Consider the following 72,089-nt stretch of genomic DNA (forward strand, 5'->3'; position numbering starts at 1 on the left):
CAGCTGAAACATGGAACCAAGTTCCTCTTCATTGGAGATCTTAAGAGGGGGCAGGTAGCTATTTCAGTAGCAGATTGGACTCCTTGACCCTTCCAGCCAGGCTCTAAAGCTATACAGAAGATCTGTATAGAGAACATGAATTTCCTAGTTATTTTATTTCACTGGGCTTGGATTGATCTTTGCTAAGACAAGTTCAAAGCAAAATAATGATTTGGTTTGTTTTAATACTTAATAATGATAAAATATTATTATGATTAATCCAAGTTTTCTTACATCAACATCTTTCTCATGAAAAAAATATATTTAAAGCTGATCTAGAAGCATTCCTTTACCAAACAAATCATAATCAAATATTCTTATTTGTGCAAAACAGTACCAACTGTCAATCTGGAAAAAAAATTCTTTATCTTAAAAATAACTACAAATCTGCACAGGAAATACCAAAAATTTTATTATGGATGTACCCCACTGTTTTCTTTTGAGGAAAATCAGAGACCACAGTTTGGGGGATTACAGACAAGCCCATATACAGTAGTTGCACATCACAATTCATTTTTTTGGATCACAATAAGCATTTTTATTATGACTTAGTACAGAAATGTTCTGCAAGTAGAAAAAATGAGAGTTATCTCATGCTGTACATGATCAGGTGAATGTGTGTTTTGCATATAGTATTAAAAATAAGGAACCAAATCAGTTCTATCATCCTGCTAGATTGCAAACTCTGGAATGTTGAGCACACAAAAGATTTTTTTAAACTTCAAATATAATTTAAGTGCTTTTCATGTGCAAACTGTTACTGACTAAAGCTTTTCAACAGTTATGTAATTACAGATATAAACACTGCCTGCAAAGATAGTAGAATATGCTATAGAATCCCATTATACATTTGCTAAATTTTCAGGAAAAAATTGCTTTCTTTCACTCTAGTAGTCTCTCCTGATGAGGTTATTCTGACTGAAGGCATTTTACTTGTAGGAAATAGACCACTCTTTGACTGAGGCATCATGTGATGTTGTTACCAAGGTATGTTCATCCAGCCATGCTAAACCGCTAATGTGATGTAACCTGTGTGCATCTAGCAAAGGGAAGATGAAAGAGAAATGTGAGTAATTACAATCTCGTCCAATTGTTTAGATTCATTCTGGAAAAAAAAGCTTAGCACTAATATGACTTTCAGTCTAGCTAGCCATGTAATTGCTTCCTTTGCTCACCTTGCACATCACTGCTATAAAATGTTGGATCTGGTACCCATCCTGAGGCTCTTACAGTTCTTCTCTTTTAATATTAAACAGATTGTAGGTTTTCTTTAAAAACGAAGCTTCATGAAAGGAGCAGGAATTTAATTTGCTGGAAAGCAGCTTCCAAATAAAAGAAGGGGGAAAAATTTCTTACAGGAACTGCTACCCCTATTTTCCCCACAATAAGACCTAACCGAAAAATAAGCCCTAGCATGATTTTTCAGGTTACTTGTAATATAAGCCCTACCCCCAAAATAAGCCCCAGTTAAGATCATCAGCCAGATGAATGTATTTAATACTACATTTCCCCCAAAATAAGGCCTAACCGGAAAATAAGAGCTAATATATCTTTTGGAGCAAAAATTAATATAAGACCCAGTCTTATTTTGGGGAAACACAGTATTTAATAGCAGGACCAACGACTCATTAAAAATGTCCTTCCTTGGACATTTCAAAGCAGAAACTATAAGGCATCTTTTATGGATTTCTATGCTGAGAAACAGCTCTAGAAATTGAATAAATGCGTAAACTGAACAAAATGAATGAATGAATAAATGAATTGACCCTTCACTCTCTCAAATTCTACAATTCTTATGGGAGAAGAAACAGGGAAGATAAAAATGCATGGATTGGGCACTCTTCTTCAATTAAGTCTTGTAAAAACAATTGATTTTTGAATTTCCAACTATCTCTGTGGAAAAATTCATTTTCAAACCTAAAATTTCTCCTGAAAACTTTAATTTTGTCTATCAAATAGAATGTAGCCCAGATAAGTAATATAGACTGCAACATCTTCTTTTTCAATCTATTTCAGCATTGCTTCTTTCAAAGGAAAAAAAGCCTGAATCACCTGGTATTTTGACTCGAGTTTCTGAGTCATTTAGGGTCCAAATGTTCACCAACATGTCCATACCACCAGTAGCAAAGTGCTCATTATCAGGGGACCAGGCAACACAAACTATTTTTGCATGATGGCCATAGAATACATTATGTTCCTATTCAGAAAAAAAATCATATAATATTTTTAATTCCAAAATTAAATTAATTATTTTTATTAGTATGGTTTGTCACAGTCAGACTGGACTTGGCATTTTTGTCTACCTATCAAGTCCTTTCCATGGATCTGAGATAAACAGATGTGGATATTTGATGGTGTTAAAGGTTTTTAATAATAATAATCAGAATAGAGTTGGAGGTCTTCTAGTTCAGCTCCCTGCTCAAGTAGGAGTCTCTATATCATTTCAGACAAGTGACTGTCCAGTCTCTTCTTAAAAACCTTGAGTGATGAAGCACTCACAACGTTTGAAGGCAAGCTGTTCCACTGGTTAATTGTCCTCACTGTAAAGAAGTTTCTCCTTAATTCCAGGTTGCTTCTCTCTTTAGTCAGTTTCTAACCATTGTTTCTTGTCCTGCCCTTTGGTGCATTGGAGAATAGTTTCTTTGTGACAGACCCTCAAATACTCATACTGCTATCATGTCACCCATTTTTCTTTTCTTTAAATTAGCCAAACCCAAGTCCTACAGCTGTTCTTCATATGTTTTAGTCTCCAGGCCTTTGATCATTTTAGTTGCTCTTCTCTGAACTTTTTTTCAAAGTCTTAGATTAGTTTCCATCCATTATTTCTTGTCTTGCCTTCTGATGCTTTGGAAAATAAATTGACCCCCTCATCCTTGTGGCAGCCTCTCAAATACTGGAATACTGCCATCAGATCTGCCCTAGTCCTTCTAGAGCAGGAGTGTCAAACTCAATTTCATTGAGGGTTGCATCAGCATTGTGGTTGCCCTTGGAGGGCAGGTGGGTGTGGCCAGGGTAGGCATGGCCTACTGGTTGGGCATGGCTGGAGTGCGTGTGGCCTACTGGGAGGGCATGGCCAGCTCTACATTGTTCCCGTCAAGGGTGCCTAGCCTGCCCAAAGTAGACAGGGCCATGAGCTGGCCACTTCCAGGCAATGGTGCATTTCTTCATTCCTCACAAAGGGTCATAACTCCCCAGCGTGCACCCAGGGGGCAATACCGACACGGCAGTGGCCAGTCCCTGTTTCCAGATGGCCTTGTGGAGCTAAGACTGAATGTATTTCAGCATAGATGACAAAATTGTACATTGGCTCCTGGCTGGCCTGGGCCAGGGCCAAGGCAGCGGGGACCGTTCCCTCACTGTTTCCAGGATGGCTTCGCAGGCCACATGAAACCACTTCGCGGGCCAGATCCGTTCCCTGGGCCTTGTGTTTGACATGTCTGTTCTAGAGCAGAAGTGTCAAACTGCTGGCCCATGGGCCGGATGCGTCACATCAAAAACATGCCCACCCCATTGCCAGCAATAGGGAAAATAGTCACAATACATCAAGACATGTCATGTCATGAGTTTGACACCCATATTCTATAGTATCCTTGCAGGATGTAAAGTAAAGCTGCCTTTTCCAATTTACTGGTGATGATTATTTAATTATTATTCTAATAATTATTCAACAATTTATTACTTTCATGTTCTAATTATACCAAAGCTATAAGGGAAATCAATACAGATGAGTAAACAATTCAAGATTAGATTTAAATGGTTATGCATTTTTTTTTAAAAAATGGGGGAATAGGTTCCAACAATAAGGTTTGATTTGATCATTTCAACCTATCAATACTTTCATTAGGCAACATAGTTCTTCCAAAGTGCATCTTAATTACCAAAACTATAGGCCAGCAGCCTTTATACTACTAACTAACCTGCTTATGAGGATTGACCATAAACCTACCAGATGCCATTGCAAGGTGATTAGAAATGGGATTTATGTGGCAGAACTATTATTATGCTTTCTATTTAAGACATAAAACTAAAAACCCAATTGCAGATGATTAACATAGTTCTTACCCCATAGCCATCAGCAACGCTGAACACTGTGACAACTTTGTTTGCATCTGTCACAGCCAGGAAAGCTCCATCAGGAGAATATGCCAGGTCAGTTACTGGTCCTTTGGCTTCCAGGACAATCTCTTCACTTTTTAAAGAAGCTCCATGAATTGCATACAAATGTACTTTCCCATCCTAGAGATACAAACATAACAAGTGTAAGCTTAAGTATGCACCAAACAAACTGTGGATGCTTTCAAAACTGAAGGATACTTTAAAAGAGGCAGAAATATGACACTTTGGCCAGAAAATAATGCAACACAGCTTATGATGATCAATAATAACTGCATGATAAAAGGAGTGTATTCAAGGGACCCCCAAATCCAAAATTAAGGAATAAGGTTTTAAGAAAATTCTGTTACAAAAAAATATTTTAATACATTTTTGTATCCATGTCAAAAGCTTGAGAATTAAATGATTTCATGAGAAAAATTCTTACTGTTCCTCCAACTGCTGCTGTCCCACCTCCAGGGTGAACTGACACTGCTTCCGGTTCAAAACCAGGGTTATCAATTGCAAAACACTTTTTCTTATCCTTCATCAAAATAATCTATAATTGAAGAAAAATATGCATGAACTTTTGCTTATAGTCTTTTCGCTCTAACATTTTCTCCCTGCAAGTGCAGGGTCCACATTATTTCCAATCAACTGAGTGCTAATCCATTAATTGCAACAGGAATTGACTGAGCAGTTGTCAAACCTGATCTTATGGTCAGAGAGAGGGACTGACCCATGCTCACCAAAAAAACTTTCATGCCTGTGTCCTGTGACTAGAATTCACTGTTTCCTGGTTTCTAGCCTGGTGCCTTAACCCAGAGTTCCCCAACCTTTCTGGCTTTGCGTGCCGGCCGGGGGGAGGGCGGGGAGAGGGATGGTTCCATGTGAGTAGCATGCAAGTGCACATGTAGCTCCATTTGCACGAGCAACAGGCACGCACACACACCACTTGCACAACTGGAGCGCACACATGCCGCTCATGCAAATGGAGCACACTTGCCCTTGCTTGCCTGCTGCTCATATAAGTGGGCATGTGCTCATCCACTACTTCTGCGGCCCAGTTCTGAAGGGCTCAAGGCCCAATAGTGGGCTATGGACACCTGCCTTAACCTCTAGACCCAACTGGCTCTTGATCTTTTGTCTAGAGTGCTGTTCTGAACCAGCCCTCTTCTAACAAACCCCTTATCAGAAAGAAGAGACTGGAGAGCGTCCAAGGCTAAAAGGCTTCTGCCAAGATTTAATTACGCAGTTAACAAAAACACTAGAGCTTGTCTTCTCAAGCGGAAAAGTTGCTTTCAGCAACCAGCCCCTCCCCAAACACTCCTTTTATAGAGAGCTCAGGGCGTGGTCTCCCTGTGCCTCCTCCCGAGGAGTCCCATAGCCTTTCTTTGTTTGTTCCTGCTCGACTGCCTCCTGCGTCGGGCGTCCTTGAACAGGGCCAGCTGTGGGTCATCATCCTCCGCACTCTCGGGCTCACGCAGCTGAGAAGAGGTCCCCGGCTGAGGACTCTGCAAAGCCTCCAAACCATCATCAGCCGGTTCGTCTCCCTCCTCCCCCTCATCTGAGTCCTCCGATACGTCGGAGCCGGCTGTCGGACCCACAGGCTGGCCCTGAGTCACAACAAGTGCAATGTTCCAATCAGGGATTTCTGCAACAGGATTTTTCCCCTATGTGAGTTCAAAACAAGTGCCACAACCCTTTTTCTTCACATACTCATTGCATGTTCATACCTCTTTCCCTACTCTGATTAATTTGTGGGGAGGAACCCCCTAAATCATTATTGCTGCATTCTAACAACATCCCTTGATCTGGTTACTGAATTAATTTTTTTATAGTTTACACAATACAATGAAATGTCAACTGACCAGAGCAGTTGGATTTATAAAACATACTAAAGGTACAAAATCACTTCCCCAAAGCAACAGGATTAAAATAACTGAATAAAAGAATGCAATATGATTCGTTTTTCTGAATTTACTCACTTCTCCAATGCATATGACCACTGCATATCCTCCAGGTCCAACTGCCACACATTTTGGTTGAACATCCATTTTTATAACATTTTCACTGCTAAAAAAAAAAGCGAGATTTCCCAACTGAAGAAACATGAGCAGCAACATACTATGAAGTATTCAAGCTGCTTACAAAAGCAGCCAGAACAACTATGGCACAGGTCTACAGACATTATAATAGCTTTTGAATATATTTTACAGATTCACTGTCCACTCCAAGCATTACTGACTCTAAGCAGTACTTGTTCTGAAAGTACTGTTTGGATTAAAACAAATTAAATACAATCCACCAATCAGAACTATTAAACTGCACTTGAAGACTATAAAAAGAGTTGTGATCTATTTCTCTGTAATTAGAATTATTTCCATTAGTAGTGGACAAACATCTATTTCCCAGGGTTGTTTTATTTTATAGATTTTCTAAATGTCAAAAAAAAGAACCATTCAAATGTCTGGGGTGTGCTTTTCCAAAAGGGGGAGGGGCAACAATAGAAAAGGCCATGTTTCTGTGGTCTCTTGAGCAAGTAGATGGACCTGCTCACCCAGGCAGATACCACTGGGAGAAGGGGGTCTCACAGACATGCAGATGCTGAGCTGTACATGGGTTTAAAAGTGACAACTAACACCTGGAAGTCAAATGGTTAATCAGTTTTTTTCTCCAGAAGTGCTACATAACACAATGAAGAACCCACATGATTATTTGTAGTTTCTGAATACTTTTCAAGAACAGTCCCATGTAGAATACACTACAATAGCTCAATCAAGATGCATGAATCACTATGAGTAAAGCCTTCTATTCCAAACAAGGATGCAAGTGGTAAATGAGATGGAGATGTGGCTATAGCTTTCCGGGATCTAATGTGGATCCCAGAGCTGTGGATCCAGCAGAACATCTGCATTAAAAGCCAGTTTGACATGAGAAAACTATGGGAAAAAATGCCAAAATTTTCCAAAGCCAGAACTATACCTAAAAGAAATAATTTTGGTTTATAGTCTACAACCGCCCTGAGTCCTTCAGGAAAGGGCGGTATATAAATCCAATAAAATAAAATAAAATAAATAAATAAATATGGAATCTTTCTGGAATCCAATAGCATATAAATCAAGAGCCAGTCTGCCTTGCTGAACCTGAACATCAACTTGTTCCCCCCTATCCAGACTCGATCCACCTCAAACCACCCTGCAGGTCAGGGCTAAGATATATTATTTGGTATCCTACATTTACGGATGTTCTCCTTTATAGTGATTTCATACAAGTGTTGAACAAGAATTGAAAGATCAAGCCCTGCAACCAGAGCACCCCACAAATGTAATCTAGAACCTGATCTGTGTAACAAAGGCAACTGGAACCACCTTTTTAGGAAAGAGGAGAAACATTGCAGATCTAGAAATATACCATGACTAATGATATCAAAAACCTCTGAAAGATCAAGCATCACCAATACTGTTGCACTCCCCAATCCCACTCTCTCAGTCAATGTCATCTTTACACTGTTTCTTGACATGAAACCTGATCCAGATAATCAATTTTCTCCATGGTTCTCTTCTGCTGCAGCCCCATCACTTTCTCAACCTTTTCCCAAAAAGGAAATATTTATGTCTGGTTAATAACTGCCCACATATCCTGTGATAGCTTTTAAGGTGTCCACAAATCACTGCCTCCTTTAAGGAGGATAGTAGCATCCCCTTATTCAAGGATGCATTTACCAGCATCCTAAACTGGGCCCCATCACCTCCCTGGAGGCTTTTATCAACCAGGAAGGGCAGGGATTGAGATTACATTTGGCAGAACCAAGGCTATAGAGAACCCTGACTACTTTCCTCAGGGTTCACACAGTCAAACTAGACAAGATATAACCAAGTTATGTTATTCTTCACCATTTCTGGAACATGAAAACTGGCTTCAGAATCAATTTACTTTATCTTAACAACAATGTAGAGTTTCTCTCCATTGTTTTACCCTTAGAATTTTTTTCTTCAATATTAATTATTTCACTTCAACTTCTAAAATGTGTTTACAGTTGAATACATACAATTGCTCATGTGTGTCGCACATGACATTAATATGGTAACAAGGATGCTACTGAAACATTAATCACAGTATGGCAAACAATGCAATTGTTGCTTGTGAAAACTGCTTATCAGACACAGATTTTCATATAACACACTAAATAGCCAAAAAATTGAAATAGATATTTTAATGGTAGGATGACAGAAAAAAATTGTGATGAAAGCTTAAAACACAAATACCTGTATTCCTTTTTGTTAAGACTGGTATAACGCACAGTATCATCCATACTACAGCTGACCAACTGCTCAAAGTCATCCACAGCCATTCGGGAAACTAGATTTGTGTGTCCTTTCCCACCAAATCCATCATTTTCTCCTGTTTCAGAATCCCAATAATGTGCAAAAAAATATTAAGGAAATTCTCTTCAGGATGCGGAGAAAAGAAAATCCAAAACCTAATCCTTGTAACAAGCTATGTCAAAAGTTCTGCTGCATAGAAAACTGTATTTTTAAAACTTTTCAATAAAAAAAAAATGTTCTGCTGCATACATTTAGTCAACAATAAATGCCCAAACTACATGATGATGATTATTTTCCCAAGGTTTTAAGAAATCAACACTGGTATCAGCACTGTAAACCCTAATGGAACTTGCCATGTCTGATGCTTTTGTAAAGGACTATAAGCCTTTCATAAGTTCAAATTACTTATAAAGAAATGAATAGAAAATACTTTGGATCTTATGAAAAGTGCTGGAGGGTTGATGAAAATATATTTGGACAAAGGGAGAGAAAGACACTTGAAGTTTGAGAAGCTACAAATGCTGCATGGAGGAGGTTCTATGCTAACTATTTTATTCAACTCAAATAGAATAACTTCAAATTATACTGAATATCTCAAAAAAGAGAGCTGGACAACTTGAAGGCTTTCATTCAGCAATTCAAATAAGCATGAACAGCTCTAGTATATCCTGTATGAAAAAATAGCTATTTAGCCACCTCAGGTTAGCACAAAAATTGTTAATCATTTAAAGGATATTAATATGTCCATCATGGCTTCCAGAGTATATATAGGATTTCCCTCCATTTTTATGCACTGTAAGACACTGTATTGATTTGCTGTGACCCTGCAAGAAAGCAGATATAATTACTACAAAAGCCATATTTATCTTTTTTAAAAAACAAAGACATTTACTTAAACTTCTTCACATCAAAAACCAGAGGTTTAGATCCAGTGGAACAGGAATAGCTCCCAGATTCCCAACAAAACTACTTGGCCTTTTCTTAGAAAAGGATTTTCTAAGCTTCAGCTACTTTAGTGGTAGCCAAAGGGAAGTTTATGAACCATTGGAAAAACTGTCTGCCCAAACTTCCTTTCACTTGAATATAGACTACTGAAAAAATAAGATAACTATATGCCAAAGACTTTCTTTCTGCCATTGTTACCTTCTCTAAAACATTAAAAAGTTCACAGGATTCCCTCAACAGCTTACACTTCTTACGAAAAATCCTTTTTCAGAAAGACTACAGGAGGGATATTTTGCTCTTTTGGATGAAGCTAGAGAAAAGGCAAGGTGGCCTGTTCTGCAGAGACAAGGCAGGAAAAAAAGGACAAGTAGCTTTACTCAGAGTGCCTTAAACTACTCCCTCTCACTAAGGAAGAATCAGACCTGCTGAAGCACAAATACCTTCAAAGTCTCTCAACTATGTAAGGGCAGCAGTGCATCCTCTCAGCTGCCTGTTCTCTACCTGGGCTTTCAGACATTCTGTTTTGGCACTTTCCTTGGATGTCACTTCTCCCTTTGAGGAAGAGACCAATCCAGAAAGAGAGGGTGCTGAACAGTTGGGGCAGAGTTGGCAAGGAAGGGAACGGATGCTAAAAGTGATGTGGGGAAAATGAATGGAGTAAGGAAAGTTGGTATTAAGTAAGTGTTCTGGGCTGGAAGACTAAAAAAGCCAAAGACTGAATGATGAACATGAGTTCTAGATGACTGAGAATTGTGTGATAAGAGAAGTAAAAATCCTAGGCAAGGAATACCCTGGACTATGTGGATGAAGAGCTGGAGACAGCTTTTTCTACCCTCTATGGGAATTCTTTTTACTTTCTAGTCAAACCCACTTCCCTGTGGTTTTCTGTGGCCTCAATTCCAAGTATTAGCCACATCAAACCCATTTTAAAACCTGATCTTTAGGAAATACAGCTCAAAAGCTTTGCTGCATAGAACTGATCACATTCTCTGGATCCTAAGAGTCTGTATGTAGACATGTGATGTTCTATATATTAATTACCCCAATACAATAATTTTTTTTAAAAAAAGTATTTGCATTTCCCATAATGGTATCAACAATATTCACCTAAAATGCAGAGTTGATTTACTTTTATTAAAACCACTGTGTTTAAACTAACTCAATAGCCAACAGAATAATATAATCACTGTGATTCAAACCAGTCTTTGATTGAATTATTTTTCATAGCCATGATTATTATTGCTAAACAGAGGTTGAAAACTAGAATTCACTGCCTTAATTATTCCACAAACCTTTATAATGCAAAGAGGCTTATTTGGATTGTTCTCATCCAGATAGTTGATATAGCCAGAAAGGGATAGTGTCAATAAATGACCTTTTTGCCACAAACAGCCCAATTGCTGGTCCAGAACATCTGATCCCATTTTAAATGTAGTTACCACACTCTGGGCACCAACATCCCAGATCTTAGCTGTTTTATCCCCAGAAGCAGAAAGAAGGCGATGGCCATCTGGACTCCAACTAATCTGTTAACAGAAAAAAACACCTTATCAATAGGATAAGAAGAAACTATTTAGGAAATAAATATGACTCCTTTCTTGACAGTGAAGTTCATATCAAACAGAAATCAAATTAAACTCTGGAATAACATCTCAATATGCACCAGATGCTTGCTGCTACAAAGTCACCTGGTATATTTGCCCAATTGATGGAATCCATTGCAGAAATTAAACCCACAACCTATTTAGATCAAAAGACCAAGAATATTTTTGGAATATATCAAACATGTACAGAAGAACTGGAGTATCTGATGTTTATATCAATGGCTGCAAGTCCTTAAAATCATTAAAATTGTATCAATGGATGAGGTAAAAGCTGATTCATCAAAAATTTGAAAGATTTCCTCTGTTGGAGACATAAAAAAATCTAAGAGTTCACTGACTTATATGATATGGTTTGGTGATTTTTCTGACACTGTTCTGAAATAGTATTTATATAAGTAGATTTATGGGGATATTTTAAATGTTAAAGATGCTAATATGATATTGAGTTATATTCATTTTTGGAATGTGTCTGAGATTGCATTGTGCATGAGGGTAGCTAAAAGAATAATACTAGGAAATTTAAAAAGTGGTATTATTCCAGATATTTTGGTTCTTATCATATCTGTCCTGAAAAAGATAATATTTTCTATTAATTAGATAATGAAGCAATGCTATTTTTGCATAGATATTGTGATAATTTGCAATACTTTTCTCTAATAAAAATTATGTACATAAATAAAACTAAATATCTGATTATAATGTAGCATTTTTGCAAAGCAATAAGTATATTGAAGTTTTCTTTTTCCCCTATTTTTCTTCCTTAATTTTCTCATTCATATTGCTACATTATTGAATATTAATATATGTCAGTGTATTATATTGCTTTTATTATATTATATTGAACTGTTGACACAGTTATTAGAGTAGCAGCCAAGTGCTTGGTAAGTACAATACCCTAGGACAGGGGTAGGCAACCTCGGCTCTTTTATGACTCATGGACTTCAACTCCCAGAATTCCTGACTCAGGAATTCTGGGAGTTGAAGTCCATGAGTCATAAAAGAGCCGAGGTTGCCTACCCCTGCCCTAGGATATGGTTATGAAGAAGATGTGTGATATCAGGTAGATATTAGGAATTGTTATTCCTAAGGAAGACAGAGCTCAGGAGTAATAGATTTTGAAAAAAAATCTTTGTGATAGTAAAGATCAGAGGGAGATATCATAGGCAACAGAGGTAAACTACCTGTTAGGAAGCAGGCCTGTTTTTCTAAGACCGTTCCCTACTTTGGGTCCTAACAAGCCAGGTTACTTAATGCCAGGCTTACTTTACAGTAAAGCTTTTTCATGATTTAATCATGAAAGAGGGAGCTGATGTGGATATGGATTTGAGGCCTGAACAAATGAAGTGAAATATGACGATTTGAGTTCTCGATTTGGCATCAGTCATGAATCCAGGTATGAAAAGTACTGTAGCCGTTGTTATGTCAGAGGCTCTGGCAGGAGGACCGCAGGCAGAGATCCACAAATAACTAAGTATGAGGCTCTACTACCAAGTGTGAGGTCATGAGATTGAGACAAGTGGTGCTACTGCACAGCAGCATCCCTCTCTGGATTTGCTGGAACTTATTACTGGGGTGAGCAGAATACCCCCAATTTTATATTTGGGAGATTTAACACCCCATCACTTGAGTTAAGTTCAGAAGTGACTTGGGGCTCCTTCCCCAAGATGGCTGCTGAATGGTAGGAACTTTTCTTTCTCCTGCTGAAGATCTGCTGATTTCGCCGCCAAAGCTGGTTCTTTGGCAGTGTTGCTTCCTGGATTTGAATGGGAGCACTTAGGAATGACCCAAGATGATTTGTGGGTGACTTTGGAACCCCTGGAAGAATTTTGAAGATTGCAATTCCCTGTGGGAGGAGTGGGAAAGTCACTGCCTTGGTGGAGCAGTGGGCTAATGCCTCCTTAAGTAACACCAGCTGCCTGCAATTAGTGCAGGTTCGCATCCCACCAGGCTCAAGGTTGACTCAGCCTTCCATCCTTCCGAGGTAGGTAAAATGAGGACCCAGATTGTTGGGGGCAATTAAGCTGACTTTGTAATAATGCCGCTTGGGGGGTGTATGAAAGCCCTAATAAGCAGGCATATACATAGAATGAAGGCTACTGCTAAGCTTGTAAGCCGCCCTGAGTCTTCGGAGAAGGGCGGGATATAAATGGAATTTAAAAAAAAATATCTTTCCTCTCAGAATGCTTGGATTTAACTTCACTTTTAAAGCACCTGTTTCACTTTGCTCTTTATTTTTAAAAGTTGGCTGGCTGGTTGAATGCTGATTTATTTTAACCCTCTGCTGGACTTCATCTGTTCCCCCCCCCTTTTCTCTTTGATTTATGCTGTTGTTTTGAATAACTTCTGCTTTTCCATAAGGAAAGGCGTGTTCCTGGGTGGTGAAAGCCCCTAAACACATGGAGTTACTTCTGAATAATCCCTTTACTATTATTTACAAACAGAATTGTGCCAGACTGAAGCAATTATCTGCAATAATGATATATTCTGTGAACTGCGAGGGAAGGTCCAACCTCCCTCTCTTCCTGCCTATCAAACATTCCAAGCACCATTGTTTCTTTGCCTTCTGAGAAAGAGCACCTGTCACCATTCTGTGACACCTGACTACATTCCACCAAACTGTCTTAGAGCAGATCTGTTATGATCTAAGAGTGGAAAGCATTAACATCTGTTCTTTTTAAGTCAGATCACTCTTTTGATTGCTTTAGAGCAAAGTTCCCAATACTTGCAAGCAAAATAGACCTATGTGATAAGTCCACCCTAGATCTCTCTTAAGGATCTTCCAGAGGATGCTTAGTGGTTTCACAAGGCCCTTGTGCACAGTTCTATTGAATAACCAGTTGGAATCTTGAGACAGTGGCAATTTTCAATAAAATTGCTCTTTAGCAACCTCAGTTTGACAATCCAGAGGAGTTTCATTTACCAAGAAGCTACAAGATATGAAGCAACAGAGGAGATGCCTAGAAAAACACTGGCAGAACTCAAGGAGCAAATATGGCTAGAGATAGTAAGAGAAGTCTACATGGGGCTGATAAGAGAATAGCAATATCCACAGATTGTTGGCTAGCAACATATTAATTATGAAGAGAAGGGCTGATACCATCTGCTTTGCTATATATGTCCCCTTGCATGAAACAAACACTTGACCTAGAATTACTGCAAAATAATTGTCCAATCTCCAACCTTTCCTTTTTAAACAAATGTTAGGAAGGTGATCTGAGGCTTGCAGTATCCTGGAGGAGATGGATAATCTTGACCTTTCCAGTCCAGATTTCAGACCTAGGGATAGTACTAAGACATTGATCACCCTTGTGAACAACCTATGGTGAGACTTAGACAATGAATATCTATCTGAAAGGTCTATCCTGGTTTTGCAGGACTTCCAAATAGCACTCAATATCTTACTGAAGTGCCTTTGGGAGTTGAGAAGGGAAATCACTCCTTTGCAATTGTCCCCTTCTTCCTGAAAGAGATTCAGACTATGGGTTTGAAAGCCATCTAATATCAGAAATATTCCTTCTGACTCTGGGAGGGTTTGCACTGTCCCATGCAGAACTGGTTCATAACATGGGGTCTTTGGGGACCAATATCTACTACTTGAAGAACAGGAGACAACTGTGGCTATATAGTTTGCATATGTTCAGTTATAACTTTTCCTATTAGGGAGACCCTTCTCTCATTTGGAATATTCCAATTCTGACAACACGGAGCTGCTTTTGAAGACTAACTAAAAAGTTCAACTGGTCTATAATGGAATATTCCCCTAGTGATTAGCACTTCTAGATTCTCCCATTTAACATCTCTATTATAAGTTACATCGGTTACTCATTACCTTAGGGGTGAAATTCAAGGTGGTAGTGAAGCCAACCTATTTGGCTTAAGATATTTATGTCTAGACTATAACTGTAGAGCAGACATGTCAAACTCACGATGTCACGTGATGTCACGCAATGTATTGGAACGGTTTTGCCATTGCTGGCAATGGGGTGGGCATGGCTTCTGCATGACACATCCGGCCCGTGGGCCGGCAGTTTGACACCCCTGCTGTAGAGTCACTTTTCATTAGATAGGCAGTCATATAAATTTGAATATAAACAAACAAACGATCATTTTGAGGTTCCTTAGAACTGTGTAATAAAGGAAATCCTACAGAAAGTCTAATCTGCTTCAACAATGCAGAATAATTTTAACCTATGAAATACTACTCAAGTGAATAAATTTCAATATTTCTTCAGGTTTCCAGACTTGTCTGTTTCACTATCAAATAACAGGACTGATAGCCTTTTTTCTTGCTCACTGTTTTTAGCATTAATAATACATAATACTAGAAAACCTGTGACCTGTTGGGTGATTGTTTCAGGGATACTTCCTTACCTAACTTTTGTGTACTCCCACACACTCTCCCTGAATGTTGCTGAGCCTCCCTCGCACCTCTGCTTACCTCTACCTATCCTCCCTAACCTAGGCCATATCCCCGTGGAACCTCTCTGACCCTCTCCTGGATATACACTCCACACACGCACATCCCCATGATAAATGGAATCTCCACGCACCCCCTGAAAGGTGTTAAGGAGCACACCAGAAGTAACTCTGAATGACCAAAATGAGGCTTCTGAAGGATCACATGAACCCACATTTCTTCTCTGAATAGGATGACAACATGGAGAATGGCATGGGTCTCTAAGCAGCAGGCTGAAGGTGAATAGCATGCATAAGACCCTAGGGAGTGATGGGTGGCAAGAGCAATTGTGCCATTCTCCACACCTCTTGAGAATGGCATGAGGTGACATTTTTCAGTTGCAATTGCGGCACTATGGCTGAAATGGAAGCCTGGGGGCAGTGATAACAGTTGGAGGCAATAAAGGCCCCAATCCTGGTCCTGCCATCAGTGAGGGCCACATTGCAGGGCTGGAGCTGTGGCAATTTCAGCTTTGCTTCACACTGCAGCACTCTTCCAATGTGGCATGGTTTGCACTGGGCTTCTCCCATCCCCCTTACCTGCAACTCCATCGACTTAATGACCTACAAGATAGTTTAACCGCTGCAACCAAGAATGCCAGGATTGCAATCATTGAGCAAAGCAGTCATATGACATCTCACTTATTGACCACTTCACTCAACGACTTACTAAGTCTGAATATGAAAAGCCTGGCCTGGCCTGGATTTTCTTCAGCTTTTCACTAAAATCCAGATACTTCCAATACAGTGGTCTCACAGGACAAACATCCTTGATACAGTTTAGACTTGATGCTTCAAATAATGTAATCCTGGGAGAGTTCTGAGCTTGGTGGATCCAAGAACTTATTTCTCTGTGCCTGACATGGGATATGTTGAATTCTTGTACAGTTGCCTAACCATACCATTATGATGCTGTTGTGGCTACAACATAGTACTAGTTCTGCAGCTTAATAAGTCATTCAAACCGATATAAATCCAGAGCACAATTGGAATATACTTACCGCATAAATACCTCCATCATGTGCTTTGTTTCCACCAAGAGCATCAATTTTTTCTCCAGTTTTGCCATCATAAATAATAATCTGTTCAGAATTTTAAAAAGAGACTATCTTGGAAAAGTTAATTTATGGATTGCATTATAGTAAACACTAATATTTCAAGAAAAAAACACCTTTAGCATAAATCAATGAGTAAAAAATCTGTTTCTTTGTAACACAAGAGCTAAGAAGCATGCAGGCCTTGCTAACAATAGAACGAATCCCTTTTCCACAGCTACATGCATTTCTTTTTCATGTAGTTACTGCCATGTTTATTCTTGGAAAGAAGCAGTTGGCATCAGAGTTGGGTCGGCACTGGAACCTTAGGTATCAGACTTTTAAAAAGTATGATTTCAACCACTGCATTATCAATAGCAGTGACTAGCTACCATTTGAGTATCTCACAGGACCATAGACCACCTTCCAAAGCATATATGGAAAGTAAGTCTGCCTGAGGAAGACCTCCTCCAAATGCTTGTACCACTACTAGAGATAAACTATGGTTGAGAACTGAGAGTCAGTTCCAAGATGGTGCACTCAAGGATGGCAAGAGACTTTTGTCTATAGGTAGTCCTTGACTTATCACAGTTAAGCCCAACATTTCTGTTGCTGAGACATTTGTTAAGTGAATTTTGCCCCATTTTATGATCTTTCTTGCCACAGTTGTCAAGTGAATCACTGCACTTGATAAGTAGTAACACAGTTGATAAGTGAATCCCTATTGACTTTGCTTGTCAGAAGATTGCAAAAGATAATCATGTGACCTTGGGACACAGCAACAGTTATAAATATAAACCAGCTGCCCAGCATCTGAAGTTCGATCACATGATCATGGGGAAGCTGCAAAGGTCATAACTGAAAAACAGTCATCAGTCACATTTAGCAGTACTGTTGTAACTTTGAACGGTCATTAAATGAACTGTTGCAAGTCGAGGACTACCTGTATTTCTTCTCTCTCAATCTCTCCTTAGTGCTGTTCTTTTTAACATCGGTACAAGGTCTCCATCTTTCTTGGTATTATTTTTTTCCCTTCTGCCCATTGTTCTCACTTTCTTTACTACTAGAATATTTATGCCCATCCACATCCTAGCAGTATGATTCTCAATGTAACTACTTGAGAAAGAATAACTGCTTTTCTGTAAATTCAAGCAAATATATTCATTGAAATGGTTCTATTCTCGTGTGAAATGCTTTTCATATGAAATGCTTTTAAAACTCTGATTCTTTTGTTGATGCTGAATATATTTCTTTAAAAGGAAACTACTGTATATAAGAGGCATCAGATACAACCACATTAAATGTTCCATTTTAATGCATGAGAATTAGAACCCAGACTAAAGTGAGTCATGTGCTCTTGAAAATAGGTCCAATAACTTATTAGGGATTAAACTGACACCTGTTTCATTCAAAGCATGCCTTGCATTTTATTATTATTATTTTTACCTGGCCATCTGCACTGGCTGTAGCAAGTCTATTTCCATCAGGAGAGAACCTCACACAGTTAACAAAGCGGCTGTGGTCCTAAAGGAGAAAGAAATACACAGTAAGAACATTATACTAGTTGAGATGGGTGGCAAACAGTCTAATAAATAAATAAATGTATAGCAGAGTATCCTGCTTCTGAAGTTCATAAACAGTATCCTCCAGATGCACAAAATATCTGATATTTCAGTCTTATCCATCAAACTGCTGAGAATGATTACTGGCAGTTCACGGGAGGCAGGCTAAGAGATCATATTCAGAGGATAGGAATATACAAATTATGTTGTCTGGAGAAATTAGGATTTAAGAAAAATTCATAATATGTTTATCTTTGTATCAGGCACATTATTGGTGGAGATACAAGAAGTCAGTGTTAAATCTTATTAAGCACTTCACAGGCTGACACAGAAGGCTAGTTTGTGGCCAACCATTTCCCAGACAAAGCATGGTACCCATTTTCCACAGCAATAAAGTCAGAAGCCCCCTTCAAAGATGGCAAAGTCTGAAGCTTGCATGTTAATCTACGTTATTTCCTAAGCATGGGAAATAATGAAATAGGAATACTTTTAAGGTGTTGAAAAGGTCTAAAGTTCAAAAATATGCAGATGTTGCTTATCCTATCTAAAACTACTGCATCTGTACAGGCTTCTCTGAGACTTTAACATATTTACTACAAATGCTTTTCATCCTCTGTTTGTATAAAGGAGCTTTCAGACCCCATTCCAGAAGCAATACCTCACTGACATACTGTAGATGCAGGCCCTCTACAACAGTCCTCCATAAGTAAAGTTGCCTATTTCTCAAGGATGTGGAAAGTGCTTTCAGCTAACACAAGAAGGTGAGAGAAGATTCTGACCACAAAGCTGGACTCTGCGTAGGAAAGAAAACAAACTCACGCTAATGGTGAACTGGAATTTGAATGGTGGTCCTTCAAAGAAAGCAGCACAGTTGTCATCACTGCCAGTTGCTAAGCGATACGGCCTTGTCTGTTTAATGTCCACTGTATTTATTACTTTGTTGTGACCCGCAAGCTCACCTACTGAAGAACCAGTATCCCACAAGAAGACTGCTCCAAATCTATTTATGCAAAACAAAGACTTAATGAAATAGGAATACTTTTAAGGTGTTGAAAAGGTCTAAAGTTCAAAAATATGCAGATGTTGCTTATCTTATCTCTCTCTTATTTTCTTCCTTCCTACTTAATAGTTTTATCATATTATTTAGTGTAATTTAAGAATAAAATAAAAAGGTTCTCAAAGATGAACAAAATCAGGCTGCAATAGCAACTGATTTTCTGCAACAACTGCTAAAGATATAATTAATTCTATCACTTTACACAAAAAAGAATTTTATCTACAACCAAATAATTTTAAATAAAACTTCTTTGCATGATGAATACCAGCAAAGCAAAGCAAAGCATGAGTTTCTTATTGACATAAATTATTGCTTTATTTACAAATACCTAATTCCTGAAAAGATATATTCTGTGTATTTATATAAGGATGCTGGAATGAAAAATAGACATAATATTTTATAGTCAAACACTCCATATAAGGAAAAAAAGAGGCTGACAACATTGAAAACTAAAGAAGAAAATATAGTGCCAATATTTCTGGACATAAAGCAGCAAGACCTCATTATAGCAAAACTGAAATCAACTCTTTTTTCCTAGAATTTCTCCACTTTTTGACATCTAAGAGCTTTATAGTAACATAAAAAAATGGTTGATGCTGAACTACAGCGAAGAGCTAAATGTACATACAACAACAAAGGAATATTAGATTTTACATATTAGATAACCGTTGTCATTTTTTACTGTGGGCACAATGGCACACATTAAAAATGAAATTTAGTAGCTTGCTCTCGAAGTGTACACATAAATAACACACACTTAAACATACTATATACAACATAAATACAGACCTACACCCTTATATATAAGTAACATATAACTATTAATAACTGTCCATTCTGAATATATAACAGAAAGAGGAAGCTTTAGGGTTCACATAGATATGACTACCCACAAAATTCTGTTATAAATGGAGATTTCTTAGAATTTAGAATTCTTTAAAATTCCACTTCACCTTTGGATGTGGAAATTTAAAAACAAAAGCTAGAATTTAGTGACCTAAGAAATAATTCTTGCACCAACCACTTTCCCATGTTGTCCCACCTCATTTTAAACAGCGATACATTTTAATATTTTGAATTCCAACAGGATGAGTCCCATGAATTAATTGATAGGGTAGATTTAACACAACAAGCCTTTGCCATTATTGTCATTAAAAAGGGAGTGTTTTGCTTATGGAGTCCAAGAGGATGCATTCTCAAGAAAGATTCAGCTCTTAAAGAAGTACATTTCATCTGGAAATTAAAAACCCAAAGTTGTTAAGAATAAAGAATATAAGGGATTGAATAGAACTTGGGGCTTACTAACTTTTCCCTTCCTTCTCCAACAGCAGCAATTCTCTTGCTATCTTCAGTCCATGCAATATCTTTTATCTTTCCTGCAAATGGCTGATATTCATATTTTAATAGATGTTCCTTCTGTGTGGTGTCCCAAATTCTAAGCTTTCCAGAGATATCTGTCAAAGCACAAACACACACACACAAATTTGTCAAGCAAGATTAAAATACTGCATATTTATCAGATCCTAACTTTCAAAATTTAAGATATACCAGCTCTAAAGTATTCATATGCCTGCTATTGAACAAACATATTATTTCTGCTTTTATTTGGTATCTATTAAGTCTTTCTGCTCAAAAGGAGTATTCAAGATGGCTTTACAAATTATAGCATATACTGAATATGGACAATAAAATAATAAAATCATGAATAATAAAACCATTGTCCATTAAAGTCTGGCCAAAGAGATACTATTCTTCTCAAGATGTAAAAAACGGGGATCAAATCTATGTTGCAAGAGTGCATTCACAGATACAGGAGAAAGCTCTCTTCTGCTTCTGGATTTTTAATGACCAGAATAATTGTTAACAGGAGTTAGAAGCCTCAAATAGTAAGGACCTAAGTAGTAAGGACTTAAACAAAGGTTAAATTTATATCAATTAACTAACATTAAAAATTAGTACCTTGTATTGTATCTAGAGGACAAGTGACAATACAGTTTTTAATACAGTGGTGATATGCTCATATATTGCACTGAGGACTGGTTTTGTACCAAGGGCAAGTTCTGAATATTTTTTAAAGGCCAAGACCATATAGAATGCATTGCAGTATTCAAATAATGTATGAACAAACATGGAATATCTCTGGACCCAGAATGTGCCAAATAGTAACACCTGCTCAATCTGGAACCTGCAGACACTGGGACAGGAGCTCAGTAGCATCACATGGCTGGACTAAGTTGTACAATAGGGTATAAACAGCATGCTGAAAGTATCAGACCATGGACTAAGAGATGACTCATAAGTGTGAAAAATAGTCATGTCACTTTTTTCAGTGCTGTTGTAACTTTGAACAGTCACTAAGCGAACTGTTGTACTCTATCACTTTTTTCCTTTTGGGGGGGGGCTCATCAAGTTTTTCATACCTTGCTACGCAACTGGTGGTACTCAGATATTCCCATATCCTAAAAATGGTACAATGGGTGAAAAAGTTGAAAAGTTCTGAGCTAGAGAACCACTGCAACTTGGTGACCTTCCCCTCCAAACCTTGCAGGCTACTGCAATCAACAGTACTGAAAGTTACTGAGAGATCAGGGAGCCTGAGGACAGATGTACTAGCCCTATCCTGCCAGATGGCCTGGACCTTCATATAGATGTTACATAAAATCCTCTTAAAAAAGAAGTATTAAATAAAGCCCACTTCATTTTATGGAGATCTATGCTAAATTTCAAGAAAGCAACATATTATGCTGTACCCTTTAATCTTTTCCCTGCGTTGCTTGATTTATATAATTTAAGCTCCTCAAAGGAGGCTACGGGATTTTTTGTGAAACTAATCTCTTTTTGTCACTTCGCTGTAATTTCAACATTTACAAAGAGGCAGTTACTCCCTGAACCCCAGCTTTATTTACATTCTTCCACTGCCTGGACTGAATCAATATATTTGTTCATGTGCTTTTATCTTTAGTGCTTAGATGGATAAATTCTTATTTAAGCATATACTTTGTGGATGAAATTAAAATATTTATATATTGTTTCCTATTTAGAAAGTTAAAGCAATTCTCATTCAGTTACAAATTGGAGGAAGCTGACAACTTTTCTAATGGCAGAAAGAAAGGCTGGAACATCTGCTTAATTTACCAAATTCATTTTAATGTAAAATGTATGTAACTGTGGCTATATTAGACATTATAAGAAACAAATAAAACTGCACTGCTGATTTAATAAATAAGCAAAAGAAGGATGTCAATTCTTGCATTTTATTTATTTTCTTTATGGTAAAAGAGAAAAAATCACTGCAATTTTTACAAGGCAACTTCATTCTGGGGCTAAAAATACCCTAGGTACACTTTGCACCAAGCAGAAAGCTATTATGTAATGTTTACATCACAATAGCATCTGCAAGTACAGTGTGCTTACATATTTGTGAATCCTTTGGAATTTTCAATATTTCTGCATACATATGACCTAAAACATGATTTGTTCTCTACACACTTATTCATTGAGGAAAATGATTCAAAGCCACATATATTTTGTCTTCGGCAAAAGTATGTGAACTTCTGCAATGTTCAGTTCAGCAGGAGAGAAAATTAGAATCAGCGGTTTCAATCAATGGAATGATAATAGGTGGGAGGATGTTTACTTAAAAAAATTCTGCGTGTTCATTATGAAAGTCCCAGAATTCCTGAGTCAGCTATGCTGAGGAGAAATGGAAAGTTTCCATGCTTAGCCATGCTGGCTCATGATTTCTGGGAGTTGAAGTCCACGAGTCATAAAAGAGCCAAGGTTGCCTACCCTTGGTCTAGCCTTCCTGCCTCTGGACCCTGGATGACTTGCCATCATTGATAAACTATGAATTCTGAATTGTACCAGAAAGTTCTACAGGAAGGTGTCATGGTATCTGTTATGAACTAGGCTTAAGAGAAAGTGGATCATGCAGCAAAACAGCAACCTAAAGTGTACAAATTATAGGACCAAAAATTAAGAAAGCAGAAGAAATTTAATGTTTTGGAAAAGCAAGCCAAAATTCTAGCCTTAATTCCATTGAAATGTTGTGGAAGAACTGAAGCAAGCAATTCATGTGAGGAAACTCCCCAACATCCCTGAAATAAAGCTGTTCTGTAAGGAGGATATGAGTTAAAACTTATCCAGCTGGTGTGCAGGATTGATCAAGAGTTATTGGAAATATTTAGCTGAAGTTATTGCTGGCTGGGGTAGGGGTCACAAAGTTACTGAAAGCAAAGATTCATATTCTTTGCCATACACAAATATGTATATTGGATCATTTTCCTCAATAAATAAATGAATTTGTGAGGACAATGGATGGCATTTTAGGTCATATTTATAGAGAAATACTGAAAATTCAAAAATTTAAGTACTACTGTTCTTCTCTTTGTCTCCTCTCCAAGATTAGCTGATAGCACACAGAAAAGGGGCATGGGGGTGGAAGGGGAAATGAGGTTTAGAGTAGAAGCACATCTAAATCCACCAATGAAAGAATCATGAATGAAGGCAAATATATGTGTCCTAGGATAATGTTCAGGATCCAATTTGAAACAGTCATTGGGACCAGAGGTTTAGTCTTCCAAGCTTTCAGACTCGTGCTAGACCCATCCTCAGGAAACCTCTCTCTACCCAAATGGTGTTTTGGACTAATCTATGCACAACATTTATGTCATGCCTGGCTGTGTGGCTTTCTTTTAAAATGGTCCATTGGGGTGTTGATGGCCGGCTATTAAGTTTTTAGCTATTGTTTTCTTGTGTTGCCATGCCCTTGGCTCCTATTCTATGCATTTCTTCCTTTCTCTTCTTTGCATGTTACACAGGCATCTTGTAATAAATGCTTGTGGGTACCCATTCTGCCTGAATTGTTCACAGAGGTACATTCTGGTCCCAGTGACTGACCCAGATTGGATCCTGCAATGAAAGAATCATTCAAAAGATTCACATGCAGTCTCTTAGCCCAAGAATACAATATTGATACAGTATTATACCAATAACAGCAAATTAAAAGAGCCCTGATAGCACAGGGGTTAGATTGCAATATTGCAGACTTGCTCTCTCCACAGCCTGAAGTTTGATTCTGACCAGCCTCAAGCTTGATTCAGCCTTCCATCCTTTCAAGATCTGTAAAATGAGGAGCCAGATTATTGAGACAATATGCTGGCATTGTAAACCGTTCAGAGAGTGCTGTAAAGCACTATGGAGCAGTATATAAGTCTAGGACCTAGGTGGCATTGCTGTTGATAAGTGTACAACACTGAAAATCATATAAAACCACAAGGAAGCAGAGAAACATACTTCTTGGTGGGCATAAGTGAACATGACCCTGCATGGGATTACAAAGAAATGCATATTTACACTTTTACACTCTACCTCCAGATGCGATGTAGAAACCACTGGGTGCATACTTGGCCACCACAACTTGATGGGCGTGTTCAGTATAGATGTCAGCAATTGCTGGATTCTGTAAGAGAAATAGAACTTCAAAATGTAACTTTTCAAAAAACAGAAATTCCCCATTCATTGTCAATTATCCATTTTTGCTAGCTGATCCGATAAAAGATTCTTTGCCACTATGGGATAGTATTAATATCTGGCTTGTGATAGCTTCAGACATGTCTCTGCTAATTAGATGCCTGTCCAGGGAGGGCATTTGGGAAAGGGGGGCAGACAGAAGGTTCTTGCCCCAACAAAGTACAGGACAGGGGCAAGTGGCTTTCTCAGGAGCAGCTCCCAATCTAGAAAATAGCTTGTTCCTGAGGAAGGCTGAGCTTCTAGTTTCCTACTTGCTTTCTACAAAGTGGTCAAGTTATTTTTATTTTTAATTGTATAAGGTTTTTGAGGGCTATGTCCTATTTTTATGTAGAGGGAGGGAGAAATGGTTCTTATTCTTTTAAGCCACTTACTCTTTGGAACTGAGTAGCTAAAAATAATACTGTATTATTATTGCTGTTGTTGTTATTATTGTTATTAATTCCCAGAACAATGATAATGAATCTTGCCCATCATCTAAGCAGCAATGTTGACAGATTCTATTTACCAGGAAGATAGGTAGGCATGAAATGTTGCAAGTATATCAGATGGCTGAAAATCAAAAAGGGCATTGGAAGAAGAAGATGCCCTGAAGCTAGTACATCAGGTAGGGCTACTGAATACTGGAGAGACCAAACTGGCTTTCAAAAAAGATCAAATGAAGAACAGAAAGGAGGCATGGTCAGTACATTAAAGAAAATGCCAGGGACAACAGAGACAGAGGGGCTAAGACACAAGACCAACCCTTAAAAACAAATGCATACAAGGACAGAATTGAGAAGATAGCAACAAATAGCAAGTGCCATCTCTACAAAAAAGCTGAAGAAACAGTGGGTCATCTAATTAACTAATCACTGGAATGCAATCCCCTGGTAAGTGGGCCAACTGACCCCATAACCATGCCCATAGAACTGTCGATCCCAGGCACAGGCAAGAAAATGGCCCTCGTGGCGCTGTTAGACTCAGGATGAACTTAGAGCCTAATAAGCCCAACCTAGTTGAAAATTAGGGGTTCCCCTAAGGAAACTCAAATATCCAATCACTTTGTCAGTTCGATGGGTCCATGGCAGGGGGCATTCCAGAAAGCTTTGTCACCAAGCCCTTGGGACTGACCATGGGAAGCCACTCAGAGACTTTAGCTTTCATTGTGGCTCCCGGTATGGAATGGCCTCTTGTCCTTGAGCTAACCTGGTTAAAGAAATGGAATCCCCTGACTGGAGAAGGGTGACTAAAATTTCCAAAGAGGAGAACCCCTACCCAAAGTATGCATGGTTATAAAGTAGAGGGCTGGAAGCGGGAATTGGCATCTGCCTTGAGAGAGCAAGGACTACAGGGCATTCCAAAAGAATATCATGACCTGGCTGAGGGGTTTCAGTGAGAAGAGGTCGGACAAGCTCCCGCCTCACCGACCTATGGACTGTGCAATTTTTTTTTTTTTTTTAATTCCATTTATATCCCGCCCTTCTCCGAAGACTCAGGGCGGCTTACAAGCTTAGCAGTAGCCTTCATTCTATGTATATGCCTGCTTATTAGGGCTTTCACACACACCCCAAGCGGCATTATTACAAAGTCAGCTTATTGCCCCCAACAATCTGGGTCCTCATTTTACCTACCTCGGAAGGATGGAAGGCTGAGTCAACCTTGAAATCATCCCAGGGGTCAAGCTACCAAAACCGAAACTATATTCCATGACTCCCAGGGAGTTAGATCAGCTACGCAAGTTCATCAATAAGAATTTGACCCAGGGGTTCAACTGGCTAGACCCCAGGTGGAAGCCTGTTCTATTTCAGGAGAAAAAGGATGGATCTCTTCTCGTATGTGCTGATTATAGAAGACCTGTGTGTTGTGACTCAGGGCCAGCCTGTGGGCCCGACAGCCGGGTCCGATGTATCGGAGGACTCAGATGTGGGGGAGGAGGGAAACGAACCGGCTGATGATGATTTGGAGACTTTGCAGAGTCCTCAGCCGGGAACCTCTTCTCAGCTGTGTGAGCCCGAGAGTGCGGAGGATGATGACCCACAGCTGGCCCTGTTCAAGGACGCCCGACGCAGGAGGCAGACGAGCAGGGACAAACAAAGGAAGGCTATGGGACTCCTCGGGAGGAGGCACAGGGAGACCACGCCCTGAGCTCTCTATAAAAGAAGTGTCTGGGGAGGGGCTAGTTGCTGAAAGCAACTTTTTCTTTGAGAAGTCAAGCTCTTGTATTTTTGTAACAGTGTAATTAAAACTTGGCAGAAGCCTTTTGATCTTGGACGCTTTCCAGACTCTTCCTTTGATTAGGGGTGCGAGAAGAGGGCTGGTTTAGAACAGTTTGCTTTCAGCCACCCACCCCTTAATACTACGATGGAGCAGCTTCTTGCCGAGAATGTCCAGCTCAACCAGCAACTCACCTTGCTGGCCACTCAGGTGGCACAACTGCAGGCTCAGGTACATGCTGCCCCCCCCACCCAGGAGGAAATGTCAGATAGCTATGCCGGATAAATTCGCTGGTAATTCAGAACTGTTTCCTGCCTTCCTGGGACAATGCCAGCTTTATATCAGCGTGAAAGCAGCTGATTTCCCCACTGACCGAGATAAGGTGGGATTCGTGTTGAGCCTTCTGTCGGGAGATGCAGCTCGTTGGGGCACGCCTCTGTTGGCACAGCCTAGCCCTTTGTTGGATAACTTTGGGGGGTTTTGTGACCATATGCGCCTCATGTACGAGGACCCGATTAAGGCACAGACGGCCACCCGACGCCTGAAAGCTTTGAGGCAGGGTCAGCGCCCTCTACAGGCCTATATCAGCGATTTCCGGCTGCTTAGCCAGGATTCCGCCTGGAATGAGGCTGCGCTCGTGGATGCCTTTCAGGATGGCTTGTCAGAGGAGATGTTGGATGAGCTGGCCCGCGTGGACATTCCCTCAGACCTGAATGGGCTGATCCATCTTTGTCTGCGGATCGATGCCCGGCTGCAGCAGCGTAAGAGTCGCCGTGCCACCCCACAGACCCCTGCCGCCCCTGTTGTGCGTGAGCCCCCGGTCCAGAGGGAGGAGCCAATGGAGCTGGGTGCCGCCAGGTCCCGTCTATCGGTGACGGAAATGGACAGACGACGATCGGAGGGGTTGTGTTTTTACTGTGGGGACCCTGGACATTTGGCTGCTTCTTGCCCGAAGAAGCGTCAGCGGGCGTCAGTGACCAAGCCTGCCCTGAGAAAGTCCCCTGCTTTGTTATCGGGAAACGGCCCGAGCCCGATCTAGACGGTGTGAAAGATCGGGCGACCCACAACATCCACTCCGAGCGACGCCGTTCCAACGGTGCCTGTGAACCTCCACGGCATTTGATTTTGGAGGCACGTCTGATCCTCCCTGGCAAGTCAGAGGGGATTCCAGTCCATGTCTTAATTGACTCTGGGGCTACCACTAACTTTATGGATTCGGCCTTTGTGGCCAAATGGGCTGTTCCCCAGTGTCCAGTGGATCCGCCCATGCTTGTGGAGACCATCGATGGTCGAGTGCTCCTGTCCGGGCCTATCACGGCCGCCACGCAACCCGTGTGTATGGCCATCAGTACCCATGTGGAGGCCATTCAGTTCTACGTCACTTCGGATCTGCACTTCCCCGTGGTCTTGGGACTGGCGTGGCTCCGGGCGCATGATCCACAGATCTATTGGTCTCAGAACTTGGTCACCTTCCCAAGTTTGCAGTGCGTGGACCACACCCGCCATATCTGTGCCGGCCAGGTGGAGGGTTCCTCAGGGGTTTCCTTGCCTCCCGAACTGTCCGACTTTGCTGACGTGTTCAGCGAGTCAGAGGCGGACCAATTACCCCCGCACAGGCCCTACGACTGCTCCATTGACCTAGTCCCTGATGCGCCTCTCCCAGTGGGGCGTTTGTACTCCATGTCGGAGCCCGAGTTGGCTGCATTGCGGGACTTCCTGACGAAGAACTTGGCTCGTGGTTTCATCCGGCCCTCGTCCTCGCCAGTGTCTGCGCCCGTGCTCTTCGTCAAAAAGAAGTCGGGCGAGTTACGGCTTTGCTGTGACTACCGGAAACTCAACGCTATCACGGTGCGTAACCGCTACCCGCTGCCCCTCATCCCCGAGCTCTTGGACCGACTCCGGGAGGCTAAGATCTTCACGAAACTGGACCTGCGTGGAGCTTACAACCTCGTCAGGGTTCGGCCGGGTGATGAGTGGAAGACGGCGTTTGGTACTCGCTATGGACATTTCGAGTACACGGTGATGCCGTTTGGCCTGACCAACGCCCCCGCTGTGTTTCAGCATTTTATGAATGACGTCTTTCGGGATCTGTTGGACCAGTTTGTTGTGATTTACCTGGACGACATCCTGATTTACTCCCCGTCGCGTGAAGTGCATCATCAGCATCTCCGTCAGGTCCTGCAGCGCCTCCGGAATCATCGGCTGTTTGCCAAGTTGGAGAAGTGCCAGTTCTACCAGGTGACCATTGATTTCCTGGGTCACCGCATTTCTCCTGAGGGCATCGCCATGGAACCGAGTAAAGTTGAGTCATTGCAGAGTTGGCAACCCCCGCGTCGCGTGAAGGATATTCAGCGACTTCTTGGATTTGCCAACTACTATCGGACATTCATCCCTGGCTTTGCTGCCTTGACAGCCCCCCTCACCCGGCTCCTGCAGAAGAAGACTCGGTTCCAGTGGAACGCCCCCGAACAACAGGCGTTCCAAGCTCTGAAGGACGCCTTCATGAAGGAGCCCATCTTGAAGCATCCTGACCCGCAACGGCCATTTGTCGTGGAGGCGGACGCCTCCGACATTGCCATTGGGGCCGTGTTACTTCAGGCAGCGACGCCCAACGGTACCCTTTTCCCTTGCGCGTATCACTCACGGAAATTGAATCCCTCGGAGCGCAACTATACCATCTGGGAGAAGGAGCTGCTGGCCATCAAGGCGGCGTTCGAGGCTTGGAGGCATCATCTGGAGGGGGCGCGGCATCAAATCGAGGTCCGGACGGACCACAAGAATCTGGAAAGCCTGCAGACCGCTCGGAATTTGAACCAACGCCAGATCCGGTGGTCCCTCTTCTTTGCGAGGTTTGACTTCCGGGTGCGGTACATACCAAGCGGGCACAACCAGAGAGCGGATGCTCTGTCCAGGAAGCCCGAGTACACCCGAGTGGAAGACAAGCTTCCGCCCAGGACCGTGATCCCCGTCGAGTCTTTTGCTGCGGTGCGGGAGCCGGTGGATATACGGGCTCGGATCCGGGAGGCGCAGCAGCAGGAGGCGTGGGTGGCTCAGCGGAAGGAAGAGGTGGGGCCAGATTCGCCTTGGTCGGTCACGGATGGACTCCTGTATTATCGTGACCGGCTCTATGTTCCAGGAGGGCCACTCAGGGGACTCGTCCTCAGCCAATGTCATGATAACCCGGCTGCGGGGCATTTTGGCCTGTTCAAGACTCTGAACCTGGTCTCCCGTACATTCTGGTGGCCCCGAGTCCGACACGATGTCCAGTCTTATGTCACCTCCTGCGTCCCATGCAGGCAGGCCAAGTCAGCGACAGGGGCCCCGCCTGGTTTACTGCAGCCTTTGCCAACGCCCAAGAGACCCTGGGGGGCTGTGTCCATGGACTTTCTGACGGATCTACCCCCATCCTCCGGCTTCACGACAGTGTTTGTGGTGGTGGACATGTTGACCAAGATGGCGCACTTCATCCCCTGTCGCGGCTTACCGTCAGCTCGCGCCACTAGTCGCATGTTCATCCAACAGGTGTTCCGGCTGCACGGCCTTCCCGATAGAGTCGTCTCCGATAGGGGGGCCCAGTTTACAGCCCGCTTCTGGCAGGAGTTGATGCGGGCGTTGGACATTAAGGTTTGCCTCTCGTCCGCGCATCATCCTCAGACCGACGGGGGTACCGAGAAGGTCATCGGCATTTTGGAGCAGTATCTGCGCTGCTACGTTAACCTGCAGCAGGACAATTGGGTGGACTATTTGGCCATAGCCGAGTTTGCCTTTAACAACTCGCAGCACACCTCCACGCAGATGACACCGTTCTTGGCCAATGTGGGTTATCACCCTCGGTTTTTCCCCCTTTCTCCCGTGGACTCACCGGAGCCGGCAGCGAACGAATTCATGGCGGAGTTACAGGCGATCCATCGGTTGGTGCGACGGCAGCTGGAGAAGGCCAAGGCCGACTACAAGAGGTTCGCCGATCGGTCGAGAAGGGATACGCCTCCATTATCGGTGGGGGATCGGGTCTGGCTGTCCACCAGGAACCTACCATCCACTCGGCCGGCGAGGAAGCTGGACCACCGTTACCTTGGACCGTTCCCAGTCGAGGCCGTCATCAACCCGGTCGCCTATCGTTTAACTCTGCCACGTTCCCTGCGCGTGCACCCCGTCTTCCATCGGTCCTTGTTGGTCCCCGAACAACCGGCTTGTCCACTTCGCCAAGCGGAACCTCCCCCATCAGGACCTCGTGATGGCGACAGCACCCCCGAGTACGAGGTCGCCAGCATCAGGGATTCCCGCTGGCTGAAAGGTCGCTTCCAGTACCTGATCGAGTGGAAAGGGTACGGGCCGGAGGACTTCACATGGGAAGACGCGACCGCCGTTCATGCCCCTGCGTTGGTGACTGCTTTTCACGAACAGTTCCCATCCCGACCGCATCCGGATCGGCAGACCCGGGGGAAGGGCCCTGCGGTGCGGGATAGTGTTGTGACTCAGGGCCAGCCTGTGGGCCCGACAGCCGGGTCCGATGTATCGGAGGACTCAGATGTGGGGGAGGAGGGAAACGAACCGGCTGATGATGATTTGGAGACTTTGCAGAGTCCTCAGCCGGGAACCTCTTCTCAGCTGTGTGAGCCCGAGAGTGCGGAGGATGATGACCCACAGCTGGCCCTGTTCAAGGACGCCCGACGCAGGAGGCAGACGAGCAGGGACAAACAAAGGAAGGCTATGGGACTCCTCGGGAGGAGGCACAGGGAGACCACGCCCTGAGCTCTCTATAAAAGAAGTGTCTGGGGAGGGGCTAGTTGCTGAAAGCAACTTTTTCTTTGAGAAGTCAAGCTCTTGTATTTTTGTAACAGTGTAATTAAAACTTGGCAGAAGCCTTTTGATCTTGGACGCTTTCCAGACTCTTCCTTTGATTAGGGGTGCGAGAAGAGGGCTGGTTTAGAACACTGTGAGAGGCTATTGTATCAGAATCAAGGAAGGGGATGAATGTAAAATTGCCCCCTGGAGCATTTCCAGTTCAGGGTGCTCCCCTTTGGACTACTGGGGGCACCAGCAGTGTTCAAACAACTGATTAATGAAGTCCTCCATGAACACCTGTATAAGAGGGTTTTGGTGTACTTGGACAATATCTTGATCTACAACGAGATGAAGGCAGAGCATATGAAACTGGTTGGAGTGGTCTTAAAGAAACTCTGCTCTGTCAAACCATATGCCGAACTCTCAAAGTGTGAATTTCATAAGGATAGAATTGACTTTTTGGGTTACCGCATTTCGCAGAAGATAGATCCAGAGAAGGTGCGGGCTGGCCTGGATTGGACCCCTCCCTGCACCAGGAAACAGTTACAAAGTTTTCTGGGATTTCCCAACTTTTATAGACAATTTATCCCCTCATTTGCACAGATTGAGCTCCCCATTACAAATCTATTGAAAACTAAGGGAGAAAGTAAACTGAAGTCTAGCCAGCCGTTAAAATGGACTGCAGAATGTCAAGCCGCATTCAAAAAATTTAAGAGACTCTTTTCCATGGAGCCGGTGCTCAGGCACCCGGACCCGGAAAAAACATTTGTGATTCAAGAGGATGCTAGTGATGTAGCCGTAGGTGCGGTACTACTTCAGAAGAACCAGGAGGGTCAGTTGAAGCCCTGCGCTTACACCTCCAAGAAATTAACTGAGACTGAACAGCGGTGGGCTGCTTGGGAGAAGGACGCTTATGCAGTGCAATGGCCCTTCCTAGCTTGGAGGCATTTTTTAGAGGGGAGTAAAATTCCTTTTCAGGTCTGGACTGATTGTAAGAACCTTGAAGTGCTAAAACCCCCTAGGAAGCTGTCTCCGAAACAGGCATGCTGGACCCAGCACTTCCACCGATTTAACTTCTCCATCCACTATTTGCCGCAATATAAGAGTGTGAAGTCGGGAACAGTTAAGTCTCTATTTTCTGCACACCAGTTGGCAGCCCTGGTCACAACGAGCATCCAGACTAAGAGCTCTATGCCGATTGATAACAAAGTGGTTGAGGAGTTCAAAAAGGTGCTAGAGAATGATGAGTGGTTTCGGGACCATAAAAACCTCTGGGTCAGGGGGAGCTATACGTTCCTGTGAACCAGAGACTAAAGATTATGCAGGTGTGCCATGATGTAAAGTTAGTGGGTCATTTTGGGTTTGTGAAAAGCCTCCACTTTTAAGTAAGACAATTTTGGTGGCCTTCCTTAAAAAAAGGACATTGAAAGCTATGTAACTAGTTGCCATACCTTCGCAGCAGCTAAATGAAGGCAAGGGAAAATGCCAGGGGCTCCTACAGCCAGTGGTGAGCCCTTCAGCACCCTGGAGAGAGATTTCTATGGACTTTATTGTGGAGTTCCCCGAAAGCACAAGAAACACTGTCATTTGGGTCATTACTGATTTGTTCTCGAAACAGGCCCATTTTATCCCATGTCAGAAGATCCCAACTACAAAAACTTCGGCTAAATTGTGCAGCATATCTATCAACTACATAGGACCTCACAATGTATAATATTGGATAGGGGTGTCCAATTCACTTCTAAGTTCTGGAAAGCCTTTCTGGATCTTCTGGGTTCTGATTAAGGACTGCCATCTAGTCATCATCCTCAAACAAATGGGGGAAACAGAACAAATGAAATATGTTCTAGAATAATACCTTAGATGATTTAATAATTATCAACAAGATAACTGGACCAACTTGTTACCATTTGCTAAAGTGGCCTATAACAATGCAGTGCACTCCGGACTTCCGGTGGCGGCGCGGCGCCGAAGACAGCCTTCCCGGGCTGCCTGCGGCTCAGCTGTGTGTTTTTTTCGCCCGAAACAGCGCCGATCAGCTGTTCGGGCGAATTTGAAGCCCCCTCCTCGGGAGAAGAGGAGGGGGTGAGGCCCCAGGTAGGGGTCGAGTTCTCCGGGGCCGCCTGAGCTTGGAGCTTGGGCGGCTGAAGGATTGAACTCCCCCGAAGCCTGGGTTGCTCCCAGCTGGCCAGCGTCTCTGCTCCGAACTTCTTGGAGCAGAGCCAGGCGTCTGCGAACCATCCCTGCCTGAAGAAAGGACTATGATTTAAAGGAGCAGGCAGAGCGGTACAAGAGGAAAAGGTGAAGAGGATTATTTTACTATACTCTCGAGCTTGTTGGACTTTTTAAACTTTAAGTGAAAGTGCGTCATAATTGAGGAGTAAAAGATGGCGGCTAAACCTCCCCCTAAAACTCTTCGGAGTGGTGGATCCTCGCCGGTGCAACAATCATCACTACAGGCATTGCACCCTCCTGAAGTGCTGACATCGAAGGATTTGCGAGATGCTTTGGAGAAACATGCCCAGGTACTTTTGGAATCAACTAATCAATCAATTGCTGACAAATTTGCACAGATGGAGGAGAAATTGGAGAAACTGGAGGAGAGAATGGAAGAGAGGATGGAACAGAAGTTCAGCGTGATGAAGGTAGACATTTTGTCTTCAGTGCATAAAGTGGCGGAATGTGTGGAAGATTTAGATGAAAAAATGGATGATCTGGCTCAAAGGAATGCAATATTAGAAGTAAAAGCACGGGAGAATGAGAATGTAAGAGACAAAATGGAAAGGGAGTTAAGCCTTGCCCAATATTACCAGATGCAGTTTGCTGTCAGAATCAGAGGTTTAAAAGAGAATATTAAAGAAGATTTAAAGCAGCTGATCTCTGAGGCTCTCGAAGTGGTATTGAACCAGCCAGCATCTGAAATAAGAGCAGCTATGGATAAAGTGTTCCGGGTGAATTCATGGATTGCCAGACAGAGAAAGTTGCCTAGAGATGTGGTGGTTTATTTTGCAAAAAGAGAAATTAGAGATCAAGTTATACAAGCTGCCTATGATGCTAAAGTTGTGATTGCTGAACAAGAAGTTTTGGTTTTAAAAGAAATCCCTCCAAGGATTTTAAGGGGAAGGAAGGACTATACATTTCTCGTGCATGAGCTCAAGCAAAGAGATATAAGGTTCAGATGGGAGATTCCAGATGGGCTGATGGTGATGCATGAAGGTAAAAGGTATCGGCTGATTACTGTGAAGCAAGTGCGTGATTTCTACAATAATGTCTTAAAAGCAACCCCATTAACACTTCTGGAAGCTGCAAAGGGACCTGGAGAAGGAGAACATCAAGAGGATGAAACAGAGGAAAATGGTGCTGGAGGAGATCAAGCTACAACTTCTTTGGATGATCCTAGAGAGCAAAGAGTAACGCGTGCTGCTTTAAAACGAGCAAAGAAAATAAAAGAACAAGATCAGCAAAAGTCCTCAGAATCTTCACAACGTACTTATAGCCAAGCTGTGGGAGGAGCACGGCCTAAAGAAGTTAGTCCTATCAAAGCTGTGGTCCAAGAGCTTGTGGAGGATATGCATGGCAACTAAATTTTTAACCTGGAATGTTAATGGATTAAATTCACCACAGAAGAGGAAGAAAGTTTTTCAATATTTAAAACAATTTAAGATAGATGTTATATGTCTGCAAGAAACGCATATTAGAGTTTTGGATCAAAAGTACTTATTGAACTCGAGGCTGGGTATGCAATTTGTTGCTTCTGCAGAGAACAAGAAAAATGGAGTGGTTGTTTATGTTAAAAGTGCCTTAACAGCAGACTTAATTGAAGCAGATAAGCATGGAAGATATGTTATGATTGAGCTGTTGTTAGAAGGTAAAAAGACGCTTTTAGTTGGATTATATGCACCTAACCAACAACAAGCTGACTTTTTTAGCTTACTTCACACAAAGCTTACCCAGTTGGATTATAAATCTTTTATTTTTATGGGGGACTGGAATGGTGTTTTGGATGTACAGTTGGATAAGGCTGGAGCTTTTAAGCGCATTCCAAGTCATGCTAGACTGCCTAAATCTTTTTTTGAAATGAAGGATGACCTGGAATTGCGAGATATTTGGCGTGAGAGACACTTGCAGGAGAAGGATTATACTTTTTATTCTGACAGACACCAATCTTTTTCAAGGATTGATTTTATTTTGTTGACTAATGATTTTTTTTTGAGAACTAAAAAGGTGAAGATTTGTGCAAGAACTATCTCTGACCACAGTCCAGTTTGGTTGGAGATTGATAAGGAGAAAGGAGATAGGCGCTCGTGGCGCGTAAATGAGAACTTGTTTAGAAATCAGAGAAATGTGGAAGAATGCAAACAGCGGATGAAGGATTTTTTTGAGATTAATATGAATAAGGGTACCTCTATGGATATGGTTTGGGATGCTAGCAAGGCCTATATGAGAGGGGTGTTGATATATATGAATAATAGACATAGACGTGCAGTGGAAATTAGAAGGAAAGAACTGGAGAATGAAATAAAGGAAAAAGAAAAGGCTTTGATTTTGAACCCAGAGGATGTGAAGATCAAGGAGGCTATTAGACTGCTAAGAGGACAATTTGATAAATTAATGGCTGATCAAGTGGCGACCAATCTGCGGTTTGCTAGGCATAATACTTTTTGCAACGCTAATAAACCAGGCAGATGGTTAGCTTATAGATTGAGGAAAAAACAAAGGGCCACTAATATAGATAAGATTGAGTATAAAGGAAGGGTTGTGTTTCAACAGAATCTTATTAAGGATGCTTTTGTGGATTTTTATTCGAAATTATATACCAAAGAGGAAATTAGTGCAAAAGATATTGATATATACTTGGAGAATGCTAGCATCCCGGTTCTTACGCAAGTACAAAAAGAGGGGATTAATCAACTGATTACAGAAGAAGAAATTTTTACAGCAATTAAGGAACTGAAGGTGGATAAAGCACCAGGCACGGATGGCTTGACTGCGGCCTATTATAAAAATTTACAATTAGAGATGATAAAACCGTTAAAGGAATTGTTCCAGACAATCCAGAGGGGGGGAAAGGTGCCACCGTCTTGGAGAACAGCTTTTATCTCTTTGATTCCGAAGGAAGACCAGGATGCTACTCAAGTTAAAAATTACAGACCGATATCGCTTTTAAATACAGATTATAAGATATTTGCTAAGGTTTTGGCTAATAGACTGATGAGGGTTCTGCAACAGGTGATTCATGGGGATCAAACGGGGTTTATTAGTGGTAGGCAAATGAAAAATAATGTGAGACATATAGTTGATGTGTTAGAGTTTTTGGAAAGGAACAACCAGATCTCTGCAGCGCTAATCTTTTTAGATGCTGAAAAGGCTTTTGATCAATTGAATTGGCAATTTTTGTTGAAAGTTTTAGACAAAATGGATTTTGGGGAAAAATTTTTACAACCAATTAGGGCATTATATCAAAAACAAACTGCCCGAATTATAGTTAATAATAGCCTGACAGCAGCATGTAATATTGAGAAGGGCACAAGGCAAGGGTGTCCGTTATCGCCCTTGTTATTTGTGTTAACTTTAGAGATATTATTGGTTAAAATTCGGAATTCGGAAAAAATTAAGGGGATACAAGTTGGAGATCAGGACTATAGATTGAGAGCATTTGCAGATGATCTGGTTGTTACAGTGACCCAGCCAGAGAACTCTGTTGTGGACCTGATGGAGATAATAACACAATATGGGAAGGTTTCTGGATTTAAAGTAAATATACAGAAAACCAAAATTTTGGCTAGAAATATGACAGTTTCACAGAAGGTTCTTTTAGAAGGATTAACTGGATTTGAGATTGTTAAAAGGGTTAAATATTTGGGGGTGATTTTATCACCCTCTAATACAAAGTTATATAAAAATAATTATGAAAAATTATGGGGGAAAATTCGAAAAGAATTGGAGAGTTGGGAAAAATTGCAATTGTCTTTGTTGGGACGGATTGCAGCAGTGAAAATGAATGTCCTGCCCAAATTTTTATTTTTATTTCAAATGATACCGATTCTTAAGAAAGATTCTAACTTGGAGGAATGGCAGCGTGGTATCAATAAATTTGTGTGGGCAGGGAAAAAGCCACGAGTTAAACTTAAGATTATGCAGGATACTCGTGAGAGAGGTGGCCTTAAATTGCCTAATTTTAAATTATATTATGAAGCTGCTGCATTAGTAGGAATAAGTGATTGGATTAATTTGACGCAACCGAGGTTATTAAATCTTGAGGGCCATGATTTGTTGTTTGGCTGGCATGCATATTTGTTGTATGATAAGAAGGTAGATACTGTGTTTAGGATGCATATTTTAAGACAGGCATTGCTGAGAGTTTGGAAGAAGTATAGACATAAGTTAAGCTGCAAGATACCATTGTGGGCAATTCCAAAACACGCAATAGAAAATATACATGCTGGTTTCAAACATGATGTGACTACATACAAGGAAATCTTAAGCTTGGAAAGGAATGTTTGGTGTTTGAAATCATATAGCCTCTTGCGAGAAGAGAAGGTTGTTCAAACTTGGTTTCAATATATTCAGTTACGGGCCAGGTGGAAAGAAGACCAGAAAAATGGATTTGCAATGACTGATGAAAATTTGATAAAGCAAATTAGAAATCAGGGACCAGCACATATTAAACGGATATATATTGCATTGATAGAGATTGATTCAGAAACAGAGCTTGTTAAGGATTGTATGATAAAATGGGCCCAAAACATTCAGGAAGTTATTACAATGGACATGTGGGAAAAGATTTGGGTGAGGAACGTAAAATTTACTCAAGCTCAAAATCTAAGAGAGAACTTTTACAAAATGTTTTATAGATGGCATTTAGATCCTAAAAAGCTTGCAAGTATGTATCCGAATTACCAGCCTAAATGTTGGAGGTGCGGTGATGAAGATGCAACATATTTTCACATATGGTGGACATGTAAGATGGTTAAGGTTTTTTGGATAAAAGTCTGGTGGAATATGCAGAAGATTTTTAAACGGAGGATAAAGTTTTGTCCGCAATTTTTTTTGTTGGGAATAATTGCAGACGCTACAGTTGTGGACACCAAATTGATGTTGAACTTAGTTACGGCAGCAAGACTTTTGATAGGTCAATATTGGAAGAAAGAGGAACTGCCGACTATAGAAGAGTGGACTTTAAAGGTTTCCAACCTGGCAGAGATGGCGAAGATTTCGGCCTATTTGAAAGATCATTCGCAAGAACGTTACATTATGGAATGGAGAAAGTGGATTGAGTTTATCCAGAACAAGTATAGGGTTAAGAAGTTTTATGTAGCATTCGAATAAGTCTTCTTTCGTTTTCTTTTTTCTTTTTCTATTTTAGTTTTTTATATATATTTAATATTGCTAAGGTTTGTATTATCCTATATAAGTTAGAGAGTGATGGATTTTAGAATTTATAGTCGTTAGTATATGGTTGTTTATGATTGCTTTTTTTATATATATATACCTTGTATTTAGCTCTGGGAAGTCGGGGGGGGAGGGGGGGAGGGGGGGAGGTAGGGGGGGGAGGAGGTAGGGGGGGAGGGGGAGAGGTAGGGGGGGAGGGGGGAGGGGGAAGGGGGGCTTTTTAAAGGAAAACTGTACTTTAAAACTTTTCAATAAAAAAAAAACAATGCAGTGCACTCCAGCACCAGCTTCACTCCCTTCTAAGTGGCTAATGGACAGCGTTTCCTCCCTATGCCTGAATTGCCTGCTAATGATCATACCCATTATGGCTGAGGGTGAGCAACACTTTGAAATCAAGGACATTCTAGACTTTCGTAAACATCATGGGTCCACTCAGTTTTAGTTGCCTGGAAAGATCTTCCTGCTTTGCAAAATGAGTGGGTCTATAAGAAGCACATTAAAGCTCCTAGGTTACTCAAATGCTTTCATGAGCGATATCCCGATAAACCTGATATGTTTGTTTCCTCTCTTCCTTCTTTATTTTACAGGTGGATCTGTCATTTTTAGGGGGGGGGCATATGTCAGGACCCCTCAAATAGATTTGCCTACAGTTTATTGATTGTATGCATATGTATTCTTTTTTGGGGCCTGCCATTCTGTTGGGAGGGGGGCTGGTTGTTTGGGGGAATGTATTTACCTTGCTCTGGTTTGCCCTCCCTCTGTGTGAAAGGAATGTGGCTTGAAAACATCTTATCTCCAGACAACAGAGCCTGGGACCATTGGGAAACGAAACCGAGAGAGTAGTTGAAAAGGGCGCTAAATCACTAGGTTCTCAAAACAACCTAGTACCTACAGATTGGCTGGATTTCAAAAGGATGGTTGGACACTGTGGGGATGAGACCTGAATGGGCTTTTTGATGTAACCTTTCGTGCACAAAATCTTCAGACCTTGCTTTGCCTTCCTGCTATCACTAACTCTCAATAAAAGTTCCTTTTGTAACAATGCCTGTTTCAAGAGTTCTGCTTCCTTGGGAGATCTAGTTGGGGCAGGTCCTTACATAGTTGCTGCAAGAAGATCATACAAACAGCAACATGACAAAGTAACAAAAATGATGCATTGTAAGATCTGCAAGAAATACCATTTGCTGCAGGCAAAAAGTGGTGGGACCATAAAATAGAGAAAGTAATAGAAAATGAAGAAGCTGAAGTGCTCAGGGACTTTAGAATTCAAACAGACAGGCACCTGCCACATAACAGGCCAGACTTAACAAATGTTGATAAGACAAAAAAGTCTGGATAGTGGACATGGTAGTACCTGGAGATAGCGGAATAGAATACAAAAGAAAGAACTGGGGAACGTAACAAAATATAAAGACCTGCATATATAAATAGAATGACTGTGGCAAAAGAAACAAAGATAGTGCCTATAATAATAATTGCCTGAGGTGCAATCCCAACACAACTGGAACACCGCTTGAATATCATCAGCACTGAGAAATTCACCATCAGCAAAAGGCAGCTTTACTCAGAACAGCTTACATCCTGTGACAATACCTCTAACACTGTCAAACATCACCATCTGCCTATCCTAGGTCCTTGGGAAAGACTCTATAAGTGGATAAAAATGCCACATGCCAATCTAAACATCTGGCTGACTATGCCACGAATCATATAATATACTGTTCTGTTCTGTTCCATTCCATCTAAAATATCTCATAAGCATATCCCAAGAAAACAATTATCCATTTAAAGTGGCAATGAGGTGGCCAGATTCATGCGAGGCAAAATCACATTTCTGAAGCCCAATCCAGCAGATCATTGCCAGGTTCTTTATCCCCGTAACAAATACCTCTTGATCATTTTCTGAAGAACTCAGTGACCATATAAAAAAGGGGCCAAAAAAATTGCTTTGGACTTAGTTGTCCCCAACTTTCAATGTCTGGTGTCTCCAACAGATCACCCTAACCCTACCTTCCCCTCCGCCAGTACTCCCACCATTGGAACTCACTTTCTTACAGTTTAATATTACTTCGAACCATGGCACAGTTGGGTAAACAAATTATCAGTAAAATACTGGCTAACTATAACTAGTCCTTGATTTAGTTTCCCCCATTGACTCCTCTTGTCGGAAGCCAGCTGGGCAGATGGCAAATGGCAATCACATGCTGATTGCTAAGCGCCCAAATTTTGATCTTGTGACTGACCATTGGGATACTGCAATGGTAATTTTCAGTGCTGTTGTAATTTTGAATTGTTGCTAAATGAATGGTTGTAAGTTGAGGACTCCCTGTAACTACAAACTGGGATGCTGATGCTCATACTTTTTCGTTTCTGCAAGTATCTTAGGACAGTCATTTCCAGCGCCAATGTACAACTCTGCTCACATGCATAGGAAGGCAAATGCTGAACATCTAGAAGCACCCAGAAGCCCAGAGAATCTGACTGAGAAAGCCAAACGCCTTCTTGCTGAACTCAGGGAGCTTTCTATAGTTCAGGCAACAAAAAGTGGGCTTTTTCTAGAGGTTTTCATAAACATATTTTTTAAAATTGTTTTGCAGAATATTTTCCATTTTAAAGTAAAAAAAAATTGTGGGAGGATATTAGTGTAATAATTTATTAAAGTTGTAACTTATTTTTCTGGCTGCTTCTTTAAAAATATATTTATATTCCTTCAAACATGCTAGAATGTATTTGGGTCCAGTTGAATAGAGTTCCATTTTGGTTATGTAACTATTGTATTTGGTCACCATTTTATATTTCATATTTATTTTTTATTATATATCAATGTATGACCTGAGCAGTTCTATAATTCATTAAATAAGATAAATAAATAACATAAAACTGATGTGATTTACTATTCTTATGATACCTTAAAAGTAATCCTACTATTCTAATAAAACTATTTCTAAACATAAATTGTCAGTTTGCATAGAGCATTAAAAACAAAAATAGAAGTACTTTTCCTTATAGAAATTCAGGTTTTAGCAAATTTTCAGATTACATTTTATCTCAAGATGCAATTTAAATCTGACTGATGAAATCTGATGAATCACTGAGTGCTGAATGATGAACCCCTCAAGATAGATGGCACTCAATATGCTACTGAAAAAGTTGTGAAGATCTTTTGGAGTACTACTATGCATCCCTGAAAATAAGACCTGGTCTTTTTCTTTGCCTACAAAAGAGGCACCAGGTCTTATTTTGGGGGGAGGGGTCTTTTCCAATCACCTTGCAGCAGTGGCAGCAACAGCCCCACCCTGCTAGCCTACTTCTTTTGTGGCTGAAGGAGCACCTTCATTCTGCAGCTGAGAAGGGAGCTCGGGTCTGCATTTCACTGTCAGAGGCCTTTCCAGAAGGTCTGTGCAGCCAAGAACTGAGCTACAGATTGAGTCCATAGCTTGGCTGCACAGGCCTTCCAGAAACGCCTCTGACTGCAAAATGCAGGCCCAAGCTCCATTCTCAGCTGCAGAATGAAGCTGTTCCTTTGGCCGCAGAAGTGGGCCGGCAAGGCAAATGTCGATCCATGGGAGGCCTGGCTACAATGGTAAGCTCTGCCCTAGCTTGATTTTTAGGCATGCACCTCACCCCAAAACTAGGGCTTATTTTGGGGGTAGGGCTTATATTAGGCCTTCCCCCCAAAATCAAGCTAAGACTTATTTCTGGGGTAGATCTTACTTTTGAGGAAACACAGTGGTGATATTTATGTTGTGGCTAGGTTAAATTCAGGACACCTAGTTGCCATCAGATAAATAAAATTTTCCTGCATAGAAAAAGCTGCAAAGACATGATTACAGAATGAACTTGCTTAATACAGTGAAAGATGAAACAAACAGACAACACAACACTGACATCTTAGGCATCAGGGAATTGAAATCAACTGAAACTGGATGCTTGCAGAGAAAACACTATACTGTTTTACAGTTGCAAAAAAAAGTATGTGAACCCTTTGGGATTACGTGGAGTTTTGCATGATTTGGCCATAAAATGCACTCTAAACGTCTTGTAAGTCACAACAATAGAAAAACACAGTCTGCTTAAAATAATACTACACAAACATTAGCTGTTGTCATGTTTTAATTGAACATAAGATGGAAACATTCACAGTGCGGGGTGGAAAAAGTATGTGAACCCCTAGCCTAATGACTTCTCCAAGAGCTAACTGGAGCCAGGAGTGAGCCAACCTTGACTCCAATCAGTGTGATGATATTGGATGTGTTGCTGACAGCCGTCCTGCCCTTTAAAAACACACACCTGTTTTGGGTTTACTGGTCTCAAGAAGCACTGTCTGATGTGAACCATGCCTTGCAGAAAAGAGAAGACCTACGATCAAGAATTGTTGACTTGCATGAAGCTGGAAAGGGTTACAAAAGTATCTCCAAAAGCCTTGATGTTCATGTGTCCACGGTAAGACAGACTGTCTACAAATGGAGAAAGTTTAGCACTGTTGCTACTCTCCCTAGGCGTGGTCGTCCTGTAAAAATGACTGCAAGAGCACAGCGCATAATGCTTAATCAGGTAAAGAAGAATCCTAGAGTGTCAGCTAAAGACCTACAGAAATCTCTGGCACATGCTAACATTTTTGTTGACACATCTACAATAAGGAAAACTTTAAACAAGAATGGAGTACATGGGAAGACACCACGGAGAAAGCCATTGCTGTCCAAAAAAAATATTGCAGCACGTTTGAAGTTTGCAAAAGAGCACCTGGATGTTCCACAGCACGACTGGCAAAATATACTGTGGACAGATGAAACCAAAGTTGAGTTGTTTGGGAAAAACACACAACACTATGTGTGGAGAAAAAAAGGCACAGCACACCAACATCAAAACCTTATCCCCACTGTAAAACATGGCAGAGGGAGCATCATGGTTTGGGGCTGCTTTGCTGCCTCAGGGCCTGGACGGATTGTTGTCATTGATGGGAAAATGAATTCTAGAGTTTATCAGGACATTTTGCAGGAAAACGTACGACCATCTGTCTGGCAACTGAAGCTCCGCAGAGGATGGGTGATGCAACAGGACAATGACCCAAAGCATACAAGTAATTCAACAAAACAATGGCTTCAACAAAACAGAATACACCTTCTGGAGTGGCCCAGAGTCCTGACCTCAACCCGATTGAAATGCTGTGGCATGACCTTAAGAGAACGATTCACACCAGACATCACAAGAATATTGCTACACTGAAACAGTTTTGTGAAGAGGAGTGGTCCAAAATTACTCCAGATCGTTGTGCGGGTCTGATCCGCAACTACAGGAAACGTTTGGTTGAGGTTATTGCTGCCAAAGGAGGGTCAACCTGTTATTAAGTCCAAAGGTTCACATACTTTTCCCACCCTGCACTGTGAATGTTTCTATCTTATGTTCAATTAAAACATGACAACAGCTAATGTTTGCGTAGTATTATTTTAAGCAGACTGTGTTTTTCTATTGTTGTGACTTACATGATGTGTAGAGCGCATTTTATGGCCAATTCATGCAAAACTCCACGTAATCCCAAAGGGTTCACATACTTTTTCTTGCAACTGTATATGAAAAAAGGAACTTTTCATAATTAAGAAGGTATAATAAGTACAATACTTAATAGAATACAATTGATGATTAAATAATATCAATTCAACTTTGCAGGCAACCTTTTATTATAATACCTATGTACATGGATATCACAGGATGGAATTTACAGAAATCAAACTGACCAAGGAGATATTATAGCAAAAATGTGACTACTGGTTGATATGACTGAACACAAACTGCTCAAGTGCAAATTCCAAGTCAGGTTAAAGCAAAAGTACAACATCAAAGAACAAAGCCAGTTTTCATAATACAATGCACCATTTTTAAAGAAAAGTTAAAGCCTAGAAAGGCTAAGACCTCAAGAAAGATTTTAATAAAGAGTTTCAGAGACTTTTTGGAAAAGACAAGAAGCAATATTACAACATCTAGGATGGAAACAGGTACCGTATATACTTGAGTATAAGCCGAATTTTTCAGCCCACTTTTTGGGCTGAAAAATTCCACTTCGGCTTATACTCCAGTCAACAAAAAAAACTTACCGAGGACTTGTGCGCGGCCGAGGCTTTGGTGCTTCCGGGATTGCGCGTACCTCTCCCAAGCCACCGCCGTCCGGAGACCTGCCGAAGTTTGGGGAGGTTTGGGGAGGTGCGCGCGCACCTCCCCAAATCTCCCCAAACTTCGGCAGGTCTCCGGACGGCGGCGGCTTGGGAGAGGTGCGCGCGATCCTGGGAGCACCGAAGCCTCGGCCGCGCGCAAGTCCTCGGTAAGCTCCGGGCGGTCACTTGCTTCGCGTCTCCTGAGGGAAGGGGGGGCGACTGGAGCGGGCGTGTTTCCTCGCCTGCTGGGCGCCGCGATTTGCCCGGGGAACGCGCGGGCCCCGAATGGCAGCGTGGAGCGAGGAAGCGGACAGCCAGGGCTTCCCCGAGAGCCGCGGCCACACAGGGTATTCCTGTGTATTCAGGCTTGCAAATGTTAGCTCAATGTTTCTGCTAAAGGGTAATACTGTGTTTCCCCCCAAATAAGGCCGGTTTTTATATATACTTTTTGGACCAAAAGATCCATTAGCTCTGTTTCAAAGCGCCCCATTTGCAAGCACATGAAGCTTTCAGTCTCTGTCATTTCTCTGTCCAGGCGAAAAGTGTTTGGGCGCCTATGGAGCATTTGGAAATGGAGCAATTTGCTCTGTTTCCAAGCACCCGATAGGCACACAAACACTTTGGGGCGCCTTTGGGGCACTTGGAAACAGAGCAATTTGCTTGGTTCCCAAACGCCCCATAGGGTCCAAACACTGTTAGCCCAGAGGGAGACTGGAAGCTTCGTCTGCTTGCAAATGGGGCACTCTGAAACAGAGCGATTAGCAAGCAGATAATGCTTCCAGTCTCTGTCATTTCTCTGTCCGGGTGAACAGAGTGATTTGCTCCAATCCCAAGGGCCCCATAGGAGCCCAAACACTTTTTGCCCATAAGGAGACTGAAAGTTTCATCTGTTTGCAAATGTGGCACTTTGAAATGGAGCTAATTGGTCTGTTTCAAAATGCCCCATTTGCAAGCAGATGAAGCTTCACGTTTCTGTCATTTCTCCATCTGGGCGACAAGTGTGGGGCGCTTGGAAATGGAGTGCTCCCAGACAGTCAGCTCGCACGTGCTCACCACCTCTTGTGCTGGCCACGCCCATCCCTCCAGGGCTTATTTTTGGGGTAGGGCTTATATTAGGTCCACCCCAAAAAAATCAGGCTAGGGCTTATTTTCGGGTGGGTCTTATTTTCGGGGAAACATGGTACTAATCCATATATGGAGGTTTATAGGACAATTGAATAGTAACCTTTTTATACATGTAATTTCAGCCACTCCAATGCCCAACTCTCACTGCTAACTAGACCCTTTTCCAGAAACTGTTTTGAAAGAAGTCTTTCATGTAAAAGGGAGTCCAAATGACATCATTTGCAACTTTCAGTTCTGGTGAGGTGGGTGGCTATAAATTACCAACTATTTTTTATTTTCCTTCCCCAAAAGTCCAGATGTTAGAAGAGTCACAGTACTTTTAGTGAACATACTGGGAGAGCTCAGTATGTCAAGCATGCTGATCCTAAGCTCAGGTCATCAAAAAGGATGATATACATTTATTTATTGCCTGGGCCAATTTCTCCTTTTCCTGTTCCCTTCCTTTCTGAGGCCAAGATAGCATAGCCAGTGGACCTAGCCCTTGAAAGATGCTCCTATCTTGACTCTCTTTCCCCTTTTAGTAAAAGGATAATTTTATACAATCTGAACATGCAGTCTCATAACACATGAAACACGAGTTCTGCCACATTGGTTACAATATTAAGGAAAATACAGCATGAAAGTCTTAATATTTGTTTATTTGGTCTTTTGTTCAATGTATCTAGTGCTTTGCATTTTTATATATACATAAATTAAGGGTATGTATAGTTTAAAAATTATTCTGAAAAATTGCTTTGGACTTTATGGAAGTACAATCACAGCTCTTCTCTCCCTGTCATTAAGGCAGTCCCTCTTTTTTCTGTTTCCATTTGAGTAGGAGGGGGGGAAGAAAATCCATTTTAAAGTGACCTTGAGGATGTGAAAAAAGAGGGGCTGCCTTCATGAAGCATGGGGGGGAGCTATGCTTGCAATCCAACGCACTTATTCTGGATCTTTTATGCACACACCCAACTTAACTATATCTCACAGTAATTACAGCCATTGAACTACCCTCTGTTTATCGGATTTTTCTTGCTATTTAGAACTGCCCTCCACTATTCCTACTCTGGATTTCATAACAGGAGTTCTAAAGGCAACCTAGCTGTTGGATATTTTCAGATCGCTTGACTCATCAGCTCTGGTGGCTTCTCCACGCCCTCCTAGATCGGCAGATATTTCTTAGCCCAGTTACACAGAAATTACAAAGTCATTGATAAGTGGCTTTTACACGAAAGCTTTAAAATTAGTAAATATAAAAACTAGAATACATTACATCTATGTTTCGAATGATGACAGATTTTCCATTGGTATATAAGAAATTGTTGCCTTTCGGATCTCCGCCAATGATTTTGGAGACCCCCCTTTCGACCTGCGGGAGGCTGGCAAACACTGTTTCTACGAGAGAGAAAGGACACAGGTTTAGCCTCGGCGGCGGAAAGAAGAAGACGGTGGGCATCAAATGTAACCTGTTGCTCCGACCCAGCCGTGAAGCGGCAGGAGGCTCCAGCCAACCCTCCAGATCAAGGGACCCGCCTCGGTCTGGCGACGCGCGACCGGCCGGGAACGTTCACCGGCCCGCTGGCGGATCCCGAAAAGACTGGAGCTACATTTTTCCGGATCGGAGGTGGAATCGTACGACTACCACCACCCCGCCTTTCCTCGCCCATTCAGATTTCCGGGCCCCTCCCAAGAGAGGCCCGCCATCTCATTCTATCGAGGGGAAGTGCAGGGCGCCTCGGACCGACAGCAACGGAGCCAGAAGGAAGCCGTTCCTCCTCCTCCGCCTCCTCCACTGGTCATGGAAGGCACAGCCACGTCCCCGCAGTCCCCCGGCCTATCTAGCAGCCTCTCCGCGAACGGCGGCAACGCCGCCACTCACTCAGCTGGTAGGGCATCTTGGCTGCCTTTCGCTGCTGCGGCGGCTTCAAGGGCGACGAGTCCACGCAGGTCCGCGGCGGGAGCAAAGGCAAGGCAAGGCAAAACAAGGCAGAGCTTAGCCAGTCTCCTCTCCTCTTCCACCTCCTCTTCCTCCAGCGGTGGCAAGGGGGAGCGACGTCAACTCCAGGCTGCGCAAAGCAGGAAGCGCAGCTCGCCCAGCTCTCGCTTCACTCCCGGCTTTGACCATATATAGTCAACTCTGTTCGAGCGGCGGACCGGCAGAGAAGGAACGGCGGCCGCGCGGTATAGCGTGGCTGGAAGGGCTCGACCCGGAAGCGCCGCCGGGAGGGAGAAGTCGCTCGGATCCTGGCACTCCCTGCGTCTTCCTCCGCGGCTGGACAGAGCGGGGGTTTCGGACCTCGACTGCTCGCCGTTCCCGCCTGGATGCGGCGGCTGCAAAGATAGTACAAGGGGAGGAGCCGCTTCTTTTGCTTCCCGCGGCGAGTCTGCCTGGATTCGGACTGCAAACAATCCGGCTACCCCTCGTGGCCTCTGGCGGTCGCCTGCATCTTCCTCACCTTTTTTACGTTACAATCGTTCTTAAAAAGCCGAATACAGGTTTTGCGGGGTGCTGAAGCCGGAGAAATTAGAATCAGGCGAGAGAGCAAGATAGATGGTGACGGCTAGCCTTTCAGGAGAGACGCAGGGTTAGAAGTGTCATCCTGTTCGTGATTCTCAGACTTAAAAGGCAATTTGTATTTCAGGACTATTCATATTCATGCACAGGCAGTGACATTTAGCCTAACACTTCATTTAGCCTAACACTTCAAGATAGGGAGGGAAAGGGATAAATTTTCAAGGTAGGGAGCAGAAGGCTAAAAGCAAAGCATCTCCTAGAAAGCAGCCAGAGATTTACTGCAAAAAAGAAATGCATATCAAAGTGCATACTTTTACATATTTTTACACTTGGCAAGCTGATATATTTTTACTTTCAGCAGAGATACCATTTTCAGTTGAGATTTTATTTTTCTTTCCTTTTTATTGATCTCTAATTTTATATATTCATCTATCTGTGGATTATGAACTATATTTAGAGGGCAAACTAACTTGCATATGTCCTATTCAACAGGAATAAAAATATTACATTTAATTCTTTTATTTAAAAAAGTAACAAAATTATAAATTTTAAATGATTGAATAATTTAATTTTTATAAGAACTTTCAGAATTTTAAAAATTCTTTTAAAATTTTAAATAAATTTAATTTAAAAACTGAAAATTTTGAAATTTAAAAATAAACTTTCACAAGTTTTTAATTTAGATTTTAAAAAAAATATATTGAAAAATCTTTTAAATTTTTTGCACATCTTGTAAACTTAAAATTTTTAATCCTTAAATAAACTAACAAAAAGAAACAGTATTGGAAATAGAAACTGATGTAATTTGCAAAATATGTTCCATGTATGTGCTTGCGCACATGGAAAACCCAAATTACACATGTACTAAATGTAGACTAAACAAATTATGGAAGAAAAAGTAAAAGGTCTAGACACAACTCTTGGTACTTTTTTTTAAAATCCCATTTATATCCCGCCCTTCTCTGAAGACTCAGGGCAGCTTACAATCTAAGAAGCACAAATCAATGTGCTTAGCAATAGCCTTCATTCTATGTATATGCCTGCTTATTAGGGCTTTCGCCCCCCCCCCAAGCGGCATTTTACAAAGTCAGTTTATTGCCCCCAACAATCTGGGTCCTCATTTTACCTACCTCAGAAGGATGGAAGGCTGAGTCAACCTTGAGCCTGGTGGGACTCAAACCTGCACTAATTGCAGGCAGCTGGTGTTACTTAAGGAGGCATTAGCCCACTGTTCCACCAAGGCTCTTTGAGACAGCCTAAGCAAGCTAAGCAAGAAGACTATATGTAAAATGAACATAACGAGGAACAACTACTAGAAGAAATAAATCTGTACATGAACCTTTAGAGATAGACCAATGGAAACATGTCAGTCATAAAAGAAAAAAAATAACCAAGAGGAATGTCCTTGCTATCTAGTTCAGCCCAGTCCACTGCAGCCCCACTGGAGCTGAGCAACCAGTTTCATAGCCTCCCCATGGAAGAAAGATACCTGAAAAAGGGACATCATCAATTGTTCCTGTGATAGGAAGAAAAATAGCCCAGACGTCACCAGGTGTTGTGATTCAGGGTCAGCCTGTGGTTTTGGCAGTTGGGTCGGACGAATCAGAGGAGGAGGGGGGTGTTGAAGACCTTGCTGAGGGGGTTGAAGATCTTGCTGATGAGAGCCCTCAGGCAGTCCCCTCCCACTTGGTCACCATGGAGACCCAGCTGTGTGAGCCTGACAGTGTGGATGAAGATGACCCACAGCTGGCCCTGTTCAAGGACGCCAGACGCAGGAGGCAGTCAAGTAGGAGTAAACAGAGGAAGGCTGTGGGGCTTCTCGGAAGGAGGCAGAGAGAGGCCACGCCCTGAACTCTTTATAAAGGGAATGTTTGGGGAGGGCTGGTTTGCTGAAAGCAACCGCTCAGATAGTGTTTCAAAGCTCCTGTATCTTGGTACGTGTCTTGTTTGTTTTTTGTAGTAATAAATTTGGCAGACGTCATTCCAGCCTCTTGCCGTTTATAAAGGGGTTGCCTTTTCTGCAGGGCCGGTAGCAGGCTGGTACAGAACAGTTTGCTTTCAGCCTCCCACCCCTTACTAATATTATGGAGCAGCTACGTGCTGAGAATGCCCAGCTCACCCAGCAACTCACTTTGCTGGCAGCTCAGGTGGCTCAACTGCAAGATCAGGTTCATGCTGCACCCCCACCATCACCCCCACCCAGGAGAAAATGCCAAGTTGCAATGCTGGATAAATTTACAGGCACTCCAGAACTGTTTCCTGCTTTCCTGGGACAATGCCAGCTCTTTATCAGCGTGAGAGCAGCTGATTTCCCCACTGACCGGGATAAGGTGGGGTTTGTGTTAAGCCTTCTTTCAGGTGATGCAGCTCGTTGGGGCACGCCTCTGCTGGCTCAACCTAGCCCATTGTTGGACAACTTTGTGGGGTTTTGTGATTATATGCGTCTGATGTATGATGACCCTATTAAGACGCAGACTGCTACTCGACGCCTGAAAGCTCTGAGGCAGGGTCAACGCCCCCTACAAGGCTATATCAGCGATTTTCGGCTGCTTAGCCAGGATTCCGCCTGGAATGAGGCTGCGCTTGTGGATGCCTTCCAGGATGGATTGTCGGAGGAGATGTTGGATGAGCTGGCCCGTGTGGATATTCCCTCAGACCTGAATGGGCTGATCCATCTCTGCCTGCGGATCGATGCTCGGTTGCAGCAGCGAAGGAGTCGCCGTGCCACCCCACAGACCCCTGCAGCCCCTGTTGTGCGTGAGCCCCCAGTTCAAAGTGAGGAGCCAATGGAGCTGGGTGCTGCCAGGTCTCGTCTATCGGTGATTGAAATGAAGAGACGACAATCGGGGGGGTTGTGTTTTTACTCTGGGGACCCTGGGCATTTGGCTGCTTTTTGCCCAAAGAAGCGACAGCGGGCATCAGTGACCGAGCCTGCCCCGAGAAAGTCCCCTACTTTTCTGTCGGGAAATGCCCTGAGCCCGATCTAGATGGTGTGATAGATCGGGCGTCCTACAACAACACTGAGCGACATCTTTCCGATGCTGCCTGTGGACCTCCACGGCATCTGATATTGGAGGCACGTCTGATCCTTCCTGGCAAGCCAGAGGGGATTCCAGTCCATGCCTTAATTGACTCTGGGGACACCACAAATTTTATGGACTCAGCATTTGTGGCCAAATGGGCTGTTCCCCAGTGCCCGGTGGATCCGCCCATGTTAGTGGAGACTATCGATGGTCGAGTGCTCCTGTCTGGGCCTATTACGGCCGCCACGCAACCATTATGTATGGCCATTAGTTCCCATGTGGAGGCCATCCAGTTCTATATCACCTCAGATCTGCATTTCCCCGTGGTCCTGGGACTGGCGTGGCTCCGGGCGCATGACCCACAGATCTATTGGTCACAGAACATGGTCACCTTCCCAAGCTTGCAGTGTGTGGACCACTCCCGCCATATCTGTGCCGGCCAGGTGGAGGGTTCCCCAGGGGTTTCCTTGCCTCCTGAACTGTCCGACTGCTGATGTGTTCAGCGAGACAGGCGGGTCAATTACCCCCGCACAGGCCCTATGACTGCCCCATTGATTTAGTCCCTGATGCGCCTCTTCCAGTGGGGCGTTTGTACTCCATGTCGGACCCCGAGTTGGCTGCATTGCAGGACTTTCTGGAGAAGAATTTGGCTCGCGGTTTCATTCGGCCCTCATCCTCGCCAGTGTCTGCACCCGTGCTCTTCGTCAAGAAGAAGTAGGGCGAATTACGGCTTTGCTGCGATTATAGGAAACTTAACGCCATCACGGTGCGCAATCGTTACCCGCTGCCTCTCATCCCCGAACTCTTGGACCGACTCCGGGAGGCTAAGATTTTCATGAAACTGGACCTGCGTGGAGCTTACAACCTCGTCAGGGTTCGGCCGGGTGATGAGTGTAAGACAGCGTTTGGTACTCGCTATGGACATTTTGAGTACACGGTGATGTCGTTTGGCCTGACCAATGCCCCCGCCGTGTTTCAGCATTTCATGAATGACATTTTCCGGGATTTGTTGGATCAGTTTGTCATGATCTACTTGGATGACATCCTGATCTACTCCCCGTCGCGTGAGGTGCACCATCAGCATCTCCATCAGGTCCTGCAGCGACTCCGAGAACATCGGCTGTTTGCCAAGTTGGAGAAGTGCCAGTTCTACCGGGTGACCATCGATTTCCTGGGTCACCGCATTTCTCCTGAGGGCATCGCCATGGAGCCGAGTAAGGTTGAGTCTTTGCAGAGTTGGCAACCCCCGCGTCGCGTGAAGGATGTTCAGCGACTTCTTGGGTTCGCCAACTATTACCGAACTTTCATCCCTGGGTTTGCTGCCTTGACAGCCCCCCTCACCCGGCTCCTGCAGAAGAAGACTCGGTTCCAGTGGAACGCTCCAGAACAACAGGCTTTCCAGATTTTGAAGGAAGCCTTCATGAAGGAGCCCATCTTGAAGCATCCTGACCCGCAACGGCCGTTTGTCGTGGAGGCAGATGCCTCCGACATTGCCATTGGGGCGGTGTTACTCCAGGCAACAACGCCCAGCGGTACCCTCTTCCCTTGCGCGTACCATTCACGAAAACAACCCTTCGGAGGGCAATTATACAATCTGGGAGAGGGAGCTGCTGGCCATCAAAGCGGCGTTCGAGGCCTGGAGGCATCATCTGGAGGGAGCGCGGCATCAAATCGAAGTCCGGACGGACCATAAGAATTTGGAAAGCCTGCAGACCGCTCAGAATTTGAACCAACGCCAGATCCGGTGGTCTCTTTTCTTTGCGAGGTTTGACTTCCGGGTTCGGTACATACCTAGCGGGCACAATCAAAGAGCAGATGCTCTGTCCAGGAAGCCCAAATATTCCCGAGTGGAAGACAAGCTTCTGCCCAGGACAGTGATCCCCGTCGAGTCTTTTGCTGCGGTGCGGGAGCCGGTTGATATACGGGCTCAGATCCGGGAGGCACAGCAGCAGGAGGTGTGGGTGGCTCAGCAGAAGGAGGAGGTGGGGCCAGATTCTCCTTGGACGGTCACGGATGGACTCTTGTATTATCGTGACTGGCTCTACGTTCCGGGAGGGCCACTCAGGGGACTCATCCTCAGCCAGTGTCACGATAACCCGGCGGCGGGGCATTTTGGCCTGTTCAAGACCCTGAACCTGGTCTCCCGTACCTTCTGGTGGCCCCGAGTCTGACACGACGTCCAGTCCTATGTTACCTCCTGCATCCCATGCAGGCAGGCCAAGTCAGTGACAGGGGCCCCGCCTGGATTACTGCAGCCTTTGCCAACACCCAAAAGACCCTGGGGGGCTGTGTCCATGGACTTTCTGATGGATTTACCCCCATCCTCTGGTTTTATGACAGTGTATGTGGTGGTGGACATGCTGACCAAGATGGCGCACTTCATCCCCTGTCGCGGCTTACCGTCAGTCCGCGCCACTAGTCGTACGTTCAATCAGCAGGTGTTTCGGCTGCACAGCCTCCCTGATAGAGTCGTCTCTGATAGGGGGGCCCAGTTTACAGCCCGCTTCTGGCAGGAGTTGATGCATGCGTTGGATATCAAGATTTGCCTCTCGTCCGCGTATCATCCTCAAATGGATGGGGGAACCGAGAAGGTCATTGGTATCCTGGAACAATATCTGCACTGCTACGTCAATCTGCAGCAAAGCAATTGGGTGGACTATCTGGCCATAGCTGAGTTTGCATTTAACAATTCGCAGCACACCTCCACACAGATGACACTGTTCTTGGCCAATGTGGGATATCACCCCCGGTTTTTTCCCCTTTCTCCCGTGGACTTACCGCAGCCGGCAGCGAATGACTTCATGGCAGAGTTACAGGCGATCCATCGATTGGTGCGACGTCAGTTAGAGAAGGCCAAGGCCGATTACAAAAGGTTTGCTGATCGGTCAAGACGGGATACTATCGGTGGGAGATCGGGTCTGGTTGTCCACCAGGAACGTACCGTCAACACGGCCGGTGAGAAAGTTAGATCACCGATATTTAGGACCATTCCCAGTCGAGGCTGTCATCAATCCAGTCACCTATCGCTTAACTCTGCCACGTTCCCTGCGCGTGCACCCAGTCTTTCATCAGTCTCTGTTGGTCCCTGAGCAACCGGCCTGTCCACTCTTCTGAGTGGAACCTCCCCCATCAGGACCTCGTGATGGAGGCAGCACCCCCGAGTATGAGGTCGCCAGCATCAGGGATTCCCGTTGGCTGAAAGGTCGTTTCCAGTACCTGATTGAATGGAAAGGTTATGGACCAGAGGACTTCACCTGGGAAGATGCGACCGCCGTCCATGCCCCTGCGTTGGTGACCGCTTTTCATGAACAATTTCCATCCCGACCGCATCCGGATTGGCAGACCTGAGGGAAGGGCCCTGCGCTGCGGGATAGTGTTGTGATTCAGGGTCAGCCTGTGGGTTTGGCAGTTGGGTCGGACGAATCAGAGGAGGAGGGGGGTGTTGAAGACCTTGCTGAGTGGGTTGAAGATCTTGCTGATGATAGCCCTCAGGCAGGCCCCTCCCACTTGGTCACCATGGAGACCCAGCTGTGTGAGCCTGACAGTGTGGATGAAGATGACCCACAGCTGGCCCTGTTCAAGGACGCCCGACGCAGGAGGCAGTCAAGTAGGAGTAAACAGAGGAAGGCTGTGGGGCTTGTCGGAAGGAGGCAGAGAGAGGCCACGCCCTGAACTCTTTATAAAGGGAATGTTTGGGGAGGGCTGGTTTGCTGAAAGCAACCGCTCAGATAGTGTTTCAAAGCTCCTGTATCTTGGTACGTGTCTTGTTTGTTTTTTGTAGTAATAAATTTGGCAGACGTCATTCCAGCCTCTTGCCGTTTATAAAGGGGTTGCCTTTTCTGCAGGGCCGGTAGCAGGCTGGTACAGAACACCAGGGAAAAAAAAGGCAAGTGTTGGTGATAGGAAATGCAGTGGTCAGGGGAACAGAATCAGCTGCTTGTAGATTGGACAATCAATCTAGAAAGCTAAGTTTTCTCCCCGGAGCAAAAATCAAAGATGTGGCAGAGAACCTTACTAAAATAATCATGCCCAATGATTACTAACTCTTTCTTCTCCATGTAGGGAAAAATAATACAACAATATCAAGAGACTATGAGCAGCTCAGCAAGGAAGTTAGGAGCACAGGTAGTGTTTTCATCTGTATTTCCAACAAAGGTCAACATCCAATGAGGAAACAAAGGATTTTAGAAATGAACCACTGCTCAATGGTTGGTGCCACCAAGAGAACTTCAGATTCCTGGGCCATGTTCTGCATTACCTATAGGAAGGGCTTCTGGTAAGTGATGGGCTACACCTCACAAGAACCAAAAGGAATGTATTTGGAAAATGAGTATCTCAGCTTATCCAGAGGGCTTTAAACTAAAGGGGGGAGGGTGACCAATCATTTGGATCTTTAGGACCTAATCCCAAGTGTAAACACCAAAATAATCAAACAATGTAGGGAGTGGTGTGAAGAAAGAAAAACTTAGACATGAAGCAGGAGATGGAAGAAACATACCCAGGGTCAGCCATAAAGGACTCGGATGCCTATACACTAATACTCAAAATTTGGGGAACAAACAGGGTGAACCTGAAGTACTAATCAAAACAAAGAGGCACGTAGCTGCCAAAGTTTGAGTTTGAGTATGAAGGTAGGTATGATATAGTTGCCATTACTGAAACTTGGTGGGATGAAAGTCATAATTGGAATGTGGATGAAAGGAAACTGCTCCAAGGAAACAGACCTAACAAAAGAGGAGGTAGAATTTCATTATATGTTAAAAAAATACTATACCTCTACAGAAATGCAAAATCCAAAGAATGGAAGCCTTCTTGAATGCATATGGATTAAAAAAAAAGAAAAAAAAAGAATGACATTGCCATAGGTGTATACTACATGCCATCCAACCAGCAGAAGAAGTAGTTGAACTTTTTGCTAATCAATTAATATATACAGGAAACATCATAGTAATAATAGGGGACTTTAATTACCCTGACATCAACTGGGATGCAAACACTGCATGAAGTGGGATGTAAGGACTCACTTCAATCTACTTTTAAGAAAACAGAACTCTTGGAAATGGTCTCTTCCAACAGGAATTTTTATTAGGAGAAATTGTAGGCATGCTAGACAGGATCTGAGGGATCCCCCCCACCATTCAATGTTTTAAAGTGTTCCCAAGCAGCCCCCTATCCCGGAGTTTTCTTCTGGGTGATTCAAACCGGCAGATTTCTAGGTGTCAATTCCAGGAAAAATAACATCAGTCCGGCTCCATCGGCACGATCATTCAATCCTCTCTCTACCCCGCATTGCATCTCCCCACCCCCCTTTTCCCTTGCTGCTGGTAAAGAGGAGAAGTTCAGAGGGGCATAGGATGAAAGGCAGATGGCCACATTGTTATGGTTACCAGACCTGAAGTGAATCAACAAAAGGTTACTTTGTAGTGAATAGAGGATGTGAAAGTAGTAAAAAACAACCATGCATACCCCCTCCCCCTTAGTAGTATGACAGAATCCAGGAGATAGTAAGAATTGGTTTTTATATCAAAGAAGATAGATAGAAACGAAATATAACTGGATTCTGACATGGGACATTAATAGGTTCCCAACCAACCGGACTTCCGGTGGCAACGCGACGTCGAACGACAGCCGTTTTCGGGCTGCCCGCTCCGCAGCTGTGTTTTTCCATCGTAAACAGCGTCTATCAGCTGTTTAGATGGATTTGAAGCCCCCTCCTCGGGAGAAGAGGAGGGGGTGAGGCCCCAGGTAGGGGTTGAGCTCTCTGGGGCCGCCTGAGCTGAGAGCTTGGGCGGCTGAAGGATGAGCCCCCCCGAAGCCTGGGTTGCTCCGAGCTGCGCAGCGCCTCTGCTCTGGGATTCTTGGAGCAGAGCCAGGTGTTAGCAACCACCCCTGCCAAAAGGAAATACTTTTGATTATCAAGATGCAGGCAGAGCGGTACAGGAGGTCAAGATGAAGTGGACTCTTTATTTTTACTCTCTAGCTCAATGGATTTTATAGCTTTAAAGTGAAAGTGCGTAATAAGTGAAAGTGGGGGAAGATGGCGGCTAAAACTTCTAAAGCTCTTCGGAATGCAGGGTCTTCCCTGGTGCAAGAGACCTCACTGCAAGCTTTGCTTCCTCCTGCATCTCCTCCGGTATTGACGCTTAAGGATTTACAAGATGCTCTTGGAAAGCACGCACAACTGATGTCTGATATGATGGATGAAAAGTTGAAAAAGCTGGAGGAGAAATTGGAGGAGAAAATGGAGGAGAAAATGGAGAAATTGGAGAAGAAGATGGAAGAGAAGCTGAGAGCAATGAGGGTGGACATCTTGTCTAAGGTTGTATCCGTAGCTGAATGTGTGCAACAGCTGGATGTAAAAGTGGAGGATCTCCGTCAAAAGAACTCTATATTAGAAGCAAAGGTATTAGAAAATGAAAATATAAGGGATAAAATGGATGAAGAATTGAGCCATGTTCAGTATAATCAGATGCAGAATGCTATTAGAATTAGGGGTTTAAAGGAGAATGGTAAAGAAGATTTAAAGCAGCTGATTTCTGAGGCTCTGGAAGGGGTACTGGGCCAGTCAGCATCTGAAATTGAGGGAAATATGGACAAAGTTTTTCGTGTAAATTCATGGATTGCAAGACAGAGGAAGTTACCCAGAGATGTGGTAGTCTATTTTACAAAGAGAGTAATTAGAGATGAAGTCATTCAAGCTGCTTATGATACTAATTTGGTAGTGGCTGAGCAAGAAGTTTTGGTTTTAAAAGAGATTCCTCCGAAGATCCTAAGGAGAAGGAAAGATTTCGCATTTCTAGTACAGGAACTTAAGAAACGTGATATTAAGTTCAGATGGGAGATTCCAGTGGGGTTGGTGACAACGCACGAAGGTAAAAGACATCGTTTGGTTACTGTGGATCAGGCACGTGATTTTTATAGTAATGTGTTAAAAGCAACCCCCCTATCATTTTTGGAAGCTGCAAAAGGACACGGTGTGGGAAAGTTTCAAGATGTTGCAGACAGACAGACAGAGGACAATGGTGGTGGAGGGGATCAAGCTACAGTCTCATCGGTTGCTGCAGGAGGCCAGAAGATGACGCGTGCCGCCCTAAGAAGAGCGAGACGAGAGCAAGAGCAAGAGCAGCGGAAAGTTATGGAATCTTCAAAGTGTGCTTACAATGAAGATGTAGGAGGAGAGCGGTCTAAAGAAGTTTTGGGGGTCATGACAGAGGTGCTCCAAAAGTTTTGGGGCGTTAAGATTGCTGATTAAATTTTTAGATTAGAATGTCAATGGAGTAAAATTATTATAGAGGAGAAAGAAAGTTTTTTTTTCTTTTTTTAATATTTTATATAATTTAAGATTGATGTTATTTGCTTGCTGGAAAAGTATATTAGGGTTATGGACTTAAAGTATGTGTTGAACTAAGAGTGGGTATGTAAGCACCTAATTAATAACAAGTTGTCTTAGAGATTGCTTAAAAAATTTTTTTTATATATATACTCTTTTTATTTGAACTTTTATTTGAACTTAAGGATGATTTGGAACTGTGAGACATTTGGCGTGATACACGCAAGAACTATTTTAGATTATAGTTTAGTTTGGTTGGAGATTATTAAGATTAACAGAGATAAGCGCTTTTGGTGCGTAACTGAGAATTTGTTTGGAAATTAGAGAAAGGTGGGAGAATGCAAATAGTAGGTGAAAGTTTTTTTTTGTTTTCCCCCTTTTTTTTTGAAATTAATATGAATAAGGACTGGGATTAAGAAAATTTATTTTGAGTAAAGATCTTTTTTTGTTTTCCTCTTTTTCTTCTCTACTTTATTTGTAATATTAATATTGTTTGTATTCATTTTATATGAGCTAGAGAGAGATAGAATTTATACTTTATTGTTGATAATATAGGGGTATTTATGTTTGTTTTTTGATTTTATGCCCTGTATTTAGCTCTGGGAAGTCGGGGGGGGGGGGAGGGAGTGGGGGAGAGGGATAGGGGTGGGGGAGGGGGGATTAAAGTCAAAATGTATTGTAAAACTTTTTAAATAAAAAAAAAGGTTCCCAACCAACCTAGCTGACAACTTTGTCATCCAAAACATAGAGGGAACTAGAGGGACAGATGTACTGGATCTAATTCTTGCTACAGAGAAGAGAAGATAGACAGGATTGAAGTTGCAGGAGAGTCACCATATTATATTAGAATTCAACATAATGCAGACACAAGCAATAGAACATAAACAAAACAGTGAATTTAAAATAGCAGATTTTAGCCAACTTAGAGCTTGGAAAGGATCTATGGATTAAAACATTAGAAGGGGGAAACGACTCTAAAAGCTTGGGAAATTCTGAAAAATAAAAGCCCAGTCCAGCACAATACCACTGAAAAAGAAAAATAAGAAAACCAAGAAGAAACCAGATGAATTATATTCCAGAGTTCTGAAGGAGCTGGCAGATGTGATATTGGAACCGTTGAACCATATCTTTCAAATATCTGCTCCAATATTTGAGAGGCTGCCCACAAAGAAGAGGGGTTCAACCTAATTTCCAAAGCATCAGAAGGCAAAAAAAGAAGCAATAGGTGAAAACTAATCAATGAGAGAAGCAACCTAGAACTAAGGTGAAATTTGTTCTGTTCACAATCAACAGAACAACCAGTGGAATGGGGTTTGTCACTGTTTAAGAAATTTTATGAACTGGAATAGCCATAGCAGCAAACCAGCCAATGAGAACTGTTTTTGATTAAGACACAGCATTGGTTGTGTGAGGCATGTGATCCAGCCTAAGTCTGGGCATGTCTTAGTCCTCTCTATTTTTTGTTTTTTTGATCTCCAAGTTAAGAGTTGTTGATGTTCCCCAGAACTGAATTAAACTGTATGTATCATGTTTATATGTATTTTATAGATAAAGTTTTTCTAAACTATGCCTCCTGCTCATTTTGAATGTGTGCTTATTTTGGGAGCTTATTTTTTGCACTGGAAAGCCATAAAACTCTTAACAGGTTATGGGCCCAGATCCCAACCAGCCCTTGCACACAGTTCAGACTGAAGAAAAAGAATTGAGTCTCAACATGGAGCTGTAATTAAGCTGAAGAACTGTCTGGGTTAAATAAGAAAGAAAAAGGCAGAGATTCAGCTGAAGGCTTTCAGGATGGCTGATTTAAAAGAGAGCTCTCTGCCTCGATTGGGACAAAAAATATATCTTATTTGGGTTGTAAAAATGGAATGTTTCCTGAAGGCTAAGGAGCTCTGGGATATCCTGATTAAGCAGCTGCAGATCAACAGAGGCATGATAAGGCACTGGCTTACATCATCTTAAGTGTGGAAGATGAACAATTCTTAAATGTAGCTGACTTAAAAAGTGCAAAAGAAGTTTGGCAGAAGCTGAGAAGTGTTCATGTGAGTGCTTCAGCATGCAATATAGTGCAATTATCGAGGCAATTGTACAGAGCCTGGGTGCTGCCACAACAGCATAGAAGAGCATTTACTCCCCAGGCAAAATCTGTTGAATTAGAACAGCAAGGAATGCAGATTCCTGAATCTCAGAAAGTGCTGTTGGTACTAAATAGTCTTGATGAAATGTGGACTATTGTTTCAGCTGTTTTTGAATGCAGACCATAACAGGAATTAAGTATGGAAGGACTTAAAGCCTGTTTGATTTCAGAAGAGCAGAAATGCCATTTTAGAAGAAGCCATGAGGAGCAATTCCTCAGGTGGGGGTCCAAGGAGAAGAGAGAGCAAAGCAGCAGACTGACTGCAGAAATCAGATTACATCTCAGCAGAAAATTACCAAAAAGAAAGAACAGGAGAAAAAGTAATGCTTCATTTGTGGGGCTGAAACTCATTTCAAGAAAGACTGTCTACAAGGGAGAAAAATAGCAAATGGACAAGCTGCTGTTGCAAAAGTTAGCTATTGTAGTAGCAGAGACAAATGGTTAATAGACAGTGGGGCTAGTCAAACAATTGTTAATAATTCTAAGTTGTTTTCCAGATTGAATTCAACTGGAGGATATGCAATGACCTTAGCAAATGGCCAGAAGGCAAAAGTCATGGGGAAAGGCAGTGTGCTGGTTCCATGTCTGGAGGAAAGGTTTAATAATGTATTACATGTGCCTGAAATGCAGCATAATTTACTAAAAGTCTCCAGTCTTGACAAACGGGTTTGAGACCACATTTGTAGATGGGAAATGTCTCATAAGAAGAAATGTATGTGCACAGGGCATGAAACAGGATAATCTTTATGTGTTGCAGGCACAAAAGGTTAAATGTGCCCAAGCTTTTGGTAATGTGGCACAACATGATTCATGTTTTCATCTCTTGCACAGAAAGCTTGGCCATGCCAGCTTCAGAGTGTTGCAGAGAGATTAACCTTGAAAGGATGTAAGGCATACTTAGACTGTGCAGTATGTAAATCATCAAAATCTAAAGTATTCCCAGTGAGCAAGAAGAGCACGAGGCAGACAACAAGGGTTCTAGAGCTGGTACATGCAGATTTAGTAATACCAAAGCAAGCCAGCTTGGGAGGAGCCAACTATGTGCTGGTCATTGTAGATGATTTCAGCAGATTTGGTTTCTGTTATTTGCTTAAGAGCAAAACAGAGTTGCTGCAGAAGTTCAAGCAAGGGTTGAGGTTCGCAGAAAGAAGATATAGGCAACAGGTATCCCATCTGCAAACTGACAGGGGTTCAGAATTCATGTCAGCAAGTTTTCAACACTGGTTGGGGCAGCTAGGAATAAGACATGGACACACAAATCCATACACAGCAGCTGAGAATGGCGTAGCTGAAAGACGGAATGGAGTCTTGCAGACCATGAAAGAGTCATTGCTGGAGGATTCTGGTCTGAGCAGGTTGTATTGGGGCAAAACCATGTTGACTGCTAATTATTTGGTCAATAGGCTGTGGAGTTCCTCTATAAATGATACTCCATATGCTGTGCTATATGGGAGAAAGCCATCTCTAGCACATTTAAGGTGTTTGGAATCAATGCATGGGTGCATATTCCAAAGGCAATCAGGGCAACAAAAGGCTAGAAAGCTCAGGTTTATGGGCTATGAGCCTGGCTCAAAGAGCTATCGCTTTAGCGATGGGAGCAGAAGTATAGTAATTTCCAGATCTGCTAGCTTTGCAGAGCAGAATTGGGGCAGAACTGATGCCAATTCTGGGAATGATCCACTTAGTGATGGTGACTCACTTAGTGATGTTCAGGGAGGAGAAGCTGAAAAAGAACAAGAAAAGGAGTCAGAAGAAGATGGTGACTCTGATGTGAAGCAGGAAAGGGTTGAAAGTCAAGAACAGTCAATCCAACACAGGTCAGAGTGAAGGAACAAAGGGATTTCACCTGACAGGTATTCTGCTGGGAAAGTAAGGCTGTGTAATGTGTGTTATGAGCCAAGAAACTATCAGAAAGTATTGGCACTACCCAAAGTGGAGCAAGTGAAGTGGAAAGAGGCCATGGACAAAGAAATGAAATCCATGGATGAACATAAAGTGTTCACCTCTATGACTTTGCCACAAGGCTACAAAGCTGAGTGTAGGATGTAAATGGGTATACAAAAGAAAAGTGTTACCCAACAAGTCCAATATAAGGCAAGATTAGTGGCACAGGGATTTTCACAGAAGAAAAATGTGCACTATGATGAGGTGTTTGCATCAACCATAAATATGAAACTATAAGGTTGGCACTAGCGTTGGCAATGGCATGTGGGCATAAAATTTGGCACTTTGATATAACCACAACATTCCTCAATGCAGAGTTGGAGGAAAAAAATTACATGGTTCAAGCACCAGGGTATGAAAGTAAAAAGCCTGACACTGTGTATAAACTGAACAAGGCCATTTATGGGCTGAAGCAATCAGCCAGAAATTGGAACATCTGTTTAGATGTGCTGAAAGGTTTTGGGTTCAAGAGTTGTAAGGCTGATGGTTGCATATATACTGCAAGATTCCATGGTGGGGATTGCCAATTATTAGCATTTGTGGATCATCTTTGCTTTATTGCAAAGGATCTGGCACAGGTGAAAGAATCAATTGGAGAAAAAGTTTGAGTTGAAAAGTTGAGTGAAATACAAAACTATCTTGGTGCAGTGATACAAAAAAAAACTGAGAAAGGTGACTACGTTCTCAGTCAAAGAAGGAAAACTGAACAGCTGTTGGAGAGATACAACATGAAGGATTGTAATTCTGCTCCAACACCTATGAGCCTGAGGAGATAGCCCAAGGCATATATTGCAATTGGTGGTAAAAATCCCATTAAGGCAGAAATGTCGAATTTTAAGATCAAATTTGAAAATATATATATATATATATATAAATATGTTCCCACAGGCTGGGGAATCCGAAAAAACAGTTGATTTTCAGACCCAACTGAAGAACCACTTCTTTTCCAGATCCAAGATTTCCCTGAGGAGTTAGCCCAAGTTATATCTTGTATTTGGTGGAAAAATAGAGCTCAAAGTTGAAAAACAAATACATACTCATATTTCCCCAGCCTAGCGAAATCTCGCAGTTGGCGGTAAAAATGCCATTCAGCCCAAAAGGTAGATTTTTGAGAAAGAACTCAAATTTGAAAAACAAACACATATTCATGTTTTCCTGGACTGAGGAAGCCAAAAAACCATTTGTTTTTAGTATCTGAGCTTTCCCCGAGGAGTTAGCCCAAGGCATATCTCGCATTTGGTGATAAAACTAGAGCCCAAAGTTGAAAAACAAATGCATACTCATATTTCCCTGGCCTAGCGCAGCAGAAAATCCACTTCTTTTCCAGACCTGAGATATTCAAAAGGAGTTAACCCAAGGCATATTTCCTAATTAGTGGTAAATCTCAACTCAATAAATAAACTTGAATTTTGAGAATGAGCTCAAATTTTAAAAAACAAAAGCAGATTCATGTTCCAAACAGTTCTTTTCCCTACCTAGGTTTCCAAGAGGAGTTAGCCCAAGGTCTATCTCATAATTCGCAATAGATCTCAATTTAGTCAGAAAACTTGAATTTTGAGACAGAACTAAAGTTGAAAAACAATCTCCTTTTCCAGATACGAGCTTTCCCTGAGGAATTAACTGGTAATATCTTGGTGGTGAAATTCAAATTCAGTCAGAATCCTCGCATTTTGAGACAGAGCTTAAATTTGAAAAGCAAACACATATTCAGGTTCCCCCAGGCTTGAGAAGCCAAAAAACCACTTATTTTCCACATGCCCAAGGCTTATCTCGCATTTAGTGATAAAACTAGAGCTTAAAGTTCAAAATCAAATACATACTCATATTTCCCCAGCCTAGCAAAGCAGAAAATCAATTTCGTTTCCAGACCCAAGATGTTCAAGAGGAGTTAGCCCAAGGCATATTTCTTAGTTAGTGGTAAATCTCAACTCAGCCAGTAAATAAACTTGAATTTTGAGAATGAGCTCAAATTTAAAAAACAAAAGCAGATTCATGTTCTGCCAGTTTGGAGAAACAGAAAAACCAGTTCTTTTCCTGACCTAGGTGTCCAAGAGGATTTAGCCCAAGGTATATCTCAATTCATGGTAGATCTCAATTTAGACAGAAAACTTGAATTTTGAGACAGAACTAAAGTTGAAAAACAATCTCCTTTTCCAGATGCAAACTTTCCCGGAGGAATTAGCCAAAATCATATCTTGCAATTTGTGGAAATTCCCATTCAGCCAAAAACTTCGCACTTTGACCCAAAGCTTAAATTTGAAAAACAAACAAATATTCAGGTTCCCCCAGGCTCGGAAAGCCATAAAACCATTTACTTTCTGCATCTGATCTTTCCATGAGGTTAGCCCAAGGCATATTCTCGCAACTGGGGGTAAAATTCCCATTCAGCCAGAAACCTTAAATTTTGAGACAGAGTTCAGATTTGAAAAACAGCCACATGTTCATGTTCCCCCAAGCTGAGGAAGCAGAAGAACCACTTCTTTTCAAGATATGAGCTTTCCTGAAAGCATTTTCAGAAAGAGCTCAAGTTTTAAAAACACATATTCATGTGTTTCTGGGATGATGAAGCTGAAAAACCTTTTCCAGATCTTTCCCTGGGGAGTTAGCCAAAGTTATATCTCGCAATTGATGGTGAAATTCCCATTCAGTCAGAAGTCTCACATGTTGAGACAGAGCTTAAATTTGAAAAGCAAACAATATTCACATTCCCCCCAGACTTGGGAAGATGAAAAACCACATATTCCGCCTTTGATCTTTCTGTGTGGTTAGCCCAAGGCATATTTTCTCGCAATATGGTTTAAAATTCCCATTCAGCAAGAAACCTCAAAATTTGAGACACTCAAATTTGAAAAAAGGACACATATTGATGTTCCCACAGGTTGGGGAAGCTGAAGAACCATTTCTTTTCAGGATCTGAGTTTTCCCTGAAGTTCCTAGAAGAGTTGTGGCACATTCCCGCAATTGGGAGTAAAATTGCCATTCACCCAGAATCCTCGCATTTTCTGAAATACCTCGCTTTAAAGACAAAGATATTCATTTATTCCTGGAATGCCGAAGCTGAAAAACCACTTCTTTTCCGGATCTGAGCTTTCCCTGAGGAATTAGCCAAACTCATATCTCACAATTGGTGGCGAAATTCTTATTCAGCCAGAAACCTCGCTTTTTGACAAAGAGCTCAAATTTAAAAAACAAAGACATATTCATGTTCCTCCACAAAGGGGAAGCTGAAGAACCACTTATTTTCTGGATCTGAGCTTCTCTTGAAAGCCCAAGTATATCTTGCAATTTGTGGTAAAAATGTCATTCAGCCAGAAAGGTCAAATTTTGAGTACGAGCTCAAATTTGAAAAACAAAAAGATGTTCGTGTTTTCCCGGGCTGAGAAACCCAAAACACCACTTGTTTTCCTGATCAGAGGTTTCCATGAGATTAGCCCAAGGCAAATCTCACAGTTAGTGGTAAAAATGCCATTCAGCCAGAAAGGTCAAATTTTGAGTACGAGCTCAAATTTGAAAATCAGACACATATTCATCTTCCCCCAGGTTGTGAAGCTGAGGAACCACTTCTTTTCAGGATCTGAGCTTTCCCTGAAGTTCCCAGAAGAGTTGCAGCATGTACTCTCAATTTGGGGTAAAATTCCTATTCAGCCAGAAGCCTCACATTTTCTGAAAGAGCTCTCTCTCTTTTTTTTTAATAAAGTTTTATTGATTAGTTTTTTTTTAACAATTCAATAGTAATATTCAACAAAAATGTGTTGTCTGGGTATCTTATTTACTAATACAAATTAAATAAGAGCCTTGGTGGAGCAGTGGGCTAATGCCTCCTTAAGTAACACCAGCTGCCTGCAATTAGTGCAGGTTCGAGTCCCACCAGGCTCAAGGTTGACTCAGCCTTCTATCCTTCCGAGGTAAGTAAAATGAGGACCCAGATTGTTGGGGGCAATTAAGCTGACTTTGTAATAATGCCACTTGGAGTGTGTGTGAAAGCCCTAATAAGCAGGCATATACATAGAATGAAGGCTACTGCTAAGCTTGTAAGCCGCCCTGAGTCTTCGGAGAAGGGCGGGATATAAATGGAATTTAAAAAAAATTCCTAATCCCTAAATCTTTTCTCTAACCATTGACAAAATAGGTCCCAATATTTTGTTTTTTCTTTTTCTTTTAACCTTAAAGTAAGTCTGTCCATTTCTGCACAGTCTAGTATTTTTTTAATTATTTCTTCTTCTGGTGGTATGTCTTCATTCTTCTAATATTGTGCAAATATAATTCTTGCCACTGTTATCACATGTAGAATCAATTATGTAAAAGTTTTTCTGACTTTATACCTAGTAAAAAAAATCAGGTTTATAGTCTATGTGTTTCTCTAACATTTTTTCTAACCAAGTGTGGATTATTGTCCAATATATCCTTGCTTTAACACATGTCCACCATATATGATAAGCACGTGGTTTGTGTTTACATTTCCAACATTTCTCTGACATATTTTTAAACAGTTTTGCTAATCTTGTTGGTGGCAAGTGCCATCTATAGATCATTTTATGTGTTCTTTATATGAAGCTGACATTGTCAATTTATAGTTTCTTTCCCACAAACCTTGCCACTTCTCTAGGTCTATATTATATCCAAAATTCTTTGCCCATACCCATCATTGTCTCTTTTACTTGTTCATCTTCCATTTTTAGATTTAATAAGAAATTGTACATTTTTAAATTAACTTTTCATTGGAAGTTAGTAATGTCTGATCAAACATAGTCTGCTCTTTATAAAGTCCATATTGTTTAATATCATATCTGACTTGCATTTGTAAATGTGACCACCATGTTAAATCGATGCCCTAATTTTCCATCTCTTGCCTGGATTTTAAATTCCCTTCAGAATTTAAAATATCTTTCTATGCCCATATTTTATTGAGACTGACTAGATTTGGATGTACAAATGCTTCCATTGTTGAAAGCCATCCTGGAATTTTGAAACAGATTTTATATTTTATTTTTTCACATGTTAATAATAGTGAATTTCTAATATAGTGGTTTCGTGTGTTTGCGGCCCAGCCATGTTCGACATTGCAGAGAACTAGTTTGCACTGATGCCATTGGAGTCCGTAACGTTCACGGACTTGAAGAAATGGCTCGGCAACAATTTCCAGCCCAAGCTGTTGGTAATCACTTGGCGCCATGCGTTCGAACAGAGGGTTTGAACAGCAGGGTGAAACAGCGTTCGAATTCATTGCGGCATTGAGGCAGGCCACACGCCTGTGCCAGTTCTCGGACATAGAGGAGAGGCTCCAGGACCGACTCGTCTGCGGCCTCCAGAATTGAGAGTTGCAACAAAAACTCTTTGCTAAAGAGACTCTGTTGTTTCCAGACGTGCTGAAAGAGATCATGGTGGATGAAGCAGCCAGCGAGGCCGTACAAGCCATGCGGCCCACCAAAACACCACAGCACAAGGACGCCGTCCACCACGAGGACACCGAACACACTGAAGACTCCGATGACAACACAGAAGTTGACAAGCTCCAAAGGCATGATGACCAACAACATCGCAGCGACAAGCAACAAGGGACGACTTACAAGGTAGATCCCTTCCTTAGGTGCTCAGGGTGTGGTGGCCACCACCAATGCATGGACTGTAGGTTCCAGACAGGCACATGCTGGGCCTGCAGGAAGACTGGCCACATCGCGTCTGTCTGCAGGGGTCATGAGAGGGACTGTTAATCGAATTGCCAGTCAGACATTCTGATCAGGAGAGGTACCGGGGCCCCGGGGCAGTTTAGTGTAGGGTTTTGCTCCAGCTGCAGAAATGTTTGCCACACAGGAGCTCGCCACCCCATTAAGCTGAAGTTTCGGCTTCAGGTTGAGCTGCAAGTTGTCCCTTGCAAAATGGAGCTGGACACGGGCTCAGCCGTGTCCATTATATCACTTGAAACATTTAACTTCGTCTGCAATTGCAGCAAGAGATGGGCCAAGCTCAGGCCATCTGACATTATACTGACCAACTTCCAGAATGCCACAGTCGCAGTCAAGGGTGAGGCCACACTGGCTGTCAAATTTAAGAAGTTTTCTGGGAACCTGGACATTGTAATAGTAGAGGGTCAGTGAACAAGCCTGAGCGGGCTCGATTGGTTTGATGCATTAGGCATCCAAGTAACCAGAATCAACCGGATGAAAGTCACGAGTCTAGCAACAGTATGCAAGGAATTTGCAGATGTGTTTGACTCAGGTGTCAATAACATTTAAACTAGATCCTACTGTAATGCTGGTCAGGATTAAACCTCAAAGAGTGCCATTTGCTCTTAAACACAAGATAGACGCTGAGTTAGATAAACTTTTAGACAGTGCTTTCCCCCCCCCCAAAAAGGTGCTGGAACTCAGAGGTACTGTCACTGCGAGTGATGCCGGTGTCTTGCTATGGCGTCGCCGCCCGTCCTTTGCACCCCCACCCCTGCGGCTCAAAGCCACATGCTGCAGGGATTCCTATCCCCATAGCCGCCGTGGGGATTCCCCTCCCTGCAGTTGCCAAGCCGTGGCCTGTGCTGAGCCCCCACCCAGAGCTGCTCCAAACCCCAACCCAGAACTGTGTTCCTCGTGGCAGTGGTCTCCGGCGCCAAACAGCCTCTTTCCAACCACATCCAGAAAAATTTATAATAAACATTGGAATTTTCAAGGCCATGTTTGGTATTTCTCAGCAATCTGTTACTGGAAGGAAAAAGCAATCCCTGCTGCGTTACTGATCCCAGAGAAGCATTTGCATGTATGCAGGTATCCTTAGGATGCCATAGTTATGGATGAGAAATATTGGTTGCAAAGTTGGCTTTTCTGGATGTAATACAGATATTTTGGGCTTATTTTTGTTTCTTTGCATGTTTGATATTTTTAAAAGGCATATGCTACTGACTACACTTATGCACATATGTAACATCTTTTGCTAGGATATGACCACTGCTTATCCAGAATGTGAAAAGTGAAAGATTTTGACTAAACAAAATTTTAATGTACAGATAATACCACCAGAAATTATTTTAGCCTTTTTAATAAATATTGTTATTGATGTTAAGCTTACCATGGAAAACATCATATATTGTTATGTATATACTAGGTTAATTATTTGAAGACTGAAGTGCAACATAACTAGATTCTAAATAATCTATTTTCCAAAACACACAACAGTCCAAACAGTAAAAGTAAAGTCCAAATTAAGAATATTTCATTCTTAAGAATTGTTTAAAGTGGTTTAGTTGTAATAGATGTTTATAGATTCAAAATAGTTTTCAAGAGTGTACAAAAGATACTTTTTTTCCTAGCATTAGCTAAATTAGATATATTACATTGAGAAAAATGTTTCTCATTTCTTTCCTGGTGTTATGTACTGGGCTCTTGTGATACACCACATGGGTTGCTGGAGCAGCTAACATCTCCCCAGCAACCCAGACTAACTGTCTCCTGTCCTGCAATTGGCTAGCCCCAGGCGGCAATGGTTCGTTCAAACCTATTGGCTGCCACCTAGGGGCTAGACTATATATTGCGGCTGGTTGCAGTTCTTGCTTCAGTACAGTTCCAGCAAGAAATAAAAGTATGAGTTATCCTGTACTCAGCCTTGTGTCGTCATTCCTGCACCAAAAACCCACTATTTAACACCTGTTACCTTTATTGATTTCATTGCAGAGATGTTAAAATAGAAAATAGATTATTTTGTTATCTAATTTTACCTTCCAAAAGACAGAAGCAGATGAAAAATGTGAGGTTCTTTCCTGTTGGCTTTTTTGAATTAGCTGTTTTAGATTCTAAAAGTTTAGTTCCTAAAGAAGTAACCTTGTAAAGAATTTTAATGTCCTCCTCTAGTGCAGGGTAGGCAATCTTGGTTCTTTTATGACTCAAGGACTTCAACTCCCAGAATTCCTGAGCCAGCATGGCTCAACTTGGAAACCTCTCTTTCCCCTCAGCGTGGCTGGCTCAGGAATTCTGGGAGTTGAAGTCCACAAGTCATAAAAAAGAGCCAAGATTGCCTACTCCTAAAGCCAATAGAGGGAGCGCTTTTTTGCAAAAAAAAAGGTGCCAGAACGCCATTCTGAGCTTTCTATGAGAAAAAAAGCCCTGCTTTTAGAACAGGGGGTACTACAGCCCGTAGATGGGGGTGAATGGGAAACTCCAATCATCACGCCACTAAAAGCCAATGGAAAGGTCAGAATTTGTGCTGATTACAAGTGCACAATTAATCGTGCACTCAAACAGCATGCGTACCCGGTGCCAGTAGTGAGCCACATCCTGGCATCACTACAAGGGGGTACAGTTTTTGCAAAGTTAGATTTGGCTTATGGGGTGGGGGCTGTTGTAAGCCACTTGGAGAGTGATGAGACTCAAGTCCCAATTGCTTTCTATTCCAGGACACTGTTCTCCACAGAGTGTAATTACACACAAATTGATAAAGAAGCATTGGCCATAGTAGCTGGAGTAAAAAAATTCCATGACTGGCAGAGACTTCATGGTCTTCAAAGACCATAAACTGCTATTGGGTTATTCACTGCAGACAGACAAACACCCCACATCTTATCCCCTAGGATGTTAAGATGGTCCATCTTTTTATTGAACTACAGTTTCAGGCTAATTCACAAACCCAGCAAAGATATAGGCCACGCAGATGGCCTCAGCAGGCTTCCACTGCCTCAAATTGAGCCAGATCCGGCCCTAGCAGCCCGTGTTTTGTCTATTCAGGACTTGCCAGAATTTCCCCTGCATGCTGGGGGTGTAGCTGCAGAAATGGCTGCAGACAAGACTCTAAGTAGAGTGCTATCCTGGGTCCACACAGGGTGGCTGGAAAACAGTCCTGGATCAGAGTTCCAGAGCTACTACATACGTAGACATGAGCTTTCAGCTCA

At 42.5% G+C, this 72,089-nt stretch overlaps 1 protein-coding gene across 2 annotated transcripts; it reads right to left on the minus strand.

The window, feature by feature from the left end:
• Window positions 1-429: 429 nt before the first annotated feature.
• On the minus strand, window positions 430-48,362 carry WDR1 (WD repeat domain 1). Of its 2 annotated transcripts, none has more exons than XM_083366929.1 (15): window positions 48,151-48,362; window positions 47,545-47,666; window positions 24,487-24,577; window positions 20,423-20,570; window positions 18,879-19,059; window positions 17,944-18,021; window positions 16,465-16,545; window positions 10,697-10,930; window positions 9,194-9,283; window positions 8,400-8,554; window positions 6,120-6,204; window positions 4,580-4,690; window positions 4,102-4,275; window positions 2,092-2,236; window positions 430-1,078 (listed from the first exon to the last, which is right to left on the minus strand). In XM_083366929.1, exons 1-15 carry the CDS (start codon window positions 48,164-48,166, stop codon window positions 969-971), a joined length of 1,821 nt encoding a protein of 606 aa, XP_083223055.1. In that variant the 5' UTR covers window positions 48,167-48,362; the 3' UTR covers window positions 430-968. The 2 variants fall into 2 exon arrangements, with proteins under 2 accessions (XP_083223055.1, XP_083223054.1); XM_083366928.1 differs by having other exon boundaries at window positions 6,120-6,207.
• Between the last annotated feature and the right edge of the window lie 23,727 nt (window positions 48,363-72,089).

Source organism: Vipera ursinii (genome assembly GCF_947247035.1).
Source record: "Vipera ursinii genome assembly, chromosome: 7".
NCBI lineage: Eukaryota > Metazoa > Chordata > Lepidosauria > Squamata > Viperidae > Vipera > Vipera ursinii.

Bases quoted from the DNA above. Each gene is read 5' to 3' on its own strand.
- WDR1 (XM_083366928.1), bottom strand. The intron at 20,571-24,486 runs GTAGAGTGTAAA...GTGCTTTGACAG, and splicing joins TTTCTACATCGCATCTGGAG to ATATCTCTGGAAAGCTTAGA. The intron at 1,079-2,091 runs GTGATTCAGGCT...TCCCTTTGCTAG, and splicing joins AACTCGAGTCAAAATACCAG to ATGCACACAGGTTACATCAC.